Here is a 72,089-nt window from a genome sequence, read left to right as displayed (position 1 = left end):
GCAATCTGGACATCCATAAATCCATGGGTCCAGATGGGATGCACCCGCGGGTGCTGAGGGAACTGGCAGAAGTCATTGCTAGACCACTCTCCATCATCTTTACCAAGTCTTGGGAAACGGGAGAGGTGCCTGAGGACTGGAGGAAAGCAAATGTCACTCCAGTCTTCAAAAAGGGCAAGAAGGAGGACCCGGGTAACTATAGACCGGTCAGCCTCACCTCCATCCCTGGGAAAGTGATGGAACACCTTATCCTTGGTACCATCTTAAGGCATATCAAGGATAAGAAGGTTATGAGGGGCAGTCAACATGGCTTCACCAGGGGGAAATCATGTTTGACCAATCTCTTAGCCTTTTATGAGGAAATAACACGGTGGATGGATGATGGCAGAGCGGTGGATGTGGTCTACCTTGACTTCAGCAAAGCATTTGACACAGTCTCCCACAGCATCCTCACGGCTAAAATGAGGAAGTGTGGACTGGATGATCAGGTAGTGAGGTGGACTGCGAACTGGCTGAAGGAGAGGAGCCAGAGAGTTGTAGTCTATGGGGCGGAGTCTAGTTGGAGGCCTGTAACTAGTGGAGTGCCTCAAGGGTCAGTACTGGGACCAGTATTATTTAATATATTCATCAATGATTTAGATGAGGGAATTGAGTGTACTATCAGCAAGTTTGCTGATGACACTAAACTGGGAGGCATGGCTGACACGCCAGAAGGCTGTGCTGCTATCCAGCGAGACCTGGACAGGCTGGAGAGTTGGGCAGGGAGTAACTTGATGAACTATAACAAGGGAAAGTGTAGAGTCCTGCATCTGGGCAGGAACAACCCCAGGTTCCAGTATAGGTTGGGGAACGACCTGTTAGAGAGCAGTGTAGGGGAGAGGGACCTGGGGGTCCTAGTGGACGACAGGATGACCATGAGCCAACACTGTGCCCTTGTGGCTAAGAAGGCCAATGGCATCCTGGGGTGTATTAGAAGGGGGGTGGTTAGTAGGTCGAGAGAGGTCCTCCTTCCCCTCTACTCTGCCCTGGTGAGACCGCATCTGGAATATTGTGTCCAGTTCTGGGCCCCTCAGTTCCAGAAGGACAGGGAGCTGCTGGAGAGAGTCCAGCGCAGGGCAACGAAGATGATTAAGGGAGTGGAGCATCTCCCTTATGAGGAAAGACTGAGGGAGCTGGGTCTCTATAGTTTGGAGAAGAAGAGACTGAGGGGTGACCTTATAAGTGTCTATAAATATATAAAGGGGGAGTGTCACGAGGATGGAGCCAGGCTCTACTCAGTGGCAAACAATGATAGGACAAGGGGTAATGGGTACAAACTGGAACACAAGAGGTTCCACTTAAACTTGAGAAGAAACTTCTTCTCAGTGAGGGTGACGGAACACTGGAACAGGCTGCCCAGGGAGGTTGTGGAGTCTCCTTCCCTGGAGACATTCAAAACCCGCCTGGACACATTCCTGTGTAACATTATCTAGGTGTTCCTGCTCCGGCAGGGGGATTGGACTAGATGATCTTTCGAGGTCCCTTCCAATCTCTAGCATACTGTGATACTGTGTGATACTGTGACAGGGGTAGAGCAATTGATGTCATCTACCTGGACTTGTGCAGAGCGTTCGACACTGTCCCACACGACATCCTTGTCTCTAAATTAGAGAGACATCAATTTGATGGATGGACCACTCGGTGGATAAAGAACTGGCTGGATGGCCGCACTCAAAGAGTTGCAGTCAATGGCTCAGTGTCCGGCCGGAGACCAGTAATGAGTGGCATCCCTCAGGGATCGGTGTTGGGACCGGTCTTGTTTAACATCTTCGTTGGTGACATGGACAGTGGGATTGAGTGCGCCCTCAGCAAGTTTCCTGATGATACCAAGCTGTGTGGTTCGGTTGATACGCTGGAGGGAAGGAATGCCATCCAGAGGGACCTTGACATGCTTGTGAGGTGGGCTGATGCCAACCTTATGAATGTTAACCATGCCAAGTGCAAGGTCCTACACCTGGGTCGGAGCAATCCCAGGCACAGCTACAGGCTGAGCAGAGAAGAGATTCAGAGCAGCCCTGTGGAGAAGGACTTGGGGGTGTTGGTTGATGAGAAAATGAACATGGGCCGGCTTCAGTGTGTGCTTGCAGCCCAGAAAGCCAACAGTATCCTGGGCTGCATCAAAAGGAGCGTGACCAGCAGGTCGAAGGAGGTGATCCTGCCCCTCTACTCTGCTCTTGTGAGACCTCACCTGGAGTATTGTGTGCAGTTCTGGTGTTCTCAACATTAAAAGGACATGGAACTGTTGGAAGAAGTCCAGAGGAGGGCCACGAGGATGATCAGGGGACTTGAGCACCTCCCATATGAAGACAGGCTGAGGAAGTTGGGGCTGTTCAGGCTGGAGAAGAGAAGGCTGCGTGGGGACCTCATAGCAGCCTTCCAGTATCTATAGGGATGCTGGAGAGGGAGTCTTCATTAGAGACTGTAGTGATAGGACAAGGGGTAACGGGTTAAAAGTTAAACAGGGGAAGCTTAGGTTGGATATAAGAAGGAAATTCTGTCCTGTTAGGGTGGTGAGGCGCTGGAATGGGTTGCCCGGGGAGGTTGTGAATGCTCCACCCCTGGCAGTGTTCAAGATCAGGTTGGACGAGGCCTTGGGTGATATGATTTAGCATAAGGTGTCTCTGCCCATTGTAGGGGGGTTGGAACTAGATGATCTTAAGGTCCTTTCCAATCCTGACCATTCTAAGATTCTATAAAACATGAGGGAAGAATTATCTTGGTCAGTAGAGATGGCTTAATGTTCTAACTTTTTTAATGTCCATATTTGCAAAACTATGCTTATTAAAACTAATGGTTTCGGTGCTGTATGGGCAGGGAGAGTTGCTTTTTGAAGTTTTTCTACAATAAAAAGCTAGTGCTTTTATTTCAGCAAGGTAAAATAATCTCTGCACTTTCAGAATAAAAAAAAATAGTCCAGCATTTATGTTATTTATTTTAAAAGAAATAATTATTGATGTCTTTGTAGACTTCTTTGGGGCTTTTAATCATTGAAATGCATAGTTTTTTTTCTTTAGTATTTAGGTCAACTATAAATAAACTTCAAGTTTGTATGCAAAAATGTTCTTTGAGAGTGCTATAAAATAGTTCTTCAATGAAACGTGACATAACTTTTAACCTGCATGTGGAAATTGATTTGACAATTATAGTTAAGGGTTTTTTAAGTTTAGTTGCCTGTTAGCAATTGTTGTATAATTTATTGCTTGTAGCCAAAGACAGGAAAGAGAATTAAAAACAAGTGGTAACATTCTGTGGTCATCCTGGTGTACAGCAGCTTTTAAAAGAGGTGTCCTAGGTTTATTTTTCTCTATTGTGTGTAAACTTGGAACTTTTCTTACTTATGAAAGAAATAAAGAACTTTCATATCTTTTCACCCAGAAGGTGAAAAAACTTGAGTGCCAGTGAAAAACACTGAGACTCCTAAATTGCCTAAATTAATAGGCATAAATTAATAGGCACAAATTAATAGGCATAAATTAATGGAGAAATTAATGGAGCTTACTTGACTTTTACCTTTTAGCAAAACAAAACGGCAATTTTTTTATTTTTTTTTTTTTCAGTTCCTTCAAATAGGCCTTGTGGATGAATTGAAAGAGCAGAGAAATTACTTTGCAAGATTATGTGAGTGTCAAGGATGTCTGGAAGGAGGCCTTTTCATCAGGAAATGAAATGGTAATCGGGAGAAAGATACTTAGGAGCTCTGTATATTCTTCCTCTTCTCTTGATAGTTCAACTAAAATGTCATTATGAGTTTTCTGATAACTTGTGGAAACAATGGGCACATCTATTTCAGCTCTCAGCCCTATCCGCCTGTTGATGTCATCTTTTGTGAAGTCCTTGTGGGATGACTTTCAGGTGATCTTGAGACATGAATAAACCAGAAGTTACTGTGCTTCTCTGCTCAGATAGAGTGCTACAGCTGGGTCCTCTGCCCCTATAAACTGTATTAAGTTCTTAAGCCTGAATAGCACTATCTAATTCAATAGGTGTCCAAACCACATTCTAATCACTATTATTTATGCTAACTCAGGACATCATTGTCCAAATATATGTATATTTACCCTTGCATAGATCAGAAATCTTTTCAAGCAATCAATTAAAAAAAGCCCAGTGGTTAATCTGTCTCTTTTCTTTTAAAGATTCATTTCCCAGTGATACTCAAACTAAGTAACTACTGTTGCAGAGGATTGCGGAAGAATATAATCTGCAAAGGCGTTACATTTTGTACAGATGCGTATATATATTAAAAAAAATAAGAAAAAGAAAGGAAAAGTGCATTTCACGTTTATGTAGTGTTAGCTGGAGATTGGTCTCTGACTGCTTTTTAGAATGCAGCTGAGTGCCTCTTTAGGTAGACGCCTTTAAAAATATAGCTATTTAGGTCTACATCATTATTTTAAATGTCTTCAGTAGCTCTGGACCAAACTATTTTAGCTATTGCATGTAAAGAAAGCTTTGTGAAAAAGATAGTATGATTTCCTGTATAAAAGTAGTATTGAGAATCTGAAGGTAAGCAATCATTCCAAAGTTTGAGAAAACAGTGTCTAAAGCATGTTTTGAATGGTATTCTGGTGGTATATGCAGACATACCTGAGGAGATATAGGATGGCTCTTCCTCTATGTGTGCAATTACAGGGCCAGAAACTACTGTGTCTGGTAGCACTGAACTGCACAAATCTGTGGTGTTCTTATCATTGTATTTCTGCAGAAATCATCATTAAAATAATTGATTATATTTCTGTGTAAGCTTTAGATGAAATGTCTTGAAGGGTTGGAGGAATCTCATTGTCTTTAATATTATATTTTCATGTTTGTTTATTGCCTATTGTCGTTATAATGTCAAAAGGCTCTGGTAGTGCCAGGATCAATTTCTTGTGTTTAAGAACATGAAGTATTGTTTTTTATTGTAAATCATAAACTTATGCTTAGGATTATATCACATAAGTTTAAATTCTTTTTGGATAGAATAAGGTGATACTTAGTAATAAAACCACAGCATTTTATGCACTCTGTATTTTGATTTCTTATTTTAAGCAGGAGAATAAGAGTTAACAATAAATGTTGCTTTTTAATAGTGCTTTTGTAAAATTGGGTTGCCAGATACTATCTGCTTTTAGTATAACGGCAAATTACTGAAGGTAGGCAAGATACTTTAATTTGTTTCAAAGAAGAAATCGGTTTATATATGGCTATAAAAAAATTCAGTTGTTTGTAGCAGCAGTAAATTGGTATAAGGATTTTAAAATTAGTTCTTATTACTGGTCTGAACAAATGTTTCTGTGGAAGGTTTACATCTGCATCAGTGTCTTCCAGTGTTCTAGTGAACTGGATTTTTCTTTCATTGCTATCAAGTTTATCTTTAGATCCAGCAGCTTCCAGCAGAATCTAGGCTGTTTACCCATGTATGGAAGCAAGGAAAGGTCATGATTTTTATCATGTGTTGTTATACGTGATCTATCACAGTCTATTACTGCTTAGTTTTTCTTGGCTGAATTATCTAAATCTGTGGTTCCTACATGTTTTGAGCCTATGGACCATTCCAACCTCTTCCTCTGTCACAGAGACAATGTGAAATTCCTAGAGGTGCTATGTATCAGTTGGAGGGTTGGAGGTTTGGGCTTCAAATAGACAGTACTGCTTACCGCTTTAATTATGTCCTAAAAATATAATGTATCTTTTTCATGGATTTATGTTTATGACTGTCTCGTTACACACAATTTTATCCTTCATGTCCACATGCGTGAGTACTCTCTTGACTTACATGATTATTTGCATTTTAAAGTAGTACGTTTGTTTCTGAAAGTTTTGTATTTTCCTTGCTTGCATTCTTCCTAGCAAAAGCATCAAAAATTCAGTATGTTCCCTCAGTTGAGAAGTATACTGTTTAGGGCGTTAGTGCACTCCCAAAAGATGATTTTCATGAACTGGGAAAAACAGAGGCAAAAAAACCCCTGTAAAATCTCTGCAGCTTTTCTTGTGTTGTAAACATTACCATCACTATTTTAGGAACAATAAAAATATAATATTTAATCAGTTAGAGAAATCCATTTTTATTTCCTCTCTGAAATAATACCATAATTCTCTGCTTAGAGCTGCCTGGACAACTCACTAAGCGTGAATTAAATCTCAAAGGTTTAGATCCTCAATGTTACGCACACACCTAGTTTATGTTGACAGTTGTAAGATTAAGTACAATTGTACTTTGAAGATTTGTAGAGTTCATTATTAAATTTTACCATAACCCAGGAACAGATGGTGGTGTTAAAATAGTCATTTTAATACCTGACAGGTCTTCAACATAAAAGTGAGTTAGAAATATTCTCAAATACAACCTACACCCATGAATTAGGGTGTCAAAAAAGCAGAGTTTTACAATTGGACTTTAACAAATGTTTTTATCTTTCCTTACTCTGAGTCTTCAAAGACACGCTGAGTAAAAGAGGGAAATGAAAAGCAGACCAGATTGGAGTTACAACTGCATTTTATTTGAATTCTATTTATGGTGAGCACTTGTTTGTTTACATCATTTGTTATTTGTTATTGTTGTTAACACATTTAGAGGTGTTACCTGTGAAAATAAAATACATTACAAAGAGTTTTTAATCAGTAACCTGTTATTGAGAATTAGAAGTTTACCAAAAGAATGTATGAAGTGTGTCACATCCAAGCAAAAAAACAACCTGAAAAATAGAGCCCTAAAAAGGTCAGAAAATTTCATAATAGGGCCTGTCTAGGCACAGATGTACTATAAGTCAGGTTTTTTACGGAAATAAACCAGTAAGAATGTCTTGAACATTTACATTGTGTTCTTTCAGTAGGTAATCATGCAGCAGAAAAGAGAACCTATAATTGCCATAACTAATACCTAGAAAAATTATATATGAATGAATTATATATATAAATGAATTATATATATAATTCATGATACAATTTTCAAAATAGAATTTTAAAACAGAATTAGAAGTTTGTATTTCTTAATGAAAGCTTTGACTAACAAAAAAGGGAAAAAAATAGCTTCCTAAAAAATTAATATAGTTGGGCAGTAAGGAGGAACCTACTAGAAGCCAATAGAATGTACCATGAATATTTGCTAACATACAGACTTGAAAAGTCTCTTTTTGGTTGGTATGAGAGGGACATCTCTGCTGCTGTTGTCTCTTTTGCCTGCAGGAAAGCTGAGTAGATGCTGTGATGCTTATTCTTTGCTCCTTCTTCTTCTCTTTCATGCATCATTCACGCTCTCATTCTCATCATGGTGTGCATTTTGTGTACTTCATTTATGACCTCTGTCTTTTCCCTTCTCTGATTGCCTCAGAGCTGGGAGCCCATTTTTTTTGCCTGTCTCTAGCAGAGAAGCTACAGAGGTGAATAAACAGCAACCTGCACCCTGAACTCTGAGAGGATCTGAAGAGGAAGACACTTCCTGTACTTGGTAGTACAGGTAGTATCAGTAAAGAAGAGATCTCCAAAGAGAAGAGCTGCCCCCTGTATGTCTTTTTCCTAGGTGCCTGACTGACGTCCTGGGTATGTGGAGCCAAGTCATGACTGAGGGGCAAAATGGTGTAGAAGGGAAAGAAAGAAGAGTGTTGAGAGTAGAGACTTGCCTGGGTGCTGTAGTGCATGTTGCAACATGGTTTGTATTAGTTGTGTTTCCTCCTCACAAGCTTGGTGACCTGGTAACTGCTGATATGCAGTGATGGCCTCCACCTTCATGGTTCAGTTAATTTAGAAAAGTGGAGCAGAGCCTTAGAGGAAAAGCAGCTAAAACTAGCTCACAATCAACTCTAGAGAAATCTGGATTTATATTTATTTTAAGGTATAAAGGTAGCACTTGCCTTTTCAAAACGCTTTAATGTCATCATTTCTGTATTTTCCCAAAATATTTTTTTTTCTTTTTTGCTGGACCAGATCGTTGTAACTTAAGAAGTGAAATTCAAGCTGGATGAAAAAAAGGGTCCCTTCTGGATAGCTCATCTCAGCGCCCAGTATTATCCAGTGAGACATTTCTCTTTGCTTCTCTGGTGAAGGACTGTCCATGTTGTTCCTGAATACATAATGTCTCTCAAAAGTACCATGAAGCTTATTTTCTATGAAAGCATGACGCAATGACTGTAATGGAAAATAAAGTAAAAAATAGCGATGCAAATATACAGCTGTCAGTCTGCATTTCTTCTGGATTGATGCCTTTTTCCTAGCGGCAGTCACAGAAGTTTATGCATATAGGGGCCACCAGTGGGCACAAACAAATTTATCCAGTCAAAAAAAAAATCCCTAAGGAAATCCCATCAAACCTGCCTTCTGTTATGACCTTCAGTTCCTTCCTTCCTCTGTGTTCACTCTCTTTCCTACCCTTAAAACATTTGCCTTCTGTTGTTGAATGGAGAGTGCAAGTTTGGAAATTTTCAAGGGAAAAGGGTACAGGGGCTGTGAATTGTGCCAGGCAATGTCTCACTTAATTTCTAGTTGCACAGATCTGATTTTTATACTCAAGCAGGATCATAGGACATACTGCAATAACCAGACTGAAACCATGGGCAGGAGAGAGCTTCATAGAGCAGGTTAAGGGCTGCCAATTTGAGCAAGGCATAGATATTGGGGTTCAGGGAAGGCATCCTCTTCTGGAGAGAGTTTTAGAAGATTGAGATTACAGGAAGTTAGGGCAATTAACAAAAGATGAAAGACTGGAAGAGGTTTTTTGAGAGTACTGTGTCTAGAAGTGAGTATGCGCATGTATGGCAGGACTGGAGGTTTAGGATTTAGGGAAAATACTTAGTAAGTCAAGCAGGAGGATGGCTTTTCTAGATCTTATGGTGCAAGGGTGGTAGAAGCTAAAGACATAGGGCTGCAGTGTATAAATTTAGGGTAGGTCACTAAATGACTTCTATGTATACAGGAAAGGAAGGAAATTTTGAAGTGTATATGTGATCTCAAAAGTTTGGCACTTTCTGTGTTGTACTGTTCTCCATTTAAATTTAGAACAATGTCCAATTGCCAGTAGATAAGTTAAATGCAAAGTTTTTTCTTGTCAGTTTCCACGGTCTTTTTCACCTTCAAGTTCCTTAGATGATCTAGAACCTGATCTCCTACCATGGGCAGTTCTTCAATCTCCCAGTCCCTGCCTTTGCCTCCTGTGTCTTGGGCAGTGTGGCTGGAGTTTTTGCTGGTGAAGAGTGAGGAAAAAAATGTCGTTGAGTACCTCAGCTTCTCCATGTCCCGGCTGTCCAGATCTCCTGTTTTCTTTCGGAGAAGACCCACATATTCCCTTGTTTTCCTTTATCACTGACATACCTCTAGAAGCTTGTTCACTGAATGTCTGATCCTGCCATCTCTAGTTTCAGTAATAAAATATAGGTTTAGCTGCTACCTGCATTTTTCAAAAATGGATGTTTGTGGACATAGCACCATTCTAATGGTAGTCAGACTAAACCCCACCATTCATGCAATTAACAACAGGCACTGAAGTTGGGATTCAAAGGCAGCCACTCTTAGACTTAATTCCTTTGGTTGCAGTGATCTCCATTTCATGGAGTATGGTTAGAGTTCGGAGGGACCTCAAAGACCACCAGTTCTAAGCCTGACACCATGCCTTGACTGCTGCACCACATCCTGTTTGCTGCAGTATAGCATCCAAATTTGTAACATGCTTTGAATACAATAACGATTATTTGTGCATGAAATTCTGATGCTTCTGAAAATGAATCCAGTGGTTTGTGTTGTTTACACGATAGCTCTAAGGGAGTTTTTCTTAAGTCAGGACTTGAATTTTTCCTTCTATCAAGGAGTAACTTGCTGCGTTATCTTAAAGAATTGCATATACCAAGCAATGAGCCCTTTAGATGTCAGTCAAATGTAGCAGCATTATTAATAGCATCCTTTTCAAAAACTGCATTTAAATGGAGAAAAGAAAAACCAAACCTAAAATGAAAGCAAACCAAAACATGAAGCATATTAGAAAGGCATAAAACCAAATTCTCTTAGTGTTTTCTTAAACAAGTAGAAAATAATCAGGCAACTACAATAGTATCAGCTGCAATACTGCTAGGTGTTCTGTGTTCTCTCTGGCTTTTGGCAGAGTTATTTTATCTAAAGATTAGCAGCTTTTTATGAGGACCCAAATAATTTTTATCTCCATAGCTGCTAGACTGCTGAAAGGCAGGCATATTTCACGATGTGAGCCTGCAAATAGAACGGCATACCTATACCAGCAAAGTGTAAGAATTTTACTGGGAAATTCTACTGGCAGCGGGTCATCTGCAATACAGATCTTCATATTGTGTGATTACAGTTTCTTTTTATGGTAAGTGCTTTAAGAAGGAAAAAAACCCTAGAGATATAAATAGACAATACAGGCAAATAGGTAGGAGGGGTTGTTCATCATGAAGTAAGTGTTCATAGATTAATCTGTCTAATAAGTAAGCAGTGAAGACATAATAAAAACACTGCCATTTGTTGTTGATGCCCATGGCAGTTTGAGGGAAGTAGAAAGAGGGTGCTTTTACTTCCCTTTCTCACAGCACATCACTATGTTTCTTTGCTAGCATGATCTGTGGGAGTTTCTGCTCAAAGACAGTACTATTCACAGAGGAGCAGTGAAGGACAACTTTCTAAAATTATAGCATCTTTGCATATCAATCAAAGTCCAGGAAAGGATTTCCAGTGAAAACTCTCCCTGTCATGGCTATTTATCTAGCTCTCTGCAACATAAAGGGTCTTAAAAGTTTTGCTTTTCTCATCAAATTATTCTTTGTAGCAGTCAGATGAGTGAATACAAACCACTGTACCTAATTTTTCAAAATGTTTTTGGTTTACTATTTGCTATTGAACTTTTTTGAAATAGAAGTGCTAAGCTAACTGATCCAAGCCAAGGAAACAATTATTTAGAAATTCTTTTACCTATATTTTACAAAGGTCTTCTAATAAGACAAATTTTTATTTACTTTTCAATGTATAATATCCTAAGGCCTGTATTTTTAACAGGAAATTAAAAATGGCATATAAGTGGCAGTAGGGAAGTGTACCAGTTATCTGTTAAGGAACCTTTGCAGCTATCACTAAACTGTTTGCTGGGTTATAGAACATGTGATATCCTTGTATTGAAATAAAAAAAAAAAAATTGTCAATGTAGCTGGATTTTCAGTCACATTTATACAGGTTTTAATTTAAAAAAAAACTAGTACATTCTGGTGCTTAAAATGAAAATACCAAAAAGCGCCTAGATTATGAAGTATTCTGTCTTTATGTGATCCAAAAAAGTGTGGTTTGTTTCCATGTAAAACTATCATATTAAAACACACTCTTTAAAATGTTCTGTCATGGAGTCCTAGCAATTGCAGACATTTTATAATTGTCACATTCTGTGTTGCTAAGTGTCATTAGAAAGCACTGTCTTCTGCATCCATATGGATTTTCATGGTTATGCTGATCATAAAAAGTTCATTAGCAAAGACTTCAAATAACATGGTTTTCTCTTGCACTGTAGTTTGATAGACATGATCTACTTTTTATATAAAAAAAGAATTAAAATCACTCAGCAAAAAAAAGGAGAGCTTATTTTTATTCACCAAAGGGGATAGCCACTCCTACCAAAACTACCACACAAATAAACAGTACTGTCCTTTTCAAAGCTTAATGCTTGTCATCTCTAAGTTTAAACAAAGGGATACATGCTGAAGAAATCAATGACTGTAATAAACATTACATAAATGACATCTAGAATTATAATTATCTGAAATTTCAAAAAATGATGATTTGATACAGTAATACAGGTTGCTTTCCGGTACTTTAAATTGAGATGTTTCTCCATGGTCTCTTATACTGAGTATGATACCAGATGTAAAGTGTCACTGATGACTACTTTAGCCTCTTATTATCAGAGTTTACTCTTATGCATTATTCTTCTATTAAATCACTAAAATACAGGCACAGATTCTGTGATGCCCGGAGGCCACTTTAACAAAGCAATCCTTAAAGCAAGTTGACTTTATAATTTAATTCACAAAAGTTTAGAAATATGTACATTTTATCATAACTGTGAAAATTCAGTCGTCACTACAGAAAAAAAAAAAATAAAATAATGTTCAGAGCTGTTTAGAAGTACTAAACTATCCTATATTTCATATGACTACTTGCCTGGTTGCTAGAGGTAGCAAAATCACATTGGCTTTATCCCAAATATTATGTTATTTGATCATTTCTCCTCTTGCCAGTATTCAAGTCTTTGTAAGCTGGTTCTTCCTCCATTCTTTTGGACCATCCATGATTGTATGACTTTGCATGAGGGAGTATTGAAAAGATTTCAATATCTGACTTTTCTCTCACTCAGCGTTCATTTATAAGCAGTATTGAGATCTGGTTTTCTCCTTCAGAATACCTAGAAACAGATTTGTTCTGCATAATGAAATTGTAGAGCTCATTGCTGCCATATATTCTAAACACCCAAGCCATTAATACATTAAAAAAAAATAGAAAAATTCATGGATAATTTGGCTCTCTGTCACTGTTAAGCATAGTCATAAAAGTGCATTCTCTAGTGTGTGGATCAGGAGCTCCTAATATGTGATGATAACTGGGAAGATATACATAGAAAATTAATATTCTTCTGTCTCAAGCAGTTTTTCCTAAGCTGTTGACCACTGTTAGAGACAATATACTTTACTGGGACCATTAGTCTGATTTAAAATCTGGCAAAGAAATTAAAAAATACTAGAGAAAAAGTGTCTTATCTTGCTGAGAACTCTTTTAGATATCATGCCATGCGATGCTATGCTGTGCAGTTGTGCAGCTCCATTCAGATCTCTCTCTTCACTCTATCAGCAATACCTAATGAAAGCTTTTGTTATTTTTCCTTTCCACTAGCTCAAGAATTAAAAAAAAATTTTCTTACACCAGTTTAACGTGTGTTATTCTTTTTCAATTCGTCCACATTAATTTGAAAAGGAATAGATACAGCCATGAAGCACACCTACCTCACAAGCTAGATGTCGTTTAAGTCATGTCCTAATATGCAGCCTGACTGCAGCAAGACCTGGAAAGCTAAGTGCAGCAGAAACATGGCTATACCCCTCTCACTGTCATTTAAATTCCTTGGCTAGAAATGCCTTCTGCCTTAGATACCCTACATCTTCTGATTGCCTTCAAAATTCTTTATGCCTGTGCCCAGTCCCTACTTGCTATTTTTTCTCATTATTATTTTTCCCTCCTAATATGCCAGTTCTTGTCCACAACACTGAGCTTTTTTTGTTCAATTCTGGTAGATAAAGCTTTCTGTATTATCCATATAGACTGAATTTTTATACACATACCTACATTTTCTTCTCAGTGAATCCTTCTACAAGGCCCATTTAAACCATGTTACAGAAATACATTTAAAACCCCAAGACTAGTAAAGGTTAAAAATTAAGCCCAGAGAAATTAAAATAGTATTTAAAGGTTAGACAAGCATTAGGTATATAGATTTTTTTATTACAAAAAAGGAGAAAAAAGAAATGCAAAAAAAAAGAAATAGTATAGTAAGATTAATTACAGTATACAGACCCAGTTCAGCATCAGAATCTGTTGGCAGTGAATCACTGGACACATGCAGTCATTTAAAGGTCAAATAAATTTCTGTAAAGTAATCTCACTGGAAGTTATAAACTTCAGAAGTTAAGGCAGTAGCTGCTAGAGATAGGTATGGTAGAAAAACAACATAAAAAAAGGATAATAGAAGCTGAAACTGATCAAAAGAGAGAAAGACCTATTAAACACTAGCTAATAGTATTATCACTGCAAATGATTCCCTTCTGTAATACAAAATGTTGTTTTCTGGAAGGCATGATACTTCCTTTAAGAACAAAAAGTTGGCAACTGGAAGAATGACACAAACCCATCACAAAAGAATATTTGATCTGAGGAAAGGAATCGACATTCAAAGTACTACCAGTCACTGAAATTGTGGTCAGCTTGTATAGTATCTTTTTATCAAATAATGAGGAAAAAGGATTCTAATAACTAGATTAATTTTAATCATAAGGTTACTACAAGGTTATGAGTGACAAGTTAGCTTGGAAAGAAGACTGGATTTACCAATTAACCTTTAATTTCTGCCAACTAAAGGGACAGATGGTTACCTAACTTCAGGAAGAAACCTGTCAGAATTAAATGTATTTGATCTAGAACATCTTAATTGGTTCATTGTATTTGCTATGCCAGAATTTTTCTTTTCTCTTCTAGCGTTAGCTTCTGAAAATCATCATTATTAATACAAAGCCTCAGTATTTTGTTAAGTGCTCCAAGCCAAACTTGTGTCTTATGTTCTGCAAAGCATCAGAACTAAATTCTGCTGCATGCTGTGTCAGACTGGAAAGACGGGGACAATTTAATACACAACAAAGTAGAAATTGATCACATTTTTCGTTTTCTAATTTATTTAATTCATGAGTGTCTCCTGTATTATTTTCTTGGATATTAAATCCAGTTTATGTTAAACCATAACCACGTCTTTGTACTCTGGAGGTTTCTGGACTGATAACACAAAGCTGCACTGATAAGGACCACAGATATGCATGCTTTAATGGCTATGCAAGGGAAAGTTGGGCCGTAACAGAGATGATGTCAAAGAGCTTTTGAGCTGTAATATAAATATCTTAGTTGGATGGTTTGACTAGAATACTCATCAACTATATCACTGAGGCAAGGCATTGCACTGTAATTTTTATTTTCCCCTTAATACTCCATTTAGAGAACAGGATGTGTAAATAAACCCTCTTCAGACCACTTGTTTTGTGCTGGCTGTGGATTTATGAACGAAATATGAAACTGATTGCAAATTGTCTATACAGCTCTCCTTAACAGTGTTTATATGGAGATCACAGGAAAGACTTTCTTTCCTGTACACATTTTTACCTCCCTAGAGTTATATATTCTCTTAACAAAAGCTTTGGGTTTTGCACAGTAGCTACAAAAGGTCGTGATGACAAAATCTTCTAGCACCCAGCCCCACCATTCAGGGGTAAAACACACCCTGCTGCTGTAATCTCTTTGTCATTCAATGGAGTGCCAAAGACTCTCAGGAATTGGTTTGCACTGTACCAGTACTGCTAGTGCATACAATGGGAACAAACAGAAACTAAAAAATGTGGATACTGCACCCTAAATGCAGATTGCAAACAAAAACCTTTGCCAATGACATGCAATTTAGAGCAATCCTGAAGGCTCTCTGAAGTGTGCTGCCACTGGATTCCTAGAGCCAAGTCCTCAGAGACCCTGCTATTAGAGTAATCTCAGAGAATATCCTTCAGAGTTACAAACTGTAACATTTCAGTTTTCATACAAATATCCAATTTATTCCCATCACCAAGGCCCATTTGTCTCTATAAAAACAATAACCCACAAAATACAGATTTAGTTATTTTAAACATTGCGCTCTAGAAGGTAAAACTAACTGTAATTTCAAGGTAGTTTACAGTCCTATAGAATATTTGCATATGTGCTGTCAGATAGTGGATCATTATTTGCTAACTGCATGATAATATACTTCCTTGATTTTAGTACTGAACTTTGTTGTGATAATACTGTACATTAAAAAGAAAAAAAATGGTTCTGCTACTATTTTGAGTCTGGGAATCAATAAAGGTGTGGCTAATAAGTGGTCCCTTATTTTCCATGGTTATTTACACATTTTCTTGGGATATTTTCATCTTTTAAAACCTGATGGAGTAAAAGCATAGGTTCGTTTCTTAGCAATGGTTAGAGACATAGCAAAACATAGGGCATTTTATGGAGCGTAAATCAACTACTTTCTCCATCTACATTCCACTTTACTCATTTTTCAAACTGAGAGGTACTTTAATAAATAGCAGTTCTCACAACTATACAGGCACAGTGATGTTGAAAAATCACCTTCATTCTGGTGAGCTAGATTTGCAGTTTAAATGGCAGTTAACTGTATCACTGCTGTATATTTTCATCTGAAATCTGTTTTTTTTTGGAAAGGCTTCATCAATAAGTCTATCAATCCAATCTATACAGCATTAATTTATTTTTTTTGTCTTTGCTTCTAGTTATGGCTTTAATACATATTGCATTGTTTCCCAAAGATATCCAGTGTGAAACAAGTACTAAAAAAAAAAAAAAAAAAAAAAAAAAAAGCCAAAAAAATAACCCAACCAAAACAGGGAAGGATATAAATAAACACAAATTTGTGCAAGTGAAATAAAGTTATTTATAAATCAAGTAAATGAATGAGAAAGAAATAGCTAGCACCAGATTTGGAAGGTGATTAACAAAAGTTGAATTTTGATGCCTGATGAAAGTGGACAGCATATTCAGGACAGTAAGACCCATCCAAAATCAAGAGATCAGCATGACAAATCACACAGGGAAGAGTCAGAAGGAGTAGCCAAGTAAAAATAATAGGGCACAAGGTGGGCTAGAAGCAGGGCAGTTGTAAGAGTGATTAGATGACCTAATCTTAGGGCAAGTAAGATCCCATCAGCATACTAGATGGGGAGATAAAGTTCACAGCAGATTGTCATGCATTATTTTACTATATCCCCCAATCTGCCTAATCTGGAGAATATCTGCCAGTTAAAGTTCACAGCAGATTGTCATGCATTATTTTACTATATCCCCCAATCTGCCTAATTCTGGAGAATATCTGCCAGTTACACCACTGAAGTTCCTTGGTACCTTGCGTTTCTACTTTTCTAATATGTAGAACTGCCAGTGTCTGAAAGCCATGTCTCAATGCTAATCATGAGTGGTGCTAGCAGGATTCAGTCAGGACAACCACTCAGAGGCTGATTTAATAGGCCTGCTCATCACATGGTCCAGTGAAAAAAAGGGCAGTAGACTGAGAAGACTGCAGCTCAAATTATGTTCTGTGAAAGCTTTTTTAGAAAAGGACTGATCTGTTTTGAAGAACAAAACCAAACCAAACCAAAACAAAGTATATTTTTTGCCAAGCTGAAGTAGGATAGTAAAGTGTAGTTTGAGGCACGAACCACTGCTTTACATTTCCTACAGTGGGCTTAGGAAACTCAATTTTGAGCTTCCTGACTTTTATTTTCTTCATAAAATAAAGGCTTATAAGCCTTTTCTGAACTATGATTTCAAGTAGCTGAGAGAGCATTTTGTCTAGTAGTCCAAACCTCAGACTCATTTGTGAAGCCAGTCCAACAGAGGGAATGCACCGCTTAGAGTCCCGGCCCTCTCAACCATGCAAAGCAGAAGTAACTGTTGTTCAACAGTAATGCAGTTCTCATACTATCCCATTATTACTTGTTCTCTTGTTGTTCAAAGTGATTCAGTTTTCATACTGTATCATTATTACTTGTTTTGTCAGTTTTGAAGAAATTTGTTGATTTAAGAACTTATATGCAATTATCTTTTTCCTTAATTTGATTTCCTTTCCTTTTGTAATTTGCTTTTCCTCATCCACTCTGACTATCCCAGACACCCTATTGATCTAGTAGTGCTAAATTAAAGTATGGGGACAGTGCTGAACTGTTTACAATGCAAATGCAGCCAAGACTTAAGAGAAGCTCTTCTTTGCACATAGGCTTGTACACCTCATATATGTACACAAAAAGTTAACTTTACTGAAGCTGGTGATTTTAGTATCATAAAACCAGGATGAAAGAGAAATGCATCATCTGTTCAATTAGTAGGTACTGAAAGCTGAATTCACTATTAAATCAACACTAAGCAGTAGAAACTACATAATAATAAGAACTGAAAAATTTTACAGCAAAGTGTTTGTGCTTCGTTCACTGGTTAAGTACTAGTAAAATCATGTTACTGTGTCTGTGTCTCGTCTCCTTGGTCAAAGATCCTCTATTTAAAAACGGAACAGAAACACTTGAAGCTTCTTGCATCTTGGTGTCATTAGTGTTCACAAGCTGGATTATGATAGCTTTCAGCTCCACTGAAATCAGCTCTAGACACCTACTTTCTGTTAGCAGAAAGCAGAGGCTGCCTAAATTTTCAAAGCTTCAGCTACTACAAAGACTATTTGGTACCTTAGGTTTTTATTTATGATGGGTTTCTTCCACTGGCTTTCCTGAAAGGTGTTATTTGGCCAAGTGCAAGGTTTTCCACCAGGGTCAGGGCAGTTTGACATGAGTTTGCCAACATCAACCGCAACAGATACAAGGAAACGGAGCCAGATTTTGAGGGAAGCTTGAGATAACAGAATAAAGAGCTCTACATCATATTTTGGCTTGTGTAAATGTGGCTATTCTCTCCCCAGATTTAACACCACTTTCCCTTCTCTGAAAAGTGTTTAATTGCTTAAACTGAGGAAACACATTGTATTTTTTTTTATGAGTTTTGTATTACATGGCTCTGTGCTCAGACTTTAAAAATTCTTTTTATGGAGAAAATGGGAGATTATTATATAAATGGGTGTTAGAAAACTGATCAGCAAAACTGAAAATATGCATTTTTATAATTGAAGTTAACCAGATGGTTGAATTAATGTGCATATTCTGTATAAAATAACTACACTTCAGAAAATTGAAGGGTTTTTGTACACTTTAACTTCAGAAAACTTTGACTTCAAAAATTTTAATATTTGCACTACAGAACTCATCAGAATACGCTATATATTAATATATATATTTATGAACAAAAATTTCATTTCAATTTTTTCTTCCAGTCATATAAAGCCATATAACCTTACAGTCCGTTTCACTAAGATGCAAATATTGTGTGTTCTTTGCCACAAATATGTATTCAATTTTTCTTTGGAAAGTGCAATATAAATTTTAAAGATTAAATCTTTTATTTGCTTTTTCAGCAGTTTTTTATTTTTGTCACTACTTCCATTTCTTGTAATAAGAAGATTAAGACTTGACGATCTTATATTTTGGATGTTAAAAAATAACTGAACAATATTAAGGTGTCTCTTCCCCCTCTTCTCTTGCCCTCCTCAAGGAGATATTATGCATTTAGATCATGGTTTTTTTTAGAGAATTATTCTGAAAAAATAGGGTTTTCATTTGGAAAAAACAAAGAGCAGGTTTTATTAAATAGACTACTATATTTTTAGTTTCAATCACATACTCAGAGTTGTTTCAGTTACTGAGAGCTGATTGTTATCTTACAAGTTCCATTTGTTGGAAATATGACTCTTTCTTTCATTTCCTATTACCATGGACTGTCCCTGGCACCTTCAGGACTTACTCATTACACTTTCTTCTTCCAAACACCAGGTGAGAGTCCAAAGTCAGTCAGGGCTTTAACAAAGTGAGAAGGAAAGTAATCACAGAAAATTACCTGGATCTGCAAAATTTGCCTTGCAGGGAGTCAGGGACTGCTTGTACAATGTTGCTTATGAAGTCTCAACTGCAGGGATCTCTCAGATGCAGAGTTCCATGTTGTGCCGTGTACCGTTTACTGCATAAGCCCTATTACTTCTTTGTGCTCCTCCTTCATTGCTATTAAAACTTTTACACTCCTTTTGATAGAATTTTTATGACATTGTTTTATAACAACACCATAAAATCCTCTTTACTGACTTATTTCTGAGTGATAGAGTGGAACAGTCTTACACTGTTACAAAGAAGAAACCACATCAGAAAAGACTAGATTCACCAGGGGGTTCTGTTGCAGTATAGCACAGCCTTGAATAAAATACCTATCTTAGTAGTATATAACAACCTGCCAGGACCATGTCAGTCTTCTCCTGCATGAAACACAATAGGTAAGAGTGGGAAGAGCACTTAAAGCAAGTTTCCCAGATGTGGAAGAGTCCATCAACACTAGCATGAGAAATAAGAGTAGAAAATTACTGAAAGCTGGGACAATTAAATGCTCAAGGGATGTTCAATTACCTGTCAATATAGGTAGAAACTGCATGAAGTATAACAACTTGATGTTGGATTAAGTGGTCTAAAGTTGCTCAATCAGGAGCCTCAATTCATGTGAAGCTAGGCCAAAATGACTTGGCTAATGTCGTACAGCCAGGAAATTTGACTGAACAGCTCTCACTTCCAGGATTGCAGTTTTATCACATTTTTCCTGTCCAGAATAAAAAACCCAACACTCCTAATGTGCATGTTTCAGTTTAGCTTAGCTAAGTAGTTTGCCTTTTTAAACTTCATCACATAACTATTTATAAAGATATTAAAAATGAATATGGAAATCATATTACTCCTTTTCTATTTACAGCAACATTTTAGTAGATAAGTAATGGAGCTGTACAATTTATGTAGTGACAGGACAAGGGGAAATGGCTTTAAGATGACAGAGGGGAGATTTAGATTAGATTATTAGAAACAAATTCTCTACTGTGAGGGTGATGAGGCCCTGGCACAGGTTGCCTAAGGAAGCTGTGGCTGCCCCATCCCTGGCAGTGTTCAAGGCAAGGTTTGATGGGGCTTGGAGCAACCTGGTCTAGTGGAAGGTGTCCTACCCATGGCAGGGGGTTGGAACTGAATGAGCTTTAAGGTCCCTTGCAACCCAAACCAGTCTGATTCTGTGATTTTCTCAGAGCTAAACTACCACAATTCATTAAACCCTTCCACTTCAGTTTACTCTCTATACCTTTCTGTAGAATGCCCTCATCTGATCTACTTAATCCCTTAAAGCTTACTCCTGCATAGATGTAGTATCTTCTGCTTGGCTCTGTTAAATTTAATCTTTTTTTTCTTTTTTCCTTTATTTTTTTTTTCCCTATATTTTTCAGTTGCTCAGGATCATTTTCCAGTGGGACCTCTCAGTTCTGTCCTTCACTGTACTGTTTTGTGTGTTCTGGCTTCATGACACTTTTCTGTCACTCAAATAGGCATATTATGTTGCCAAACTTTTTAATGGATAATACAGACTTTCCTGAGTGCCATATTATATTTCTCTGCCGTTTGACAGAAATCGCACTGAATTATTTTCCAGTCTTAGATCCATGCTATGATACTTTCATCTAATATTGTTTTCTCATTCAACATGAAGTAGTACCAGGAATCTAATAAAATCAAGTAAAGGCATTTGCCATTTCTAATGTGTTCATCAGACTTGCTCTGCACGACAGTCGTCTCTCATAACTTTTTCTTAAGAAATCATCTTGACTGTTACTCATGTCTTGTAGTGATGCAAGTGTTTATAGATCATCTGATTCCACCGTAGAATCATAGAATAGTTAGGGTTGGAAAGGACCTTAAGATCATCTAGTTCCAACCCCCCTGCCATGGGCAGGGACACATTCCACTAAACCATGTCACCCAAGGCTCTGTCCAACCTGGCCTTGAACACCACCAGGGATGGAGTATTCACAACTTCCCTGGCCAGCTGTCATGGTTTAAGTCCAGACAGTAAATCACAACCACGTAGTCGCTCGCTCACTCCCCCCCCACACTTCCTCCCCCGGCTCCCAGAGGAATGGGGAGGAGAATCGAAAGAATGTAACTCCCATGGGTTGAGATAAGAACAGTCCAGGTAACTAAGGTATAACACAAAAACACTACTGCTACCACCAATAATAATAATGATAAGGGAAATAACAACAAGGGAAGAGAATACAACTGCTCAGAACCTGCTGACCAATACCCAGCCCGACCCGAGCAGTGATCTAGCCGTTCCAGGTAACCGCCCCCAGTTTATATACTGGGCATGACGTGCTGTGGTATGGAATACCTCTTTGGCTAGTTTGGGCCAGGTGTCCTGTCTCTGCTTCCTCCTGGTTTTCCTTCCTCCCTGGCAGAGCATGAGACTCAGAAATTCTGTGGTCAGACTAAACATTACTGAGCTGTGGGGAGTGAAGGCAATAAGATTTGTGTGAAAAAGAGTTTGGGAATGAGCTCTGAGGTCTTGGTGCTTGACAAGCGCTGGGGCGATGAGCTGGGGCATTGAAGGCCAGAGGATGTGGGGGTTCTGACAGGGTCTGCAACATTGATTGGACTGTTTACCTGGAGAGGTTCACAGTGGCCAATGAGATTAAACGCTGTGTGTATGTGCAGGTTGGAAAGTACCGAACAAGGGATAAAAAGGGCTTGATGATAATAAACGGGGATTTGAGCCTGTGCATCAACTTGAGTCCGTGTTGTGAAATGCCACACTAAGCAGCAACTAAAAACATCAGTGTTATCAGTGCTGTTCGCAGGCTGAAAGTCAAAACCACAGCACTGCACCAGCTACTAAGAAGGAGAAAAATGACTGCTACTGCTGAATCCAGGACAGCAACCCATTCCAGTGCCTCAGCACCCTCACAGGAAAGAATTTCTTCCTTTTATACAATCTAAACTTCCCCTGTTTAATTTTTAACCCGTTACCCCTTGTCCTGTCACTACAGTCTGTAATGAATAGTTCATCCCCAGCATCCCTGTAGGCCCCCTTCAGATACTGGAAGGCTGCTATGAGGTCTCCACGCAGCCTTCTCTTCTCCAGGCTGAACAGCCCCAACTTTCTAAGCCTATCTTCATACAGGCGGTGCTCCAGTCCCCTGATCATCCTTGTGGTCCTCCTCTGGACTTGTTTCAACAGTTCCATGTCCTTTTTATGTTAAGGACACCAGAACTGTACACAATACTCCAAGTGATCACTCCTTGATCAGTCTGGCAAGTCTCCTACCAAAACCTCTCTTCCCCTTTTGTCAAACCAGCTCCACCACCCCCAGTACACCTTGCCTACTAAATTGAGTCCCATGTTCTAGATACCCAAACCCCTGACTATGGCACCACTGTTCTAACCATTTATTAACCTGGCCAATCCACCTGGCCTTTTTAAGGTCCTTCCCTTTATCCTGGAGAATTGATGAAAAGACAATCTGAGCTCCAGAGCCCCTAACCACCTCTCCCATGGCTCTGTAGTCCTTTTAATGTTCTCCAGGCTACTGCTATTTATATCACTAGCTATATCTATCTATCTATCCTATATATACTATAACTATATATACTTAAGATACTAATATCTATACTAATATCTGCTAGCTATATCACTGTCTGTATCTGTCTATTCCCAGGAAGTGAATCTGACCATGTCTCTTCTTTTTCCTATGGCTCACTTCCATCCTTTGCATTCACAATGTTAATCTATTTAGGACTTGCAGTTCATAGAGAAATTAATAACAATCAGTTAGTGATGGCCAAGACCTTGCACAACTGTAAACACTTCCCACATTTCCACAGCAGCCTCTAGCTGGAGTACTTTATCCATATACCCAAGTTAAATGTACAGTCGCACAGCAAAGAGAGACAGCAATAATGCCTACAGCTTTGGGAGTAGTTGTTCAGTGCATGACAAAGCTCACAAATGTTTCTCATCCCAAATCCCTTCCTGGTATCCTCAGCACCATATTAATGTTCATTGTGTAAAAGGAGCGATCAGATCTTGAGATAACTAAGACTGCTCTTTGACTTGATCTCCAACCATTTTTCCCAAAGATAGAAGGATGATGCATACATTAATATGTAGCAGATCCTCAAACAAGGGGATGTCATTTAGTATTACCTTCCTGTGCACAGTCCAATTCAGTTTGTCATGCAGCAATATTGATTTAAATCAGTTAAATAACACTGGGCTTTGTCTCTAATTTTGGAATGAGGGATATACTCTAGGGAGCTGTGTAACACCCCCCCCCCCCCCCCCAACAGCTTCTACATCAATGATATCAGAGCTAGGTGGAACATCTGATAAAAACACAGCTCTCTTTTCCTTTGACGGACAGTATTTCCCCAGTCTAAAAAATTCCCAGCATTTATAATGTTTAAATTTATGGCAGGAGAATATACAGTGTTGGGCATGCAGACAGCTGCATCTACTGAGCGTAATCACAATGTTGAAAGATCTGGTGCCAGTGACCAAAAAATTGGTGTACATTGTAAACAAATGTTTTGTAACATTCGCATTCTAAATGAACAAATATATAAGAAGAAATGTTAGATGAATTTAATCTTGTACATATTACCTTGGCCTGTGCCTTTAGGTTGGTCATTCACGCTGCCATCTCCGGCAGTAACACTGTTACATTTGAAGGTAGTGGTAAAGCTGGGTTTTCAGCTGAGAGCAGCTGTTGATCAACACTGTCTTCTTGTTCGACAGCATCTTGCTTTGCAGATGGCTAGAGTAACTGGAAAGTCTGTTTCAGGGGTTCATCATCTACTCTAGTGGGAGACATCTCCTAGCCCATCAGGTTCAGAAGAACAGCATGATAAAAACATGCAATAGCTGAAAAATGGCGAACCTCTTATTAGGTTTGGTTATAAAATATATTCCATTAGGTTTGAAATCCTGACATTGGAAAATATATTTCCTTATTTATACCAAGATAAAACAGACATTCCAAAGTTTTTAGAGAAAATTCAGAGAGATATTTCAAATTAATAATTTGATCATCAAGGTTCTCTAGGGTAAAAGAGACTGATAAGCAAGAACTTGGTGTGTTATGTAATGATCATGCTATTAGCCATTAAGATTGCATGCTCATATAAGAAAAATATTAGAAACCTGATATTTTGCAGTGTCATGTTTGTTAATCCTGTTATTTTCCTATTACATTTGGTTTTGACAAAATTACATTTTCCAATTTAAAATAGAAGTTTTAAAAAATATTCTCATTCTGCTTTAATAATTCTGTGCATGTCCTTCATTGACTACTGTACTATTTTTCATGTTCATTAGTGAATCAGAGGTGTGCAAAATATATTTTATAATAAAATTTTGAATCTTCTGAGTTTCTGCCACAAAAATGATCAGTAGAATGTACCAGTGGAATCAGTGTTATTAGTCATTCCAACATGTTTAAGGTTTAAGGTTACAGATACTGTATAGCCCACTACCTCACAAGAAATAATAAAAAAAAACCTTGGAAGCTTTTTGTTCTTTGCTAAGAACATTCTTTGCTAAGAGCATTGTTCTTTGCTAAGAACTTTCCAATATGTTTAAGGTTTAAATTTACAGATACTGTACAGCCCACTACATCACAAGAAATAGTAAAAAAAAGAAACCTTGGAAGCTTTTTATTCTTTGCTAAGAACAAAAGGCTGAACAACTACAATATCCTGAAAAAAGTAAACATCAAGGACAGGATATAGAGTGTCTGTTTATATATAGTGACATAATTCAAATTAACAGACTAGGAAAAACTTCCAAGAACAATGTAAGTGAGCAGAATCAAAGAATGTTAAATAAATAAGTTTGCAATACTTGCACATGAAATTGCTTGGCATTAAAGTCAAATTTAGCAGTACTAAGTTATAAAAATATATTCTACTAAGAATATTGTCTTTGCAATCTTTAAAGCTCTGGGGTAAACAAAGGAGCTCCTGTCTAACTTATTAACTAGCTCAACATAACAGGTACAAGAGAAACACAGATACTCTTTTTTAAGTAATCTGTAGTTGCTGTAGCAACTGATTCTTTGTCGTTTGTCTTTATAGCAACAGTAGAATTTAAATATATTTAGTATGCCACAGAAGAAATAAGCTTTAAAGAAAATATGAATTTTGTTCTGGAGAATGATTTTGGCATAGTAAGGAATACCTGTTGTCAACGATTACTTAAGATGCTAAAATATTTTGTTTACTTTTTAAAAAATCATATATTTAGTGAAGAACAAAAACATACACTAAAGAACACTGAAATTAAATTAGCTTTCTGATTTGGAAAACCCTTTCAAGTTTCTGCTCAGAAGTTTCTTTGAATTTTATGAACACGTTTTTTTTTCTGAGAGTTACAAAAGAATAGCAAATGTATTTTCAAAGGCAGGGCATATATGTAGGAAACGTTATGGCTAGAAAGGGTAGTTCATAGTCTTGTTTGCATATAAACCCATAAATCTTCAGAAGTACTTCATCACCCAAATTTGTCTAATTGGTGTGTGACCCACATTGATGTGACACTTCCTAAATCTGAAAAATCAACTGTTGAGATCATTCATTGTAGAGAATATATTCTGTGCAAAAGAGCTTTTTTTTCAAGTTATAGTGAGTTGCTGTGTTCTAGTTAGCCTAACTAGCCTCTTTGTGCTTCTGTCCTATATAATATATATAAAATTATATATAGATATGATATATATAATATTGAAAATAACACACCAGAAACAATCATTTCCAGGTTTTCTTTGGAAAAGCAACAGGTATGTATTTCCATTACTAATCCAAACACTTCCTCTTTTCATGCTCCTTCAGATAGATATAGTGGTTGATACTAAATAATCAATATTTTGACTTTCCAGGTTATTTCTTTCGCTAGCAATGTAATATCGTAGTGTAGTGACCATATTTTCTGTAAACATTCCTCCAGTTCAAAAGTATAGCTCAATTTGACTGTATTCAGTCCCATTTTTTGTTCAGTAACTATAAAATGCTTGAGATCTAACTGTGTAAATACCCATAAAAAAAAATGTTAAGTTAGGCTGCTTAAATATACCCTCACAATGACTTTTTTATTATCTATTTGATTGTAAAATTGACGGCTTTTTTCTGTGTGCTGTGCTGGTGCATTGTGCTTATGGTATCCAGTCTGAGAACTGCCAAAGTAATATGACATATTGAGCTCACCCACTTCATATGAATTCTTAATGTCAGTCAGTAGTCTATACCACATAAATTGTTCTCTGAAGAAGTGCATGCAAAAATTATAGGAACAATCAACCTCAATGTTCTTCAGTCTCTTTCTGAGCAATCTGAAAAATAAAAAAGGTTAAAAAAAAAAAAACAATTAATTGGTACTCTGCTACCAGGTAGAAAATTGTGGTATTTAACCTTTCTTCTTCTGATTTAGAGTGTGCTCTGCTTTCTGTGGTGTCTAAGGTGAAGTAAACAACAGTTTTCAATCAGAAGCATACTAAGTGTAAGGCCATTCATCATCTAAGCTAATGCAGCAGCCAGCTGTTGTAGTCCTTCCTTTTCCCTTAGTCCCAGTGTTGGATTCTCACCACCTTCCCTGCACTGGCTCTAACACTTGTCTAACAATTCATTCAGCAGTGCTCTGTCAGAAAGCTAACCTGCCAGAAAAGGAAATAGTTCTCTGTTGAATATGTGTGATAAAATAGGTCAGTGAATGGCCATACGACCACTGGTACTTTCAGGAACATGAAGCCAAAAATTACATATTTCCTCTGGCTGCTGTGAAACCATGACCTGTATTGTGACAGAAAACAACCTGACAAGAATCAGACAAAACCTGTGTCTGCTTTATTGTGGTAGTCTTTCAAAGTTGCTGATGTAAAGTATGCCAGAACTCCTAATTATATATCATAACTATAAGGTCTCTTCAGTATAACAAAGGGGAAAGGTGTTTTAAGAGAAAGGTTGCCATGCTTTTCAGTAAACTGGTATTTCAAACAGAAAACCAATCCAATCATTATGCTCAAAGTATTGCTCAAGGAACCAAAATCCTTACCCAGTGTTTCAGGTGGCCAGCCCATTTTTGTTCACACTGTAGCAAATGGGAAAGATTTTTAAATTTCTTTTTTTTATATACTCTTTAAAATCAATTTCTCTCTTTAAAAAAAAAAAATAAAAAAATTTGTAAGCAGATATACAGACTGGATTTATTTTATTTTTTTTTATTTCTGTTGGGTTTTGGTGGTTTTGGGGTTTTTTTCTTCCTTTTAGAAGCTACCAGTCACTGTATTATGTGGGGTCTGAATTCAGGTGTTCCAGCATATGGCATTAGCTCCAGCTCTAGGATAACCTCTCACCTTCTTTTGTGTCTTGTGTCCTAATGCAGTAAATCACAGAATACCAGGATGGATGGGAACTCAAGGATCATGTGGTCCAACATTTCAGGTATCTATTACCCCCTGAAAATCATTAACACTGGCAGAAAGACAAGATAGCTGAGAGACATGCTGACGTTTTGCTTTGAGTTTCATGTGGTGCTGGATGTATTTCTTGCAGAAACAAATTCTGAAGTGATTAAAGCATAACATGTAAAGCTGCTCTCTTCAAATCTACAGTTCATATCTACACCATTTTTCCAACATCCTTTAAGTTGTTCAGTCTCAATATGTTCCTGTGCCCATAGGAAGAGAGGTAATTCTTCTGTACATTCAAAAAAATGAAGGTTCTACAAATATGGCTGTATCCTGTTCACTCTGGTGCACCATGAGGGTATTTTTAAAACCTCAACAGCTCCACATGTTTGCAGGAGAAAGGGTGTGTAGCTATCTGATTAATCCTTACCGGCTTTTTAAATTCTGTAGCACTGCCAATACCCTCTGTTGGTGTTCGAGACCTTTGTTTAGTGTGATCTCTTTCTATTTGCAGTTCTGCAATGATGTTCCCGTAAAAGTGAAGTAAAGTAAAAATCAGGTGTAGCATTTTGTAAACTAATTCCTTCAGTTCTGTGTCATTACACATTCTACTATCAAGGCAATCTGGTGTTTCTTTATTGCATATATGAAGTGTTTCAGACATCCAACTAAAGATTATGTAGGAGCCATGTGGATTTTGTCAAAAAGCTTAGGCATCAAAATCCCATCAAAATCTGAAGAATGAGACATTTAATTGGTGCAGGGACCTTCAAAATTTCACAGAGCAACTCTTCAGTCTTTGAAATTCTGCCCCTTTCATTTTGTTGGAAGAAAGATGCAGGGCTTGATTCAGTTATTCATTCTTGATCTTAGAAATATAGTGCTCAGGGACAGGCAATCCCACTGGGGTAAAGTGCTACAATTGCAATGCTGTATGGATGATAAATCTCTCCTTATACGTTCAAAACCCCTGTGAAATATTCTTTTGCATGTTCTGTGTTACACTGCTGATAACAAATCATCAAGGGAAGATAATAATCTGTGAAAAAGCTCTTCATAAACCATTCGTACTACATACTGGAGGTTAATTTTAATGACACAGAGTAGCAGTGAAAATGTGTTGGAACAGACTTTAATATACCAAAGGCATAGTTTTTGCTTTTTTATTCCCTGAACTACACCTGAAAGAAGGTTGTGCTGATGGGTAAAAATGGATTGTATGGCACATATTCCAACAGTAAGAACCTGATCAGTTGCCCTCATTAAATACTTAGGCTAAAATCCTTTATTTAGACCCCCCTGCCAAGAAATATTTTATACTGAGAAGTTGGGGAAATAAAGTATTTCACAAATGCATTCTGTCTATGAAGCTCAAATTTAAAAAGCCACTAGCACATGGAACTATATACAAACAGGCATGAACTTCCAATGAGTTTTCATTTACACGTGTTATAGGCTACAGGTTTTTTTCTGACTAGCTGATTATCAAGAGATGAAGAAAGGTGTGGAAGTCTTTAATGAGAGATGTGTTAGCTGTAGTCTGGTTTTTGTTACTACTTTGCTATGCTGTCAGAATAGTTTTCATAAAGTGCTATTTGATATTAAAAACAAACAAACAAAAAGAAATTCTTACAAGTTCTTTCTTCAAGAAACTTAGTGTATCACATAAAATGAATAATCATACCTAAAGAAGTTTGATCCTTTGTAGAATAAGGATGAGTTGTAGCTGAAATGAGTAGCCTATGAACACACATGCACATATGAACAGTCCATACCCACATAGATGAAGAGCTAGACAAGTGTGGACATAGAAGGGCTCTGGTGTATCACACCAGGGGGTGCTAGTCTGTTACAATCCCAGTAAGAAGGGCTGTCTGTAACATATAATTTAAAAGGCTATTTGTTAGAACTAACACTCTGAGGAGAGAACGTTTACATAACATCCATCCCCTTAAGATGCTGGATAACCCGGGTGGTGGAGCATCATCGCTTGTACCTTGTGGGATCTGCCTGCAGACTCCTGTGTTACAGTGAGTGGACTGAGTTTATTCTGAAAATAAATTTTCACAATTTATTTTCTGAATAAATAAATTTTGTGCAGCACAACACACACCTGAATGTTGCAGAATGACTCTTAAGAGCAGAACCATAGAGCCCTGGAGGACTGTGCAAGCAAGGCAGGGGGTGGCCCCCACAGGTGGCCAGAGACCGGACCTGGGAGGAGAATGTGGAGGAAGCTGTGGGGGCTAACCAATACTGTTATGCCAAGAAGGAGTGGCTGAATACCACTCCTATATATGTGTGAACTGCGTCACAAATAAAGTAGAAGTTGCTTATCACCCATATTGGGTTGGCCTGTCTGCTTCTCCTCGCCGCTTACAAATGGCGCCCGAACAGGGACGCGGACTACAGGGCCCTGGTCACTGGGGACCCGGATTACAGGGCCCCGACTAGCGGGGACCCGGATTACAGGGCCCCGACTAGCGGGGACCCGGGATACAGGGCCCCGGTCGACGGGGACCGGATTACAGGGCCCCGACTAGCGGGGACCCGGGATACAGGGCCCCGACTAGCGGGGACCCGCATTACAGGGCCCCGGTCGACGGAGACCCGGATTACAGGGCCCCGACTAGCGGGGACCCGGGATACAGGGCCCCGACTAGCGGGGACCCGGATTACAGTGCCCCGACTAGCGGGGACCCGGATTACAGTGCCCCGACTAGCGGGGACCCGGGATACAGGGCCCCGACTAGCGGGGACCCGGATACAGGGCCCCGGTCGACGGGGACCCGGAACGGCGAGTGAGCGGCGCCGGCGGCAGCTGCCGGGAAGCGCGGGCAATGCTGCTGCGGTGGCGTGATGGACCCGGGTGCTTCGGCTAACTGAAAGAATCCGCCGCTGGGGCGAACCAGACACTGCTGCGTCGGGAGGCCGATCCGGAGACCGAGGTTACAGGACGACCCACAAGAAGACGATCTGGAAAAGGCTGGCCATGAAAATGGACCGAGAGGTAGCCCTGGACTTATTACAGTGCTTCTTATAAAAGCGGGGAACTGAGCCCTGAACTTTTTACAGTGCTTTTTATAAAAGCGGGGAATTGAGCCTGAGACTCTAAAGCAGCTAGCAGGTCTAGTGGCTGTAGGGAAGGCTAAGGGATTTTTTTTGCAGATCCTAATACAATATTTGAGGAGAGTGAGTGGCGAAAGTTTGGTGATGAACTATTTGACTCAGTGCTTAATGATTATAAAAAGGCAAACTCGGTAAACCACGGAGGGAAGTAATGAACTGTATAAAAAGATACAAGGCAGAAAAGAAAACTGCCGCGGTAGCAACGAGAAACTAGGAACAGACGTCCCCGGTCGGTTGAAACCGGGGGAAGATTACAACTCGTTCCCCCCCCCCCCCCCAACTCGTGGAAGCACAGAGTTTCCTACCCCCCCCCCCCCCCCCTTCCATTTCTCCCCCTCCTTCAGAAGGTGCCGCGGAGGAGGTGTAACCCCCTGCTCCCCCACCACCCCAGTTCCGAAAGTAGGGACTTTGAAAAGGACAGAGAAAGTATATTAGAAGGTATACGCATGATAAATGTCGAGGAATCCGAAAGAAAGAGGGCGGTGCCTCGGCGCCGGATCGATTGCGGCGCCGCTGTGAAGCACGCAGTAGAAAATAGGGTTCATGCGCTAGCGGGAGATTTAAAGGAACCGCGAGCCTCTCCAGCCCACTATGCCTTAGAGTGAAAAAATTTTTAATTCAGTCACGGAGGAGCCAGGTCTGCAGATGGCTACATACCGAACGAGAGACATTTGATAAGAAAGACACAGCTGCGAGCAACGGAGACCCCGAGTTCGGCGCAGGATCAGCCCCCGAATCCCCTGAATCCGAGCCAGGTTTATATCCTCTGCTTCCAGACCCTGACTCTTTGTCTCCCGGGTCGGTCTGCTCAGACTCACTGGCCCTGGAGACGCTCAGTTGTAACAATGGGTAACCAAAGAGGTGAACATTACTGGGGAATTTTCTGCAGTGGGCATCTTTGCATATCCTGTGTTTACTACACAGCAGGGGGCTAAAGAGTGGGAAGCTCTTGATCTCAAAATAGTTAAGGAGGCCTGACAAACAGTGACCACGTATGTGTTAAAATTCTCTTATACTCAAGCTGTATATGTTATGATTTTTTCTTGCAATTGACAGGGGGAGCCCATATAGTTTCTCTGTGATACTCATGTACTAGAAGTTGGTAAATATAAGTATGTCCAGGTTTCTGTCAACCCTTGGAGACCTCTGTAGATACTGCTGGCCACTTCTTCCAGCACAGGCTGGCCACCTGTGTCAGAATGAGTGTGCATTTTGGTCAGTATAAAAGCCCAAGCCTCATACGATGTGGGGGAGGCAGAGCCTCTGCGGGGACGCCCGCTAAGGTTGAGCCTGCCACCTCACACTGCAATGATGCTTCTCGGAGCTGGTTTGCTGTTAGTCTCCACAGGGTCCTTGTGCCACATTCTGTACGTGGAACTGTAGTGGGAATAATGATAGCTTTTGCAGGGACAAAAAAAAAAAAAAAAAAGGGGGAGAGAGAGAGTAATGATGTTACATCTAACTTTAACCTGTCTACTTCTGAAGAACTGATAACCTGGGGGAGGGGGTATATTTGTGCCCTCCTGCCTACAGGTCCATGGCGACTGTCTGCAAAGTTTGTGAAGCCTTGCCATGAGCTGGACAGACGAGTGGATAAACCTGATGCCTCAGCTACAGGAGCTGACCATGAATACCCCAAGCAGAATGAGGTGGAGGAAGAGAAAGAACGATTAACTGCAAAACATCACTTGGGGGCAACTGAAAAGTAACACCCTGAATATGTGTGCTTGTAAAGTAGCTATTATTAGAAGTTGTGATTTTGTGTATAAAACCACCTGTACTTATGTCCTGGGTTCAGCAGTAGCAGTCATGTTTTTCCTTTGTGTTAACTGGTGCAGTGCTGTGTTTTGACTTCTAGCTTGAGAACAGTGTTGGTGAAGCCGATGTTTTCGGTTGTTGCTAAGTGATGTTTACCTTGATCAAGGACTCTCTGAGGCTCATGCTCTGCCAGGGAGGAGGGGAAGCTGTGAGGAAGCAGAGATGGGGCGCCTGACCCGGGCTAGCCGGGGAGGTATTCCATACCACAGCACATCATGCCCGGGGTGGGGGGTAACTGGGAGTTACCCAGAAGGACAGGGACTTCCGGGTGGAGCTCGTTTTCTTGGCCGGTGGTATCGTATTCTCTTCCCTTGTTATTTTCCCTTATCATTGTTTTAGCTGATAGTAGCGGTGGTGATTTGTTGCTGGACTGTTCTTGTCTCAACCCGTAGGAGTTGCACTCTCTCGATCCTCCTCCCCGTTCCTCCGGGAGTGGGGAAGGGGAGAGCCCCAGTGCAGGGGGCGGGGGGGGGAGACGGACACGGACCTCGATTGTTGTCAGCTTGGCACCACTCACTGGGAGTGAGTGAACAAGTTACCTGACTGGGTTTAAACCACGACAACTTACTAGCTAGTTGCTAATAAGAAACTGCACCTTGTATTGTATAGATTTTTCGCTTGTAAAAGAGATGTTAGAGTATTTGCAGTAGCCGCTAGAAAATGCTAAGGCAAAAGCTAGAAAAATTTTAATACAATGGTAGTGTTACAAAGCAGGTGATGGAACAAATTAAGAGGGGGGGAGAATTCCACTGGTAAGAAATTTCTTTGGCTAGTCCTTCACTGCCATCAGCATCTTCAACATGCTGCTGCACCCTGTAATAGTTACTCTGCTAATGTAAATGTGTGTGTGCCTTGCTGTAGTAGCGACTTGTTACTGGATAAAACAAAAGGGGGAAGATGTGGAGACAGTGTTCTCACAGGAGAATGCATAATTGGTACATAAAACTTTGAATAGTCCTGAAAGATACAGCAAGGCCATGAGAGGCCTGAAGAAGCTTAAGCAAGCAAGATAAGAGGCTGGAATTCACCAAGTTAATGAGAACTGTGGACTGTTGGCAAGCTTTCAAGGTTGAGTTCTCACACCTGTGTTTAACCAATTATATTTTAGTCACTAAGGGTCTTCAAAACATGTATCCAATCATAATATGCCAAATCACTGTAAGTGCTTCAGCTGGGGCCTTGGCTCAACTAAGCAGACTGGGTTGCTGAGTTGCTAAGCAGACAATTCTACATCGAAGGGAATTCCTGATTTGTTTTAATACTGACTCTGTAAGACATGCAACACTGCAGAACCTTTTGTTGTTGGAACAGGGACATGGATATGAAGAGTTTGATGGAATGTGTTGTATGAGTCTCTCTGATAATGCTAATTCGATGCACGCACAGCTGAGAACCCTGGCTCAGCTTACCCAGCAATAGTAAATGAGCAATATCCTAATAACTAGATGGTTGTCTTCACGGGGCATTACAGGTTGAGTCAAACACTGTTGTTTGAAGTATTGCACTTATGTATCATTGTTAGGTTAATCATCGTAGCTATTAGACTTGTTTATAGTTGTGTGATAAAACAGGTGAACAGAATAACCCATAATGCCTTGCTTGCACAAAGAAAAAGGGGGGAATTGTTGCAGAATGACTCTAAGAGCAGAACCATAGAGTTCTGGAGGACTGTGCAAGCAAGGCAGGGGGTGGCCCCCACAGGTGGCCAGAGACCGGACCTGGGAGGAGAATGTGGAGGAAGCTGTGGGGGCTAACCAATACTGTTATGCCAAGAAGGAGTGGCTGAATACCACTCCTATATATGTGTGTGAACTGCATCACAAATAAAGTAGAAGTTGCTTATCACCCATATTGGGTTGGCCTGTCTGCTTCTCCTCGCCGCTTACACCTGAAGGCTGCCAGGTACATGCAGTACATCACAGCACAGGCCTTTGATATCTCAGATTTACTTGTAGTGGCTTCAAAATGACTATATTATTGACATGTATTAACAATATTAAATTGACATAAAAGATAAGAGGGTAGGCAAATAAACACAATCCACCTGGAAAGTTTAGGCCAGAAGGGCGAGACAAGAGCTTCTGTGGCCTTTTGGTGGCTGCAGACAGATAGTTATGGCTTTCAGCATTGTAAATACACAATGTACATCTAACAACACTCATTATAACCATTTCTCCCTAATGAGTCCTGATATTCCTGATGGGTCCTTCTCTCACAGGCCACGGCTTGTAGCATATGATAACTCCCATCAGTGTTATGTCTGAGTTACCTCTGGCCAAATGATTAAATTCTTCGTAGTATAGAATACTACACTTAAAGATGACAGCTTCTATGTCCAGTGAATCTCCACTTCCTATCACTGCAACTCTCTGCAGAGATTCCAGGAATGACTTGTGAATTCCACCTGTAATTCCAGGACACAGGTCTCAAAATGCTGCATCAGTAAAATCTGTTTATATATGTATATATGTGTGTGTGTGTATACACATACATATATCAAATATATCCATATATAACTTTCTATTTTTCTTTAAAATCATGTAAATGACAAATGGCTTGAGAGAAGGCAGCTTCAAAATTTGGAACTATAAAGGAAATCAACATGCAGACAAGTTTAAACATTAAAGGAGTTGAAATTAAATCTGGGCTAATCATTCATAAACAATAATTTATCTAATCAATATAGGCCTTATTTTGCAAATCAACCATAAAATGCTTTCTGATTATATCAAATATCATTTATTACTTGATCTGTTTAATTTATTTTCAGAAAAAAAATATGAAATAATGAATGGTTGATGGATTATAGAAGTTATTCATTGGAAGTATTTAAAATTCAAAATTCAAGTGGCTTTGGTTACTTTTAATTAGAAATAAGGCTGGAGCCATTTTTTATCTCAATGGGTAATGCCTAGAATCCATTACTCATGTAAACACACTCCTGAACTGTTTCTGAATATTTTCATGATATTTACTCTTCTACACAAAACACCGATTCTTCAAAACTCAATGTACATATTATTTCAATGAAACATATTAACATGGTGCCAACTACAACAGAATGTCAATTTGGGATTGCAATCGATGATCTCAGTGATTAATATGTTATTAGTGCTGTTCTTCTAGTAGCATCAGTGATTCATCTGCAAAAAATGCTTAGTAACCTGCTTAAAGGAATAAAATAAGGTTAAAAAAAAACCAAGAAATACCACTACCTCTTGCCTTAAAACTAAGCAAAATCAAGTACAAGAATTCAGGAATAAATGCCTTTTTTTTTTTTTTCCAATTAATCATTTTCAATTAAAAAAAAGAATAAAACAAACTAACATTTGTACTTTTTTGTTGTCCTATTATTTAAAGAGGCTGAATAATATAGAATAGCAATGTTTTGGCACTGAACAGCTTTGGAACTGCCTTCTTCTCAGACGCATCTATGCTGCAATTTAACTGCAACATTACTTCTCAAGCTTAATCATAGTTATGCATAATCCCACAGCAGCATTCCTAACCTCTTGTCTGCTGTGCTGTCATAAGTCAGACAACTTCCAAGGCTGAAACCATTGAGAATGTAATGGAATTCAAATGGCATTACTGTTGTTCTGATTTATCAGAATATTTTATTACAAGGTCACTGACTTTGCATGCTATCTTAAGTCTACTTTTCAACATACATTTTTCAAAATAAAAACCATCTGGTCCTCACCTGACAGCCACATTAGAACCTCATCTGTATGTGTCAAAATACTGTCACCATCCCAGTGATTTTCATCTTTATTTCTGATCACTTAGACCTGTAAGTTAAAGATTCTTTGGTATTTTTAACCTAGCTCTTGGTGATAAAATAAAAAATCTCTAGTGTACAACCTTCATGTTTCACGGGAATTCCTCCAAGAGAGGGGTTCAGCAGTAGCAGTCATGTTTTTTTTCCTTTGTGGTAGCTGGTGCAGTGCTGTGTTTTGACTTCCAGCCTGGGAGCAATGTTGGTGAAGCTGATGTTTTCGGTTGTTGCTAAGTGATGTTTACCCTGACCAAGGACTTTGTGAGGCTCATGCTCTGCCAGGGAGGAGGGGAAGCCAGGAGGAAGCAGAGACAGGACACCTGACCCAGGCTAGCCAAGGAGTTATTCCATACCACAGCACGTCATGCCCGGGGTGGGGGGTAACTGGGAGTTCTCTGGAAGGACACGGGCTTCCGGGTGGGACTCGTTTCTTGGCCGGTGGTATCGTATTCTCTTCCCTTGTTATTTTCCCTTATCATTGTTGTAGTTGGTAGTAGCGGTGGTGATTTGTGTTGTACATTGGTTGCTGGACTGTTCTTGTCTCAACCCGTAGGAGTTGCACCCTTTCGATCCTCTTCCCGTTCCTCCGGGAGTGGGGAAGGGGAGAGCCCCGGTGGGGGGGGCGGCCTTCGATTGTTGTCAGCCCAGCACCACTCACTGGGAGTGAGTGAACAAGTTGCCTGACTGGGTTTAAACCATGACAGATGCTAAATTTTTCTTGCTTTGGACAAATTTTGTCTTTTGGTCTTGCTTTTGGACAAAAAAGAAAGAGTTTTTCTGACTTAATGTTTCATATGAGGAAAGCTTAAGGATTTTCCAGAAAAATAACAACTGGAATTGCATAGATAGCCAGTCAATAGTCTACAGCCTATAAATTTGACCCATCTGCTATATTTACTACATATACTATGTATACCTGCACTGTACAATCATAGAATCTTAGAATAGTTAAGGTTAGAAAAGACCTTAAGATCATCTAGTTCCAACCCCCCTGCTGTGGGCAGGGACACCTTATGCTAAATCATATCACCCAAGGCCTCATCCAACCTGGTCTTGAACACTGCCATGGATGGAGCATTCACAGCCTCCCTGGGCAACCCATTCCAGCACCTCACCACCCTAACAGGAAAGAATTTCCTTCTTATATCCAACCTAAGCTTCCCCTGTTTAAGTTTTAACCCGTTACCCCTTGTCCTATCACTACAGTCTCTAATGAAGAGTCCCTCTCCAGCATCGTTATAGAACTACACACAACACTCCAAATGAGGTCTCACGACAGCAGAGTAGAGGGGCAGGATCACTTCCTTCCACCTGCTGGTCACGCTCCTCTTATGCAGCCCAGGGTATGGTTGGCTTTCCGGGCTGCAAGTCCACACTGCCGGCCCATGTTCATTTTCTCATCAACCAACACCCCCAAGTCCTTCTCCGCAGGGCTGCTCTGAATCTCTTCTCTGCCCAACCTGTAGCTGTGCCTGGGATTGTTCCAGCCCATGTGTAGGACCTTGAACTTGGCTTGGTTAAACTTCATGAGGTTGGCATCAGCCCACCTCACAAGCGTGTCAAGGTCCCTCTGGATGGCATTCCTTCCCTCCAGCGTATCAACCGAACCACACAGCTTGGTGTCATCAGCAAACTTGCTGAGGGCGCACTCAATCCCACTGTCCATGTCAGCGACAAAGATGTTAAACAAGACCGGTCCCAACACCGATCCCCGAGGGACGCCACTCGTTACTGGTCTCCAGCTGGACATTGCGCCATCAACCACAACTCTTTGTGTGTGGCCATCCAGCCAGTTCTTTATCCACTGAGTGGTCCATCCGTCAAATTCATGTCTCTGACTTAGAGACACAGATGTCATGCAGCACAGTGTCGAATGCTTTGCACAAGTCTAGGTCAATGCATGCAAGCATATTTCTGTCTGTAAAATCATGGATAAACATATGACAATCCTACTCATAAAGATTTCAGTTCCACCTGGACCTTTCTTTTGTCTTTGGGAGGAAATTTCACCTCTTACACCTGCTGATACAACAGATAATTCCCTGCTACATGTATGACAGAACTTAAATGTACAGCTATTTTACATTTTTTTGAATTCGTGGGAGACGTACCGTCTCACCGATCTATATGAGTAGGTATGTCTTCAGAGTTTCAGCTGATGCCATAACAAATTTTTGTCACACTTGCGGAGTCTAGGCTACTGACTGAAATTCCAACTTAACTATATTCCACTGCAGTCAATTTATGCAAGTGAATAGAAAGGATAGATAGTCTTTTCATCGGCCCAACACCAGATACAATGCACTCAAGACATTATTTTCACTGCTTTATTTTACATACTTATTCTAATAGTTCCACTTTATCACAACCTCATTACCTTAAAACTGAGACAAGAAGTGGAAATAACAGCATGTATTTTTATTTTTTTTCAAACAAATATATTATGGCTTAAAAGACATATAAAGCATTTAAAAGCTTTATCAGTTAAGGATGACACATATTTTGAGTGTCTGCAATTCAATAGCATTACGGAAAATACTGTAATTATTGGTATCCTTTGCATTTAGCTGATCAGCAGTACACACAATGCCTGTTAACTAAGAATCCTGAATTAGAAATATGTCTGAAATGTTGTTACTGAAGGATTTTCTAGAGGGTTGGACCACAACTTAATCGAAAAGTAGACTTGAACAAGAAAGGAAAAAGTGCTCATATGTGCACACAATAGTAATAATTAATACTTTACAAACAAAAATTCAAATACAAGGAATTTTCAGAGAGAAAATTTTCTGTGCAACTGTAAGATGGTCTTCATTTAATGATAAGTACAGCATCTTTTTCCTTACAGAACTCCTTCATATTCAATATGACAAAAATGCTTACAGGCCTGCTATTCCTTTAATGGTCCTAGGCCTTACTTAAGGCAAACTACTAGAAACTTCTCATTATAGAATCAAAGATTTAACTATTTTCATGAACTCTTTAACAGGTTAGTTATATGGTACTTTTGCACTTCCCTTATATTTTTCCCTACAAAACTTCCATGAGAAGAAGGCACTGTATTATTCCTACATTTTGATGGCAATCTGAGGCACAGAGATGAGGGTGAAAAATGCTAAGACATTCAGAATACCCTGTCAGAGATGTAGGACCTGATTTTATTGAACATTTAGCATTTTATTGACCTTACAAATTCAAAGAAAAATCCAAGGTAAAGTTGGTGCAGAACAGTTTTTCAAATTAGACTCTAAGTCTCACAACAAATACTCAGAAAAAGAGGAATATCCAACTAAGGACCACCTTAGAAAAATGTGGTGTACATTACTTGCCTGTCTTCACACAGGTTGTGCGAGAAGAAAATCTAGAATATGATCTTCCAAGCATTATACATATTTTTGAGATTTTTGACTAATAGATTATTTTTCAGAGCTCAGGAAAAAAAAATAAATTGAAAGTTAATTGTACAGATTAAACCAAAATGAAATTCTGATCTGACTGAATGAGTCTGAAATAAAATTCTGAAATTCATTAACATTTCCTAAAGGTGAGATCACCCAATCTAAGTCTCCTCATTTACTAAACACCTTTCAAGTTTTTCAATAAACGAAGAAAATGAGTGATGAATTTCCAGAGCATCCAGTTTATTTAATGACTGAGACAAGGTCATATGAAAAATGAATTCTTTGGTCCAAGGTTTTTTTAATTCTTGTGTATTTAAGTAACAAGGCAACGTGCATCTTTCATTTCCTGATTTCAGATACTTGCTCCAATTTGTAAATATATGTGTACATACATTTGCATTGGGTTTTAAGAAATAAACTGAATTCCATGTTATACAGTAGATGATAGAAAATTAGACAGCAATGACATGTAAACATCTTCAGCTCTTTTCAAGACTGTGGAAAGGAAATAGTTTAAGACTGCTTGTTGGCTTGCCTTCTGCTAGCTCTCCATTAATTCTCAACACAGTTAACATCTTATTTCAGCATTATTCTCCAGTGTTCTCCTGAGAAACCTAAAAGTTGCTAAACTGATTTTTGTCATAACTGAAGTAACCTGTATGAGTGTAATGTGCTGCAACATTTCTTTTTGATTAATAAATAACGAAAATAAATATCTACAAAACTGTAGTATTTGTCTTTAATTGATTTTAATCCTGACAGATCTCCGTATCTGTAATTTTGATAGTTGGTCTAATTTGTCAGAAAACAACATGGTGCTATCTTTTCAATTTTCTTTCTGAACCATTATTTCATGTTTCACATTCCATTTTTATGAGGTCATTGATTTATGTAAAGCAGAGACTGATAGAAGATGTTTCTTTTTTGGTTGAACAAAGCTGGATTTCTTGATACAGGAAACTTCACAACTGCATGGACTGTAACGACTCAAAATAACCATGTTTTTGCCACTACCCTACACATGCTAATTTGAGTTTCACACCCCGTACGGATCATGCAGTAACTAGATGCAGCCTCTTTTACCCTTGGCATTTCTCATCTCAGTTGCTGATGTTTCTCATATTGTCTAAAAATAATACTTTTATAAATGCTCCTTGGGATTTCAGAAGAGCTTTCCATGTGGCTTTTTCTCCCTTACTTTTTCCCTTTCACTTTTAGCTTTTTTTTCCTTTGAGATCCTGTTCAGCAGGACATTAAATAGTATCAGTGGTATAAAATATACTTTACTGTAAGAATTTAACAGAGTGCAGAAATTCAGGTAGCCTTTACAATATTCAACAGCTGTCTATAATTCATTTTTTTCGTATTTTAACATAGTAATCCTTTGTTGCTTGGTTTTGATATTTTAATCTGTCATACATATATTTCAATCCTAATGAATAAACTTGAGTTCCAATCTATGATTTAATAGCGACAAGATATTTATTTTTCCTGGTAAATTCCATCTCCCATAAAGGTTGCTTGAAATTTGGATGATTAGTAATGAGATTGAGAGCTAACATAAGAGAAAATAAGAAGACATGGAACTAGGGTATATATATTCAGTTCAGCCAACATCAGTACTCTTGTCATAAATTCATCAATTTTCCCTTTTTTCTGAGTATTCTTTTGGCATAGATGTTTCCTAGTGGATTTCAGATAATAACTTGCAGTGTAGTATTCAAACTTTGGCATACAATGTTTTTCTGTATCTTGAGCATTCTAGTAGCCCCTTTAGGCACTGGGAGCTGCTCTAAGACCTCCCCAGAGCCTCTTCTTCTCCAGGCTGAACAAGGCCACTCTCTCAGCCTGTCTTCATAGCAGAGGTTCTTCAGCCTTCTGGTCATCTCCATGGCCTCCTCTGGACTTACTTCAGCAGCTCCACATCCTTCTTTTGTTGTTGCCCCAGAGCTGGATGCAGGACTGAAGTTGGGGGGAGGTCTCACGAGAGCAGAATGGAGGGGTAGAATCTTTTCCTTTGGACTGCTGACCATGCTGCTGGGGATATTTTCTGACTAGGTTTCAATTTTCCCTAACAGAAAAATTCAAAACTCTTCAAACAGTGTTCTGCAATATAAGCTGCAGTGTCTACTTCTCTCTGGTACTTTTGTTTAGTCACATATGAGGGACTTCAGAATGGTCTGTGGATTAGAGCACATCCTGTCTCACACACTCTGTGCTGCTCAGATACTGAGAGCAAGCAGGTGGTGATGTAATTTCTGTTAAAATAATACACAAGAAAATTCTATTTTGTTCAGAAGCGTCTAATGAAAACAAAACCCTAGAAAACCCTTGTCTTCAAAAATCTGTTTCATAAAAGGACAGTAATATTACTGTGAGTTATTCTTACTCAATTTTAAAGTACCTTAAAGTGCTTGGATGAGACAAAGGGTCAAAATAGTCAACACTAACACAGGAAAAACCAGATTCAGAGGAATGCATCTGTCCCTCTCTAGAGTTTGGAGCAATCCAAGGTTTCAACAAAAGCAATTTGGATGAATTTTACAGAAATACAATTGTTTCTACAATGAAATAATACCTGTAATAATTCTGATAACAGACCTGCAGAGCATTGCTTCTCATGTATTCATGGGTAATAAGCACAGCTGGTTGAAACAAACCTGAAGCTGAAGCTGTTTTGAGCTGTCACCATTTTCCTGAAAAAACTAACTCAACCTGGCCTGTTTTGACAGACTTGTACCAGAACAAAATCAATCAGTGAATTGTAGCTGGATCTGAACTGCAATAGGAGTCAGAAATTTGACTGGTTCAGTTTCATGGCTGTTATCATCAGATGATACTGCATTTTATAGCCAAAGCAAACTTTCAATGCCTGAGAAAACCCTTTAAAGTCCATATGAGCTGGCCTGAGGTTTTTCTCCTTCAGGAAGCTATGCATGTTTTTAATCAAATGCTAGTGTAATTTACAGCTGGCTGACAGTCTGTTTACCTCACAATGGTGCAGATGTCAAGAAAAGATGAATTTTGTCTAATGTGATTTAAGGTACTGTGCGTCTGATAATGTGGAAAGATTTTCTGTAATCCATCATGCAAAATAACCTCCAATATGCGGAGACTATTGGAAACCAGACAAGATAAAAGCAAATGTTTTTTAGAAGAAAAAAGGGATTTACCCCAAATTTATAAAGCAAGAATTTCTGAACTATTTTCTAAATATTGTGCAAAAATACATACTCTCAAATTTAAAACCTAAGTCTTCTCATTGTAAAACGTAGCATAACAGAGTAAGACAGTGAAACATGATGGAAAGGAAGTGTTTACATGTAAATATTACTTCTTTAAAAGGATAGTGTACGTAACAAAACCAGAAAAAATGTAAAATTTAATCAGCATGCTAATAACCTTTGATATAAACACAATCATACAAATTACAACCCACTTTTATGCAGTGCAGGGATAGCTGTTTACACAAATATGTGTGGTCATATATCAAGCTCTTTAAAATACATTTCACAGCAATTACATTTTTTGGAAAAAAAAAGTCATTATCTCTGTCAAACACAAAAATTTCACCTATTATGCTGTCACTGTTGGTGTTTCGTACACCTTTAGGCAAGAAAGGGACGACTATAATCACTCAACTTTCCTCCACAGCTGCTTACATGTCCAAGATCTCACCCACTGACTTCTGTATTGAGCATGTAACCTCTGCATCAGGTAGAACTTCTCTTTGAGGATGGCAGCAAGCCATTCAGAAAGCTTCAGTTTCTGGGTTTGGTAGCATGAAGATTCAGAAACAGATAAAGACTGGAGATTGATTTGTATTACTATACCTGCAATATCTCTCCTGTGTACTCATAATTCATCAAAATATTCCTTTGATATAATCAAAGTAAAAGAATCCTTGTTTTCTGTTCATTACGTTACAAGATCAATTTATCTGAATTATTATCTTGTTACATTAACCACAGCTTGTCATATTTGCTTGGTCTAAGTCACTTGCCATAAATATTTCAGAATTGCATTACTGAGGGTTGAACATGCTCATCTCATTCACAATTTTAGATTTGAATTCCGACATTTCACAATTAAATTATAAAATAAAGAGTAAAAGCTAATCACAGCTGAGCATGTGCTCACATAAAACTCCTTCCTGACACAGGTTATTAGTAAGAAGAGAAGCAAAATAAAGCTTCTATTGACCTTACAACAAAAGAAGCAGCATAATACCACTCAGCACTTTGAAGGTATTTCATGTCCTCTGCGCTACAGCATAAGGCAGGGATGTTTTGTAGGTTACACTGTGCAGGTGAAGCTGTTTCAGATCCAAATTACACAATTAGAAATAAGAAATTTCTAATGTACATAATCCATATAGAGTTAGCTTTAAAGGTGAAAAGTCAAGGCAGTTTGCCCAAGACACAAGGCTAAACGGTGAGAAGAGTGAGCCATAGATCAAGTAGTACAAATCATCATGATCCATGCCTTGGTCTCTGCCAGGAACACATGAAATCAGTACTTGTTTTGACAGCATTACACTTTCTGTTAGGGAATACTACTTTATTCAAACCCCATTAGCTTCATTTTGGTGATTTCAATATCAAAGTAAGGGAATAAAGATATTACCACCTAACACTGTATACTGGATGCCTGCAATGTGTGTCTCCAAAAGACAAAAGTCTGTACATTCAAACAACATTTCTACGTGATTTTTAAGTGTAAATATAGCTATTCTCAATCACTTTATTTACAGATAACTTTTCAATTATTTAAAAAAAAAATCCTATTCCTGAGAAAACACAGGTAAAATAATTGCATTAATTACATGTGTATGTCGCGGTTTAAACCCAGCCGGCAATTCAGAACCACGTAGCTGTTCACTCACTCCCCCGCTTCATTCCCCTGCTCCCGGAGTGATGGGAGGAGAATCGAAAGAATATGACTCCCACGGGTTGAGATAAGAACAGTCCAGTAACTAAGGTATAACACAAATCACTACTGCTGCCACCAGTAATAATAATGATAAGGGAAATAACAAGGGAAAAGAATACAACTGCTCACCACCCGCCAACTGATACCCAGCCTGACCCGAGCAGTGATCTAGCCCTTTCAGGTAAATGCCCCCGGTTTATATACTGGGCATGATGTGCTGTGGTATGGAATACCTCTTTGGCTAGTTTGGGTCAGGTGTCCTGTTTCTGCTTCCTCCTGGCTTCCCCTCCTCCCTGGCAGAGCATGAGACTCAGAAAGTCCTTGGTCAGAGTAAATATTACTAAGCAGCAACTAAAAAAAATGGTGTTAACAGGTGTCGTGCTTTAAACCCAGTCAGGTAACTTGTTCACTCACTCCCAGTGAGTGGTGCCAAGCTGACAACAATCAAGGTCCATGTCCGTCTCCCCCCCCCCCCCCACACCGGGGCTCTCCCCTTCCCCGCTCCCGGAGGAACGGGGAGGAGGATCGAGAGAGTGCAACTCCTACGGGTTAAGAAAAGAACAGTCCAGCAACAAATCACCACCGCTACTATCAGCTAAAACAATGATAAGGGAAAATAACAAGGGAAGAGAATACGATACCACCGGCCAAGAAAACGAGTTCCACCCGGAAGCCCCTGTCCTTCCGGGTAACTCCCAGTTACCCCGGGCATGACGTGCTGTGGTATGGAATACCTCCCCGGCTAGCCCGGGTCAGGCGCCCCAGCTCTGCTTCCTCACAGCTTCCCCTCCTCCCTGGCAGAGCATGAGCCTCACAAAGTCCTTGGTCAGGGTAAACAATCACTTAGCAACAACCGAAAACATCGGCTTCACCAACACTGTTCTCAAGCTAGAAGTCAAAACACAGCACTGCACCAGTTAACACAAAGGAAAAACATGACTGCTACTGCTGAACTCAGGACATTATCCACCCCTTATTCCATACCATTCACGTCGTGCTCAGATCCCACATTTTCAATACACCATTGCTCTCCCACATATATACATCCATACACATACAGACCAAGAGGAAAAAATCATTTTCTTAGTGCATGGACCAATCCCTATAATGCTGCCGAGTCCATTCGGTCCATGATGTTCAAAGTTCATTCTCTGTTGGGATGATGGCTGGAGGGAAGTCAGGGCCAGTCGCTGGTGACCTGGAGACATCTAGTTGATGGGCTATAAAAGCATTACACAGCAGGCAACTGCATACAATTGAGTTCACTGGCTGTTTTCCCCTAAAATCAAATCCCCTTGAGGTATACATCGGACTTCCCCATCTTCCCGCATTACCCACCAAGTATATCCAGGTCCCTGAGCAAAAGCAATCCCACGAGTGGGTTTGCCTTTACCTGAAGCAGGAATAACCCAGACTGTCTTCCCCAGCAAATTCTTCATATGCACCACGGGAACTTTGTCCCCCTCTACAATATGTAAAAGTTCTGACTGGGCTGGGCCGGCCCTGTTGGCAGATCCTCTGGTGTTGACCAACCAGGTGGCCTTTGCTAAATGTGTATCCCAATGCTTGAAAGTTCCCCCACCCATTGCTCTCAGTGTAGTTTTTAACAGCCCATTGTACCGTTCGATTTTCCCAGAGGCTGGTGCATGGTAGGGGATGTGATATACCCACTCAATGCCATGCTTTTTGGTCCAAATATCTATAAGGTTATTCCGGAAATGAGTCCCATTGTCTGACTCAATTCTCTCTGGGGTGCCGTGTCGCCACAAAATCTGTTTCTCAAGGCCCAGGATAGTGTTCCGGGCAGTGGCATGGGGCACAGCATATGTTTCCAGCCACCCGGTGGTTGCTTCCACCATGGTAAGCACATGGCGCTTGCCTTGGCGGGTTGGTGGCAGTGTGATATAGTCAATCTGCCAGGCCTCCCCATATTTATACTTCAACCATCGTCCTCCATACCAAAGAGGCTTTAACCGCTTGGCTTATTTAATTGCAGCACATGTTTCACACTCATGAATAACCTGGGCAATAGTGTTCATTGTTAAGTCCACCCCTCGGTCACGGGCCCATCTATATGTTGAGTCTCTGCCCTGATGGCCTGAAGTGTCATGGGCCCACCGGGCCAAAAATAATTCACCTTTATGTTGCCAATCTAAGTCCATCTGAGCCAGTTCAAAAAATTCAAAACTCTCAAATGTAAATGGTCTGGGGGGACGACTAGGAGGGTAAAAGGATGTCTCCTTCACAGTTTGAGCACCTGAGGAGGAGAAAAAAGATGTGTAATTGCTAAGCACCTCCATCATATACCTCCCAAAGTATAAAGGTGGTGACCACACTGGGAACATAAGCCAGATCAGTTTCATGATCAATGATTCTATTGTATTACAAGTCATTACCATAAAGTACAATGGGATAAAAACCTTAGCCTAAGCCCCACACTTGAAAAACACTAATACAGCAAATACCGGGTGGACGTAAGATTCGATATACTGAAACTGTGAGATCAAGAGGAACAACCTTGAGAGCCAATAAATCAGCATTGTGACGAGTGACTATCAATCCAGTCAGATCTGTTCTTATCTCAACCCCTCGTGCCCCACGTTGGGCGCCAAAAAGAACTGTCGTGGTTTAAACCCAGTCAGGTAACTTGTTCACTCACTCCCAGTGAGTGGTGCCGAGCTGACAACAATCGAGGTCCGTGTCCGTCTCTCCCCCCACCCCGCACCGGGGCTCTCCCCCGCTCCCGGAGGAACGGGGAGGAGGATTGAGAGAGTGCAACTCCTACGGGTTAAGACAAGAACAGTCCAGCAACAAATCACCACCGATACTATCAGCTAAAACAATGATAAGGGAAAATAACAAGGGAAGAGAATACGATACCACCGGCCAAGAAAGCGAGTTCCACCCGGAAGCCCCTGTCCTTCCGGGTAACTCCCAGTTACCCCCCCACCCCGGGCGTGACGTGCTGTGGTTACTGATATCAAAAACCAGACAGATAATTTGCAAGGTGTTCTACATCTTGGCAGTTACCCTGGTGAAATGGTTCAGGAAAGAGATCACATCTATGTTTTTATGTCAGCTACATGCAATGAAGTCATGCCGGGACAGGTATGGCATCCGCTATGGTTTATGTATTTTATTTCTTTGAAATAGACTCTTCTGAAGCCTTATTCAAGCACACTACTTAAAGAAAATCTAATTTTTGATGTTGCCCTAAATCATATCATATCATATTAGAATCATAATGATCAATTATTTTCCATTGAACAATTTTCCACAGTCAAAAATAAAGTAGTCATTATAGATAAGAAAGTAGGAATCATGTTCCCTACTTCTGTCAATGAATCATGACCCTTTTTATAATATTGTCATTTCTTAATATCTTGCTAATATGAAACTGTACTGTTCTTTTATACATTTCAGCATTTTCACATTGTTTTATGTAACAGGGCACATCCTTTTGATGTTTGACATTTAGTTTATGTTACAAATGTACAGCTGTATAATGACAAGGTTGGAACAAAATACGTGATTACACAGCTTAAGCATTTTAAAAGTGTACATTACGCAGCTTGTAGGATACAACCGTTTTTCAAAATAAATTTGACAAAATTCATATCTGATAAATAACACAAAAGAAGTGAAAATTTCCCACCTGATCCATCAGTCACTGACAACCAAATTTCCTGTACTTCATTTAATCTTCCATCTGCAGTTTTGAAATGAGTCATATTGGTTAAATAGGAGCACTACAATAGTTAGAAAATTACCTGAGGTCTTGGGAAAACTGCTTCACTCCTTGATCACGGCAAATCTTGCATGTCATCAGAGATCTTGGCCTCACGTCTTAGAGGTACAGAAAGAAATATCTATCCCTTTTTCACATATTATTCACAAATTACTAGGAATGAACAGAATTGAGTACTGTGCAATTCTGAAATCCAAGCCTAAGCCTCTGTATGTTTCTCTCTTTCTTCTGTAAATCAGACAGAATTAGGAGGCTAGACAAATTACCAACAAGAAGCAGAGCTTTGTTTTTTCATGTCAAGTGTGCTAAAAGGATTTAGCAACAAAATACTTTTTTTCCAGACTCATGGGAAAGAAGTAGGGAAAACTCCTACTTACCTATCCAGGATACCAACCCATTATATTTCTTAAAAGACAGATGCTGAACAGGAATGCCAAGGATCCTCAAATATGAGGAAAAAGGCATTTAGATTTCTGTCTGCAGTTTCCAGGCAAGTGTTCAAGTCACTGGCTAGTGACAGCTTGTAGACAGATCACTAAGGATCTTGTGAATAGTGTTATTCCACAGTGCAAAATTCTACAACAGTGGGAAATGGCTAGGTTTAAGTAGAGCCCCTACCCCAATAAATTTAACATTTTTAATTAGCTCCTGCAGGTGAATTAATTTTAGTCTTTCTGTCTTAATTCTCCAACTTATTTACAAACTATCCAAGGATTGAAAAAGTACTTACATGTTTTCATGTTTGACTACAAAGAACAATTTTGAGTTGTACCACTTGTTTCTGATATTCAAATGCAGCTTTTCCATAAGGTATCAAAGAAACACATTTGTATTTTTGGTCCCTATAATTCATCCATAGATGAAAGATCAAATAATATCTGGTGAAACATTCTTTCTTCAAGTGAGAAAACACTAACATATGACCTGGGCTGAAGAACCTTCCTAAGCAGAATAGACACTTGTTCTGAGTCCTTAAAATTAAGCTCTTTATCATTAAAATTTTGTCCTAGTGTTCGAGACTCTTTGAACTGCAGTGAAGAAACAAAGAATTTATACACACCCTGAACTATTTTGAAATTGAGTCATTTGTTTGTGGTAGGGAAGGCTCAGAAATGAATATCTTCCTATCATTCAGTGAACAGCAAATATTTTTAAATTGTTTTCATCTCCTGTGATATATGTCTCATGATGCTTAAAAAATTGCTCAAACTGGCAAAGGTAGGGCTGAACAGAAAGGATAAATCTCTACTAATTTAATTTTATATTTTTATAATCCTAACTAGATTTGGGAAGAGTTCTCAAAGAATGTTTCTGCTTTAGTTCACATTCTGTAAAATATATATCTATAAAGCCCAAGTCTTTTCTGCCCTAAGTTTATTGCTGTTTCACACTCTCACACAGCTTTGACTATTTCATACACCATTTACTCTATGTCTTTGTGTCTTATCTCCAGAAGACTTTTCAAAAGAATATTTGGAAAATTATAAATGAAAGTACTTGCATATGCTGCTGCATTTCATGATAATAAAAAAATTGATAATCTTACATTCTAGACTTTTCCATGAAGAAATAAATTGAGGTATTTATGTCTAAATTGAGAAAACTTCACCCACATTCTATCACATTTTAAGAAATGTTAAAAATCTGTTTCTTTACTGAAAAATAAACTACGATAACTTGGATAATGATGATTTAAAATATCTATTTTGAGTCTTAAAAAATAAAGCTCTTTGATCACATCTGTAGAAGCACTTCAGAAACTATTAACTAAAAGTCTTCTTGGAATCTACTTGAGACTGCGGAAATATTTCATCAGTTGAGGTTTTAAAAGAGAAGGTTAAGGAAACTGTTTGCCCAAATGTGTAACTGCATACCTTGTAACAATGATTGCAATGGACATAACCACACTTAACAACATTACGTGTAACAATTAAAGCATGCAATTATGACAAACATTTTTCAGGTGTTAATGAGCACACAATTTTGTATTTGAGTTCTACATTTGAATTTACCACTTACAACCTTATTTTGCACCAGAAGTAGTAACTTGGGAGAGCAATTGAATTGTGGAGACTCAAGCTTTACTATAGTCAGGTTGCTCATCAGTATATTACTAGGTGCAAAACAGAGTCTCGGTATATTATGTGAAAAGCATTGGCTTCTAGAAAATCTCTTTTAAAAAGCAAAATCCTTCCATAGTCTTGCTAGGTTACTTCATAATAAGATAATCGCATTTTAAAATAAATTCTGAACAAAATCTCTACACCCAGCAATATCTGAAAGACATGAATTGCACAAGTTTTTAATTTATCTCTGACCAGAAAGATCCCCTTGAGGCTCCACTTTTTCCAGCTTATATTAAATACATTTTTCTCTATAAATAAGTGTGGCATAAAAATACCCTTAAGGGTGAGATATCTGAATGCAGGTAAATCAAAGTCTTAACCAAAAGGCAAATCATGTGCAATCAGGAAAACTCTCACTAAGCTTTCTAAGGTACATGAAGTCTAAAAATAAAAAAATAGAAAATAAAGCTGCTTAACAGATGTTAATTATAGATTTCATACACAAGGCACGTGTCTAAAGATGTTCAGATCCTCCATGGGGAGAAGCTGCAGAAGAAGAATGAGCCTTTGTTTTCCTACAGATTTAAGGCTTGAGTGCTCCTGCTTGTGTGGATATCCTGCTCCCTGATAAACACAATGACCTCAAAATTGCCTCCTTTTTCAGGCTGCTCACAGAGCTATTCTTTGCTACTTGGCCCTCTATTTGCACAAAACCTGCTGGCACTTACTGTCATATAAATTGTAGGGATCACTAAATCTCCATTAGAATTTATTTAAACCTGCTGTTTGATTTCAGCTTCACGGTTAGGGGATAAAAACAGTTAGGAAACTTATTTCCATGAATGTTATTCCTAAAAATAGCATATATCTAGATAATTTCCTGTATTTATTTCTCTGGCAAGTTTAAAGTTAAAAATCTAAAGTCATGCTTAAAACATGTGACCTCTCCCTAGCCTTATTTTAATCTCAAATGTCTATGGAGACCATGCAGGACTCTTAACAAACCCTTAGCTGGGATGTCAAGGACCTTCAGGCTATTTGTGGTGTGTGCTGTCTTTTGTTGACTTCTTCAGCAAGTTCCCAGATTTGATGGTTTGTGTTCTGTGGTAAGACAGGACTGGAATGAAGCCAAAAAGTAACTCCAGCTTTGGAGGCAGAAGCCGCTCATTTTTATTTTGCGAAACTCTGTCAGTACGGTTCTGAACTACAAGGCCACACAAAACTTTTTGAAAACTTTCTTTTACGAGGGCACTGATTCAGGAAGCAGAAATAAATATGAAGTTTAAAACAACAGTGGAACGAGGTTCATTGGGACTCAGAAAAAAAAAATAAAATACAGACTGCCTGAGGCTATCAAGTGCAAACTCTGAGCAATCCCCTTTCCAAGAGTTCCCCAGGTATTCACGTTACCCCTATCACCTGCACACCACAAGGTGCAAGATATTTTCTAATGCCTCTAAGAAAGTTTAATCTTTTTCATAAGCAAAAGAAAGCAAGAGTAATTAGGAAACTCACCAGGATACTAGGTTCCTGCTACTTACAAATGGTTTCTTAAGTGATTCTAACAGGTTGAATTTCTTTCTTAATTTGTTTCTCACATGTAGCACGAGTGCTTTACAAGAAAAAAATTGATGGGGGTTATTCAGAATGTGTATATTACTTCGAGACTGATTGTGGGAGAAAATCTCATCTAATAAATTTTGAGTAACAACATTTTCAGTGCAGAAATTAAAATTTCTAACATTTTTACTGCAATGACACGCAATTACAAAATATGTTTTTTAAAAACCAAGGGTTAAGTGTATTAGAATTAACTGAATTGATGCACAGCATATGATCTTAATCCTGATATCTTTAACATCCCCATAGTGATACTGTTACAGATATGATATCAGCAATTTGATGTCAGCTATTTGACTTGTAAATTTAGGAACTATGGCAGAATTAAAGCTGTGGTTCAAACCACATGCCATTTTGCTGTCTCTCTCACTGAAAGCTATCTCTACAGTCAAACATACTAAAAACTTTTAAAACTTTTGAGATACAAAATGATATGGGAGTTAGCTATTTGCTGGCTAGGATTTATGGGGGAGAACCCTCTAAAATGTCATGTATCAGGGAGCTGACCTTTGGTTTTGTTTGGTTTGCATTTTTTAATCTAAATGTCTTCAAAGATGAAGGGAAACAATGCTATTACTCTTTGTTGATGATGATCCAACAGAAATATTGAGTTTTCATCTAGAAAGCAGGAGATGTTTCAAAGGGCTAGAGAGGAATCAGAACTTCATCTATGTTGAACACCAAAGAGCATTATCTATGTAGTAAGTAGTCTTGGACAACAGCCTTTGTGAGAGACTTCTGCTTATTCTTCCTTTGAATCTTCCCAGCAGCTATGTGGGACAGAGCCTAGAAGCTTAGCTTGTCCCTAAAGCCTGATGTATTGCTTCAGTATGGACATGAATATGCTGGAGTTAGATTCCAGCTCTACAACTGGATCCCTGGGAACAGATACTTCTCCAAGCTTATTTTAACAGTAGGGTGATAATCTTAACCTTTCATCTGTGCTATTCCCATTGAGCTGCGACTAAGGATATGTCCTTGAAAAGCTTTTTCCATTTATTCAGAAAATGTCTTAGAGTGTACTTTTATCTCAGCCTGTCTTGACGCTTTACCTTGTGAACTTCACAGAATCTGTGAAGCTGAAATGAAAGCTTCGTAGGAGGTGCTAGAGAGAGAAATTCTTATATAACGAATCTTAAAAAGAAAGGGCTAGAACATTTAATTCCAAAAGCAGATGAGCAAAGGAGGATTTGATAAAATCAAGCAAGACAATGAGCATTACTAGCATTTGAACTTCATTTCATACCTTTCACAAAGAGAAAAAAAAGGATATTCAGTTAGCTCAGAGTATAGCTGACAACTGGGAAAAAAAATATTATAAATTTCCTTCCACATAATAGGAATTAAACCTATAGAATTTATTGCATCAAATTTACCTGATCCAAATGCTAACAAGAGCTTGATGTTTTATCATTTTGCAGAGGTGAATAATATTCCCCAAATTATTTGAAGAGATACTAAACACTTGTACTTCTTGTACACCATGCATCATGTGCAGGAAACATGGAAGGAAAACAAATGTTTAAGAAGAAACTTTCACTGGAAGTCAATAACACTAGTTCTGTTAGAAATATTATAAATTAAGTGAACTATTGGTCTGATCAATAGCAAACATTATAATCTCACTGATTAAACAGAATCATTAGGTGCCGTGCAAAACCTGTTTGGTAACAGGTGAAATACCTCTGGAATTTTTTTCTTTGGAAGTCCAATGTTACTAAGAGATTTGATGAATCATTCTTTTTCATATTAGAACTGGGAAAAAAAAAAAGGAAATTATGCCTTAAGTAGCCTGTCAATTTATTCTGAAATTTGGGGGTTGTATTCTCTATATAATTGTTTTGTCTAAATCTTTGTATTCTGCCCCCAATACACTTAAAATACTAGAAAAGAATTTACTCCTCCAGTGGGAGCTTTAAAAATGTAAATGTAAAAGGAGCTGCTGGGATTTCAGAAAGGAGGATGAAATAAGAAAAATACTACAGGGATAAAATATAAGCCATTAAAATATGCCCAGTATGAAATTAAAGAAATTAACCACAGAAATATAAGTAGTTTCAATTACTGTTCTTTAAGCACCTGGTCAGTAATATAGCAAGTTCTGATATTAATTTATTAACTGAGGCATGGTGAAAACTCCATAACTGTTAAACTAGGTATTCTGAATGTCATAAGTAGTTTTTTCAGAGGTGCTTATATGTTGAGTCAACAGCTCTTTCACAGAACTAAATCTTGAACTGGACTCAGTTCTAACCACTAGCGTAGCCAAACTGGCTACAAAGAACTGCTGTGATTTGCATTATTACAATTCCTAGAACGTGGACATACATATAGGCCAGTGATTAATTTTGTTGCTCCTACCTTAATACATGCAAAAAATGAGACAAGCTGTTCAGCTGATATGAGTACAGTGTAGTGGCCTAGAAAGTAACAAGTAGAGAAGGTAGAATTTACAGATCTGCAGCTAGCGCACATTTGTGTAGCTGGAGAAGGTGCTTAGATTACAAGGCAGAGGAAGGAACAGAGGAAAGAGAAGGGGTGGTGGAAGTTTATCAGTTAGGTGTAGTTCTAGTCAACTCTGTCAGCGTAATGATACTATTATAACTGGCAAAAACATTCCGTATTGATAAGAATTCAGAGAAGGGAAAGGTGCAGGACAGAAGAGTTAGAATGAATGCTCATGGTTGCCATGCAGAGTGAAAGGAATTATATGCAGAATGAAAGGAATTACATGAACATTCCTCAAAGAAAAACTCTCATAGTTCCCATAGGACAGGAGAAGGATATGAAACTCAAGAAAATATTCAACCAATATTAATTGATAAAATTAAAAAGAAATAATTACTTTGCACTGACTAAATTTCCTTTAAAAGGTTTTATGTTTCAAAACTAGTAATCTGAACTTCTTTCAAAAAAGTAAAAAAACTTTAAAAAATCCCAATTTTCTGTAAGAAATCATATTCTCTTACTTGTTAATTGGATCTAGTATTTCTGTTTTTCCATTTTGATTTTATTAGACAAGAATATAGACAATCTCCCAGAATTGATAATAAAAGCTGAAAAAATACCCCACCCACCCTCCCAAAAAACCAAGCCCCTAAGGTAACATATTGGTAAATAGCATGAAGATTAGACATGTAATTGATTTAGATCATATCAACTGAAATTTGAAAATTCTTACGAAAAGGCAAATGTGGGGGTAAACACATGTATTTAACATGAACTAAAAATTTACACATGCAGTAATGTGTCTGCTCATTTGGCTCATGACAGGTCAGAAAACCTGCACCAAAAATAGTAAGCTCAGAATGTGTGTGACAGCTTTAATAGGAACAGGCTACTGAGGCCACAAAAAGAGAGCCAGTAACTTTCTGCTGGGTATGTTTGGTAAACAATGTTTACACAATTAGGCGTACATAACATAACTGGGAATATATCATTCTAGATTATATTAAACTCCCGTCAACATCTTTGCTCTTTAATGGGAACAAGACTGCTTTCACTAGGGGGAGTAATATAGAGTGTATTTCACCTCAATCTTGAAAACAGTAGAGAACTACACTGTATTTCAATGTATCTAAACAAATCATGAACTGTAAATCTTTGATTACTCTATCTTACCTGTAGAAATGTCAGTACAATGAAACAGTGATTTATGAGTGTGACTTTAGTTGAAGATCTGCTGATTAAAGAACAGAGAATAATTCTAACATACATTCAAGAATCTGTGATATTTGTGGACTTCTTTAAGTTACTATTGAAATTTTATTTTTTAGACTAGCAGCTAGTGAGCAAAGAAAGTTATATGGAAACTAAAGCAGCAAAACATTATTTTTTAAAATAATGCCAGAAAATTAGTTTGGAAATACATTGTTGTCACTGAGGAAAAAAAATATTAAAAACCTGAATTTATTACCCTCATTTATGAAATCAGTCTCAAGTGGCCATTATAAAGAGCATTCATATAGAATGGAAAGAAATGAAACCTTTTTTTATTCAGTAATGAACATTATTTTAAATACTTCCCTGTCTTTTTAGTTGCTTTTCTGAATTACAAATGACCATTAATTTCTCATGGAAACTTATCAACTGTCAAGACATTAGATGTGAAAATAAGTTTGGCTCAGTAGGGATTCAAATGAATTGAGGAAAATAGATTAGGTGGCTTCTGCTTTTGAAGCTCATTATTCTTTGAAGAAGAAAATGGTGTGAAAGAAACTTGGCAGAAGGAAGGTAAAGGATCCTTGGGGAAAATTACATTGCAAATTTTTATAGGAAGGAGATGCCACTGCAGATGTGGAAAAAAAAACATTAACTTAATTAGAAAAAAAACCCAAACAACTCAATTACTTCAATGAATTAAGGAAGTTCAGCTGCAAAAGTATAAGGGATTTTTTTAAGATCCTTTTTGTATTTCTGAAAACACTTCAAGCAAAAGCAAAAATCTCTAACACATTGTTTGCTTTTAAAAATTTAAACTGATTTAAGGCTTCTTTCATACTCTAACAGCTCATCACAGTTAATGATAAGTAATAAGGAATGAGTAAAAACTTTTTAAAATATTTAGCATTGCTGAATTGCTTCTCCTAATTTGAATGGTGAAAACTTGTGAAACTGGTCTACTAGCACATGTTATGACTCCATTGCTATATGTATTTGCACAGAATAATTCAGGTCACAAAAAGCCTGTCAAGGACATCTGCTCCCACTCCCAGCACTTAGTAACAACCCTCAAGTTTTATCAGGTTGCTAAGGGCCTTGTTGAATTTTGATTATCTTCTCTCTCTTTGTCCTTTCACTGTGCACCTCTGGAAAAAAAAATGACTTTATAATCTGTGAAAAGGTAAATAAAGATCTACCTGTTATTTTACATGATAAGGTCTCAAATGCTCTAATACTGCTCCCTCAACCTCTCCTCACAGCCCAAGTGTACCAATGAATAGTGGTTCATGATCACCTCAGCAGCACTCTTCAGAAATTGCTAGTTTATCAATGTTTGTCTTCTTTTGGAAAGTCCAAAACTAAACACAATATTCAAGATGCAGAATCCAAGTAATTGTTATGGGTGTTAATCTCATCTCTTGATTCTCTGGCTCTTTTTGTTGAACTTTAATAAGCAGTTGCCTTTTTAGACACATGGTTATACTGCCAAACTCATGTCCAGCTGTTTGTCCATTATGACTCTGGTCCTGTTCTGCAGAGCTGTTGTACAGAGTTATTCTATTTCAAACACAATATTTTGCATTTGCCACTGCAGACCCTAATGTGCTTCCTGCAAGCCAGTTCCTTCAGCTTCCAGAAGTCCTCCTGAACGACTGCCTTGCCCTGTGCACACAGCTGGCTTCCCCAGCATGCTGTTGCCCATAGGCACAATGACAGTGGTTTCTATTCCACCAAGCACACCACTGTAGTTTTCTTTCCTGGGTACTAAGGAATTTTCAGTATTTTTTCTTATAGGACTTCAATTTCAAGCTGAAAGAGCAAAAGTGAACTGTGAAAATACGTTTATCTTCTCTACTCAGGCTATCTACAATGATAAATTTCAATATTTCTTTGAACTGTTTTCTTACCCAGATTCTCATTTGCAAATATAAATAAAACTTTTCCTATTTGACATTATATAGGCATGACAGAAGTTCCACTTCTTCTACAGTGGTATCCTAAAGGTATGTAACGGATATGTAAAATTCATACGACAATTACTAGCATAACTCTTTCACATTAACAAGGCCCATATAATTTGAAATTAAAGTAGATGATTATTTAGTCTAAACCAAATAAAAAGAATCAGCTTTCTGTGACATGAGTGTCTGTGTGCATATGAAACCTCAATTTTACTATTGAAAACTCGACTATTTCAGAAGTTTAAAGTTTCTTTCTAGATATAAAACACTTGAATTGGTTGGTGAGAAACTGAATATGAGCCAGCTTCAGTGTGCACTCACAGCCCAGAAAGCCAAACATATCCTGGGCTGCATCAAAAGGAGCATGACCAGCAGATGGCAGGAAGTGATCCTGCCCCTTTACTCTGCTCTTGTGAGTCCTCACCTGGAGTATTGTGTGCAGTTCTCGTGTCCTCAACATAAAAAGGACATGGAACTGTTGGAACAAGTCCAGAGGAGGGCCATGAGGATGATCAGGGGACTGGAGCACCTCCCGTATGAAGACATGCTGAGAAAGTTGGGGCTGTTCAGCCTGGGGAAGAGAAGGCTGTGTGGAGACCTCATTCCAGTATCTGAAGGGGGCCTATAAGGATGCTGGGGAGGGACTATAGGGACTAGGGACTAGGGACTGTAGTGATAGGACAAGGGGTAATGGGTGTAAACTTAAACAGGGGAAGTTTAGATTAGATATAAGGAAGAAATTCTTTCCTGTTAGGGTGGTGAAGCACTGGAATGGGTTGCCCGGGGAAGCTGTGAATGCTCCATCCCTGGCAGTGTTCAGGGCCAGGTTGGACAGACCCTTAAGTGACATAGTTTAGTGTGAGCTGTCCTTGCCTATGGCAGGAGGATTAGAACTTGATGATCTTAAGTTTCTTTCCAAGCCTAACCATTCTATGACTCCATTATTCTATGACCAGTGAAAAAACCAAACCCAACCCTTGAGAATTAAAGGCTATATGTATATTTTTTAATATCTGTTGTGGCTTAAGCCCAGTATATCTCTAAACCCCACAAAGGTGCTCACTTACTCCCCTTTAGTGGTATGGGGTAAAGAACTGGAAGAGTAGAAATAGGACAACTCATAGGTTGAGATAAAGACATTTTAATAGGTGAAGTTGCACATGCAATCAAAGCAAAGTAAGGAATTAATTCAGTCTTTCCCTTTGGCAGACAAGTGTTCAGACACTTCCAGGAAAGCAGGGCTCTGTCATATGTAGTGGTTACTGAGGAAGACAAATGCCATAGCTCTGAATGTCCCTCACTTCTTCCTTCTTCCCTTAGATTTTATTGCTGAGCCTGACACCATATGGTATGGGATATTCCTTTGGTCAGTTGGGGTTATCTGTCCCAGCTGTGTTGCCTCACAGCTTCCTGTGCAACCCCAGCTTGCTCACAGATTGGACAGCATCAGAAGAAGGAAAGGCTCTGGTGCTGGTTAGGATTGCTCACCAGAACTAAAACATCCTGGTATTACAAATACAAATCCAAAACATAGCACCATAAAGGCTACTATGAACAAAAATTAACTCTATCACAGCCAAAACCAGCACAATATCCAAAACCTGAGTAAAACAAGACACAAAGAATCAGGATGTATACAGCATTAAGATATTATTTATTTCAATCATTTTTTATCTTTTTAACTTAACTGGTGAAGTTATGCCACTCTATTCATCTTACAGAAAATACCTTAGTCCAGAGGTCTTTTTTCTTAATGTTGAATGTTCTGGGCATCCCTGTCTGTCTGTATCTTGCTTTTATCTGTTCAGTGCTTAGCACAATAGGCTAATAACACAGAACAATAGGCTAAGTGTACAGAACAGACAATTCATATTTAGGAAGATCAAGACAAAATTTTTAATCATGGCACTACTGTCCTTCTGATAGAAGCATGTATGATATTTGAAAAGGAACTGTTGTAATTAGAGCCTTGGCTAGAACATCTTTTCTTTCCAGAAAAGAACCCTATTATTTTTATAGCCTCATATAGACTTCTGCTTGAGAGTATGTGATGCATTATATGTTTGTGTTTTTATTGTCAAAATTGTACATGAAGTTCCAAATACATTCATTTTAAAGGCCAAATATTTTAGTGCCAAACAATGTTCAAACACCTTCTGTCAAAGAGGCACCAAATTACAGTGCTCGTCTTCCCCTTAAGAGTATTTATTCAGAGTGATGATTTAGTGATGGAAGCTGATCAGAGTACAATCTATAGTACAATTCTCTACTGTATTAAGACTTTTCTGTGCTCGTGGTGAATATGGCACCTTGACTGGAAAGGGACCACATAGGCCAATACTTTTCAGTCCTACTCTAGTTTCCTTACTGTTTTGGAGAGTCACTTGGTCCATGCTAAATCCAGACTTTCGATCTTTCCACAGTACTTTTTTCTCCATTACACTCTCCCAGTTCTCATTTTCAAGTTTTTTTTTTGTTTGTTTGTTTATTTTGTGGTTTGTTTTGTTCAACTCATTTGGGTTTTTTAACTTTGCTGTTGCTAAAATTGAAAGCATTTCCAAGCTATATAAACAAGCTCCTCTAAGCTTTCAGGCTGTTGGAGGCTGACAACTCCATTCCATTAATCCTTCAAAAGAGCAGGTCACTGTTCATTGTACTTCCGGGGATTTTCTATTGCTCTAAACTACCTTGCTCAGACACCAGAAGAAATTGTTCTCCTAGATTTATCCAGTCTGTTATCCCAAGTTGAAAAAGTGATCATGCATGTGGTCCCTAATCTGTCAGATCTGTGATAGCACTGCCAATGTAGTAAATTCCACATAAATTGTGGTACTAAATTTTCAAAACATGTAAATTTAACCAAGGAAAACATATATTAATGCCTGCAAGATAAAGCAAACCTGGTATCTGATAAAGCATTTTATGCAGTACTAATTAATTGATTTGAAGGCCCCACACTCTGCAAGTCAAAACAGAATTCAAAACAAATAGTGGTGAAGAGCTCAATGATTTGGATAACCCTGTTCAAACAGCATAATATATGATTTATCTTGAGTTTTATTAACCTGATTACCATATATATAATAAAATACTCTCGATATTTATTGTTATACTTCCCTGTTTCTCTTGTAATTTAAGTGTATCAAGTAGTCTTAACTTACACCATTGAGAGCTGAAGAGAAGAAATGTATGTCATGTAGTCACCCGTCTGTCTGTAAATGCTTTCAACACCACAGTTTGTCTTCAATGTTTTGATGCCAAAGGCACTGAATACTGTGCTAGGGCATGCACTGCTGCCTGAAGCCTGAAACTTCTGATGTATGTTCTGATAATGTAAGTGCTGTCTTCTCAGCCCAATCTTTCTCCAAAAGGGTGAGTAAAAAAGCCATGTTAACATAGCTGGGAAGTTTCCAAGCTTTAGAAAAAAATACAGGTGATGAAAGCCGAGGCTTGCAATAATGTGCAATAAGTCAATCTTTACCCCTGGGCATATGTATATCTACTAAAACTAGAGTTTTCAGAGAAAATCTCGATGGCCATACTCCCTGAAATGCTCCTAATCTCATGGTCAGCAAGGTTGGAGGTTCTAACTGTACTTTGCCTGACTTGGAACCAAAACCCTCTGAATCAAACAAGTGCTTGACTAGTCATGTGTTTGGGTACTCTTTTATCATGGAAAATAAAAAAAAAGCATGCTGTCCTGCAAAAATCTTTCCTGATAAAGCCTTCGTCAAGAACATAGCAAAGATGTTCAATTTTTACAAACCTACATTTGCTGAAGTAAAATATGAGTGTCCATTGAAACAATTCCCAGATTAATTTGCATGTTTTGGATTAAGCAGGCAGTTTTTGCAACCTTTGGTGTTAGTTCTCCTAAGGAGCAAACAAAGGACTGACTTAATACAGGCAAGAAGCTTACTCGGTAAAAACAGTCACTTTTTCATTTAAGTGATTGTTAAATTATGAATTTTCAGGAATTCCATTAAAAAGTCCCTTGGGCAAATATGCAGCAACTGAAATACTAATACTAATACTTGACTAATGATTCAGAAGTTAAATTTCATTAATAAAATTCCTCTTTTTACCAGCTTCAAGGATTTCAGCAGGATCTTCATGAAATTTTACTTTGTAATGTATTTTAAGTACTGATATTTAGACTAATTAAATTTTATTAGTTCCAGAATATGAAATCAATTTAAAAGGAAGATTAATTACTTTTTCTAGTATGTCTAATGTTTATTAAAAGTAAATGTTATTAAAGTTACCTGAATTGCTTAAGCAGGATATAAACAGCCCACATTTGACTTGAAATATCACTGCTTCTCATATTGTTAATTTCTTGCATAAGATCATGAAAGGATAATTCCGTAACTATTCAGTTACAATGATTGGTAATCTCAGTATATAGTCTACCACGACTGGTCCTTACTGGGACTGACGCTATTTAACATGCTGGCAACATGGACAGTGGAATTGAGGCACCCTCAACAAGTCTGCTGGTGACACCAAGGTGTGTGGTGCAGTTCACACTGGAGGGAACAAATGAGATCCAGAAGGACCTTGACAGACTGGAGAGATGGTCAAGTGCAAACCTCATGAAGTTCAACCAGGCCAAGTGCAAGGTCCTGCACTTGAGCTGGGGCAATCCCAAGCACAAATACAGGCTCAGTGGAGAGCAGATTGAGAGCAGCCCTGAGGAGAAGGTCTGGCAGTGTTGGTTAATGAGAAACTAAACATGAGCTAGCACTGTGCCCTTGCAACCCAGTAAGCCAACTGTATCTTGGGCTGCATAAAAAGAAGTGTGGCCAAAAGGTCAAGGTAGGTGATTATCACCTTCTACCCTGCTCTCATGAGACCCCTCCTGCAGTCCTGTGTTCAGCTCTGGGGCTCCCAACATAAGAGGGACGTAGAGCTGTTGGAGTAAGTCCAGAGGAGGGCATGGAGATGATCAGAAGGCTGGAGAACCTCTGCTATGAAGATAGGCTGAGAGAGCTGGGCTTTTTCAGCCTGAAGAAGAGAAGGCTATGGGGAGATCTTAGAGCACCTTCCACTGCCTAAAAGGGATGACAAGAAAGCTGGAGAGGGGCTTTTGACAAAGATCTGTAGGGATAGGACAAGGGGGAATGGCTTTAAGTTGACAGAGGGGAGATTTAGATTAGATTACATGGAACAAATTCTCTACTGTGAGGGTGGTGAGACACTGGAAAAAGTTGCCCAAGGAATCTGTGAGTGCTCCATCTCTGGTAGTGTTCAAGGCCAGGCTGGATGGGGCTTGCATCAACCTGGCCTAGGGGAAGGTAGCCCTATCCAAGGCAGAGGGTTAGAACTGAGTAAGTGTCATGGTTTAAGCCCAGCTGGAAAACCAGAACCACGCAGCAGCTCACTCAGTCCCCCCACTCCATCCCCCTCTCCCAGAGAGATGAGGAGGAGAATCTAAAGAATGTAACTCCCATGGGTTGAGATAAGAGCAGTCCAGTAACTAAGGTATAACACAAACCTCTACTGCTGTCACCACTAATAATAATAATAAGAGAAATAACGAAGGGAGAGAATAAAACCACTAACCACCTGCTGACCGATACCCAGCCTGATCGAGCACTGATCTAGCCTTCCGGGTAACTGCCCCCAGTTTATATACTGGGCATGATGTGCTGTGGTATGGAATACCTCTTTGGTCAGTTTGGGTCAGGTGTCCTGTCTCTGCTTCCTCCCAGCTTCCCCTCCTCCCTGGCAGAGCATGAGACTCAGAAAGTCCTTGGTCAGAATAAACATTACTGAGGAACTAAAAACATCGGTGCTATTGTTGTTCCCAGACTGAAAGTCAAAACCACAGCACTGCACCAGCTACTAAGAAGGAGAAAAATGACTGCTACTGCTGAACCCAGGGCAGTATCCACCTCTTATTCCATACCATTCACATCATGCTCAGATCCCCTATTTTTTCAATATACCATCACTCTTGTCTTATATATATATATATGTTTATGTATATGTATACGTATACGTATATGTATATGTATATATATACACACACAAACACACAAAGAGAGAGATATAATTTCTTAGCGCATGGACCAATCCCTATAAAGCTGCTGAGTTTGTCTAGTCCATGATGTCAGGCTCCATCTCTTGTAACAGTCTTTCAGGGCAGGAGAGAGAGTGTGATGTAATCAGTCTGCCAGGCCTCCCCATATCTGTACTTCAGCCATTGTCCTCCATACGAAAGAGGCTTTAACCACTTGGCTTGCTTAACTGCAGCACATATTTCACACTCACAAATAACCTGGGCAATAGTGCCCATTGTTAAGTCCACCCCTCAAATCACGGGCCCGTCTGTATGCTACATCTCTGCCCTGATGGCCTGAAGTGTCATGGGCCCACCGGGCCAAAAATAATTCACCCTTATGTTGCCAATCTAAGTCCATCTGAGCCACTTCAATCTTAGCAGCTTTAACCACTTGGTTGTTCTGATGTTCCTCAATGGCCCCGCTCTTGGGTACATGGGCATCTACATGACGTACCTTCACCACCAGGTTCTGCATCCAGGCAGCAATATCTTGCCACAGTGCAGCAGCCCAGATGGGTTCACCTGTGCTTTGCCAGTTTCTCTGCCTCCAATGCTTCAACCACCCCCACAGGGCATTTGCCACCTTCTATGAGTCAGTGTAGAGATAATGTACTGGCCACTTTTCTCGTTCAGCAATGTCCAAGGCCAGCTGGATGGCTTTCACCTTGGCAAACTGACTCGATTCACCCTCTCCTTCAGCAGTTTCTGCAACCTGTCATCGGGGACTCCATACAGCTGCCTTCCATCTTTCCATACCCAGCCCGACCCGAGCAGTGATCTAGCCCTTCTGGGTAACTGCCCCCAGCTTATATACTGGGCATGATGTGCTGTGGTATGGAATACCTCTTTGGCTAGTTTGGGTCAGGTGTCCTGTCTCTGCTTCCTCTCGATTTCCCATCCTTCCTGGCAGAGCGTGAGACTCAGAAAGTCGTTGGTCAGACTAAACATTACTAAGCAGCAACTAAAAAAATTGGTTGTTCCCAGGCTGAAAGTCAAAAACAAAGCACTGCACCAGCTACTAAGAAGGAGAAAAATGACTGCGACTGCTGAACCCAGGATAATAAGCTTTAAGCTCCCTTCCAGCCCAAACCATTCTGTAATTCTGTGAATTTCAGGGTCCCACTTGTTGGTAGCATTTGTACCTAGCACACACAGTAGATACACTTCTACACATGGTGTCCTGTACCTAGTAAATCAAAATCTCTTTAAAATGTTCCAGTCCTCTGCAGAGTTTGTTATTCTAATAACTAAATTGACATCTCTATCCCTACCCAGTGCTTATCTCAGGAGTTTAGTCATATCCTAGTAACATCTGAGCAGATGCTCCTCTAAACTTCTAAGAAGAAGCATTTAAGCCATGCCTTTATAGTTCTTCAAAGTTAGTATTTTACAATGTTGCTTTGCCAACTTTAAAGTTATTTTTCTGAGCAATACCTACCTGTGTTAAATGGCAGCTTCCATTTCTTCATATCCGTCTTACCTGTGCAATATTTGATTACGTTTTTCATCTATGTTTCAAGCTTCATTATCTTAGTGTAACCCTTGCTTATTTAGAAGATTCTTTTCAAACTTCTTCGTTACTTCATTTATTCATTTCAAGATGATCTTATTGATCCTGACAGCTTCACTTCAGAAACTGATTACTTCCCAAGCACCTAGTAGACTGCGTCTGTTAAACAGAAACTTTTGAAATGTGTATCTTCCCAGTTAGTCAGGCATCTCTCAATCTTCCACACAAATATCTTTCTACCCTAATTTGCTGTGGCAGTGCTACATTCCTCTTACTGACTTTTTAGGTTTCCAGGAGGAGCAGCTGAACTCTCTTTCTTACTTCCTGTACTCAAATCCACAGATACTTGTCTACAATTGAAGCCTGTTTACGTCTGCAAAACACTTCAAAACTTAATTTTCTCGTTTAGCTTTTGTATGTGGTTTCTACTTTTAGTCCACAACTAACTAATGAAATCATAGTAATGTGGGTAGGCAGCTTACACAACATCTTTTGAAGTATAGGTAGCTTGGTGACCAGAGATACTTTAAAGAATTCACATAAATATATAACAATATCAGATATAGTAATTTGTTTCAGTATGAACCTGAAATCAAACAAATAAAAGGTATGCTGAAAGTTCACCCGTAAATTAGAAACTGGTGAGCTAAGGCTCATAAATTGTTTTTTGCTGAAATGCAGGATCATTTTGAACTGGTAGGGAACTAGTTTTTCCTGCGTCCCTCACAAGTGAAGTAAATTAAATTATAGGGCTTTGGGGGGAGCATCACTGGGACAGCTGGCCTTGGCTGACCAAGGGGAAATGCCATGTTATATAACATCATAGTCAGCAAGCAATAAAACTGTGGTGGTGGAAGAAGGGTGGGGGATTTTCTTCCAAGGTGGCTCTTGCTGAGAGATCAGGTGGGCTTCAGTTGCTTGCAGGTGGTGGTGACTGATTGCCCTTTTTTCCCCCTTCGTTCATTCACCTAGTAAGCTGTCTTTGTCTTGATCCATGAGTTTTCTTGCTTTTGCTCTTCCTGTTTCCTCCCCCATCCACTGAAGACACTGATGAGGGAGCAAGACAATAGCTGTGTGGGTGAAAGAGGCCAAATGCAGGTTTTTCAGAGACTAAGGGAAGCCTACTAGCCTGTTCCAATTTGCAGCAAAGAATTAAGAGACTGAGTGAGAAAAATTCAGACAGTAAGAAAAAGAGTGAGGATTGCACGTTTGAGCATACCAAGTCTGTCTTCCAAGAAGCTCCAAGAGCCTTCCGTTTCCAATGAAGTTGGAGTTAAGGGTGCTTATGGGCTTACAGAAGCACTCAGCACAATTGTACAACAAAGCTACCCAGTTCCTTGAGCTGTGGAGAGAAGCAAGGTATGCATCACTGTCCCTGGAAGTGTTCAAAAGCTGTGTAGACGAGGTTCTTAATGACATGGTTTAGTAGTGGACTTGGCAGTGCTGGAGTAATGATTGGACTTGATGATCTTAAAGGTCTCTTCCAACCCAGTTGATTCTATGATTCTAGAAGAGGTTTTTTTGTAAGAAATGTAATTTCACATTTTTCAAGATGATGGAAACTTTTCCTTCAGTGAGTTTCAAGAAGATTGTGAAATAAATTTCCTAAACCTTATTGCATAAACATGTCAACAAACAGATGAATACAAATAAAAGAATATACATAAAAATTGTGAATGCTATCAAGGTGGATGTTCCCCTTTTCTTAAGCCTAGTAGGCAACTATATATTTCATTGTATAAAGAGTGACCTGTTGTCATATTTCAGTGACTCTACATTACAAAAAACTATCATAAAAAGCCCTGAGACATATTCCGTGTTTTTGCTTAGTTTTTTTCTATTGCAAAAGCAAGGAGGGATCATGGTGTGTGAAACAGTTAAAGCTGGTTTTGTTTTGTTCATTTTTCTTAAATTTTAATATTAGAATAATGTTGAAAGTAAAGTCAGAGAGACATTAAAAAAATAAATTATTATATTCAGACAGGAAGTACGTTAGTGCAAATTGCCATGTAAATACCACTCAACTCTGATGTGCCAGAAAAATAACCAGTGGCACATAGATACTAGTGTGTACATATATATATAAAATTATATTTTTATATATATATTAATTGTTCACTGCTAGCAATAAACCAAAAATTACTTGTATTTTTTCCCTAATTATTCTGATAATAAGGACTTTTAAGTTTGCAATGCATACACACAAAAGCACTGCTATTTTATCTCACCAGAAGTTTTGCTTAAAATACTGCTTAACTGCAGGTGTGATTTTTTTCTTTTTTTGAGAAAAATATAAGTGCTTGTACCTGAAATTCAGCAAAAGCTACCAAAATTCAAACTTGCACAAAATATATGCTGACCAGTAGTTAGATTGGGGGTCTTTAAATTATTCATTTAATCAGAAATTTTCATCTATTTAAAATGTCCCATCATCTCAGGGGACATTTTTCCACTGTATATATTCTCACATTGTCTTGTTTCCTTACTAGAAAATTTTCATTGTACTCCAAGTAGAAAGTAATTTCCTTTGAATGGCAAAAACTGAAAGTAAGTATTCCTGAAATCAACTTTCTCTAGTAGTCAGTTCTGTATACTTTTAATTAACCCTATCATTGTATGTCTAATTAGTTCTGACTGCAGTGACCTTATCAGAAACTCTGATAACATAAATTAGATAGTTACACCAGTAATTAATTTTCTCACTGAAAAGTCTAAATTACTTTCAGAACAAATAGTGCAAGATTCAATGGAAGGAAGACAGAGTTGAAACACTACCTAAAGATACTTAACAGACTAAAACTAGACTATCTAAATTGCGAAGGGATATCAGATTATAGATATTTTAACTTAAAATTTGTCTTCCATTATCCAAAAGCTCTAAACTTTTTTGAATTTTACTCCTAAAGGCAGTATTATTTATTTCCACTGGTCTAGTACTGTGAGTACATTTAAATAAAGTCTAAAAGTTTGTTTAATCCATGCCATTAAGTCCTTGGAACAAGTACATTTAGTTTGCATGTCAGTGCCCTTACCATACTGTAAAGACTGACACTTCCAGTCTGGCAATCCACTACTACAACCACTTAAATATAGTAAAAACTAAAAGTTAAAGGAAGAGACACCTAAGTAGACTGAGAAGAACATTTAGATCTAAGACTCAGTCTTCATTTAAAAGCAGTGGCTGGGCTCTTTTTCAGAGAGAAAAGATAGAAATAAAAAAAAAAGGTTTGTATTTCCTTTTTCTTCTTCTTTAATATCAAGATTTTTTTGCCACAAACTCTTTAGTGGAAACTTTCCTTCTTTAACAACAAGCCACAGAACTGTACTACCTTCATACAGCAAGGAGTATTAAAGCAACAAACTTGAAAGGCAGTTAAATGACGGAGACAACACTGTCGCAACTGTCCAGGAATAGTCCTGGAATCTGGAGAAGCAAAAAATATTGAAAATTTAAGGAAAAAAGAGGTATAATGTAATATCAGTGATGTTAACATAAATGACATAATATCTCATTCTTTAGAATCTAGTAATCATTTTCAGCATGGACAGAACTGTCACAAAGAAATTCATTCTCTTTAGAGATGACTACAGGCAACAGCATTGCAGACCCATATTCACATTCAACAGGTGGATCTTCTGTCCCCTCTTCTCCTTGCAAATCACATACACCTGTAGCCCACTGTCACACACCGGAAACTTGCTGGAATGACTGCTTCTTGTTGAGACTTTTCTATTGCCATAACTTTTCAAAAGCCACAGAAACAGGAACTTTCCAAAAGTCAGAGCTTTGGTTGGTTGGTTGGTTTCATAGTTTTGAATTTCTTCGAGGCATCTTTATTGTTGACCACAGATAAAATTATTTGATTCAAAGTTTCAGAACAAGCTACAAAAGGTTTTTGCTTATTACTAATACTTGTCAAGGAAATCAGGAAGTCTAAAATGCCATTCTAAACCCATTATTTAAAGCAGATATTTATAAGCCTTCCCCTGATCTTGGTATTACCTTTTAAAACAGGCATTGGTTTATAACTGTGCAAGTTCAAATGTTTAAACATGAAAGCAGCTTTTATATCCTCAGCAGCGGAAAAAATGCAAGGCGGTTGTAACTGGAGACAAGTAGAAAGCAGTTGTAGGTTAAAGCACAATACTAATGGAAGCCACAGTTAGCAACTGAATGAATTACAGGGATAATTTTAAAAAAGTGTTTTTTCTGTGTAATGTTTGGTTGTCACGCTTTTCCTTTCTGCAGTGATATAAATACAATCAGTCAAGAACTGACAGAAATAACTAGCTCATGACAACTGTGATGAGGATGAACTTAATGAAGGGACCAGGTCAATGTAAACTGCGACCTGAGAAAGCTGAAGGGAAGTTTCTAGAAGTTTTTGCTTGCATGGGTTTTTTTTAGGTTCACTTCTGAATCTCATCCATGCTGTCAAGTTGTTTATAAAAATTTACTACTCACTGCTGTTCCAATCTTCTTAGGTAAAAATTGTATTTTCTGACAGTTAATATTGAGCAATACTTTATGAGAATTTTCTCCATGAATGTACCACATTTGAGACTCATATCACAAACCTGCTCTTCTGCCAGATAGTTGACTGGTTTTGAAATGTCTTCATCTTCTTTTTGACAATCTCAGAATGTACTCCATCCAGAAAGTTGTTTATGCCTTCAGCGTTCAAGTGCTTGACTTCATTTTTTTTTTGTTCAGAGGCTAAACTGCATGCTCTTTCTGTATATTTAATGAAATTCTAAATACAAATGCAGTTAATACAAAATGCAAAGGTGTAATTTGTTTCATTAAACGATGGACTTATTTCAGTTATTTCTTCAATCAATTCTTCGTCAGCCTAAGTAATCATCATATGGGGGGTGAGGGGAAATGGCAGCTTTGTTATGCTGAAACACTACAGTCCTGCTGATTAAAAAAAAAAAAGTTAATGTAAAAAAGATACAAATCAACAAATATTAAAAAGTATACAAAGACTTGTGGTGGTTTACTGTTTTGGTTTTATTTTTTAATATAAGCATCAATTGCTGAGGTGAGTAGCTCGAGAGAGGACACCTTCAACACCGGAGCAGGGGGGAGATCAGCGTCCAGCAGCCTCAACTCAGAGCGACAAGAGCCTCCCACCGAGGCAGCCTCAAGTCCTCGACAGGACCTGCCCAGGAGCCGGCAGCTCAGCTGACGAGAGCGAGCAGCCGCCTGAAGCAGCGGCACCAGCCCTGACTGGTTAAAAACCCGCCCCAGGGAGCGCAGCGAAGCAGTTTGCGCGGGCAGGCGAGCGGGATGGTGAGCACTCATTGTATGAGCGGGGCCCGGTCCGGGAGCTCTGCTCTGGCTGCCCCGGCGGTGGCCAGCATAGGCACCCAGACAGAGCCGATGAGAGGGGAGGCTGCAGTGCAGTGCTCGGGGTGTAGAGAGTGCCTGCACTGGTCTGGGGAGGGAAAGGTGCACAATGGGCAGGGCTGTACTCGGTGCTCCCTGGTGGAGGTCCTCCTGCAGCAGGGACTGAGCTGAGGGACGCTGTTAATAGACTGCGAGATGTCAGGGAAGCTGAGAGGAAGCAGGAATGCTTGCTCCATGCCCAAACTGTGCAGGGGCCTCAAGCTTCACCTCTACCTCATGAAGGAAAGAAGGAGGCCGTTAACCTGGGAAGCTGGGAATTAGTGACAAAAAAAAAAAACAAAAACAAAAAAAAAAAACCAAAAAGAAGGAAAAGGACAACCAAAAGCAAGGGACTTCCCCCTAAATCCCCTGTGCCCATGCAGAATTGCTTTGCTGTCCTGCAGGGGGCTAATGAGGAAGCGCACTCGAGCCAGAAAGAGCCGGCTGATGCACTGCTAAAGAAGATCTCTACTGGTGCTGCCAGGAAAAAGCAGCGGGTCGTAGTAGTAGGGGACTGTACACTGAAAGGGACAGAAGCACTTGTCTGCCGGCCAGACCCTGTCTCAAGGGAGGTGTGTTGCCTACCAGGGGCACAGATCAGGGATGTGGCAGAGAGGCTGCCTGCTCTAGTAAGTCCCATGGACTACTACCCACTCCTGGTGATACATGTGGGTTCTAGGGATATAGATAGTAGTAGCCTGGGGAACATAAAGGAGGACTACAGAGCCCTGGGGGAGGTGGTTAGGGGCTCTGGAGCTCAGATAGTCTTTTCATCAATTCTCCAGGATGCAGGGGAGGACCTAAAAAAAGCTAGGAGGATTAGCCAGGTCAATAAATGGTTAAAAGGGTGGTGTCATAGTCAGGGGTTTGGGTGTCTTGAACATGGGACCCAAGCTTGTAGGCCAGGTCTAGTGGGGGCTGGTGGAGCTGGTCTGATGATAAAGAAGGGAAAGAGCAGTTTTGGTAGGAGGCTTGCCAGATTGGTCAAGGAGGCTTTAAACTAGATGTGTTGGGGGAGGGGGGCATCATTCCATCCCAACACACCCAATCAGTTGCCAGCATCTATAATAAATGCTTGGAGCAATGTAGAGATATCCCAGCCACTCCAGGCAATGAGCCGGCTTCAGTTGGAGCTCGGCTTAGATGCCTCCATACAAATGCCCATAGCCTCTTCAGGAACCTACTTAGGAAGGTTCCATGGGATACAGCCCCTTCAGGAAGCTCTCGGGAGAACTGGCTACACAGGATTTGGAGAAGGCTGAGGTTATGAATGACTTCTTTGCCTCGGTCTTCACTGC

The sequence above is a fragment of the Pezoporus flaviventris genome, unplaced genomic scaffold (assembly GCF_033815535.1).
Source record: "Pezoporus flaviventris isolate CSIRO_AGI_PZ_B2104156 unplaced genomic scaffold, CSIRO_AGI_Pfla_v1 ptg000131l, whole genome shotgun sequence".
NCBI lineage: Eukaryota > Metazoa > Chordata > Aves > Psittaciformes > Psittacidae > Pezoporus > Pezoporus flaviventris.
The sequence above is the reverse complement of the archived record's forward strand: the minus strand, read 5'-3'. Positions refer to the sequence as shown.